Consider the following 70,514-nt stretch of genomic DNA (forward strand, 5'->3'; position numbering starts at 1 on the left):
TCCTTACAAAGCGCCACATTTACGGAACATCCTTTTAATTTGTGTTCAGGACTTGGGTATGGTCTTAGTGTCAGGCTAGACTGATAACTTATTTATTTATTTATTTATTATTGATTTTTTTTTAGGAGCGTTTACATTGCTTTAGTAAACTGGGATGTTCTGATGTTGTCCGAACCTCCCCTACACACGCACTCTCATACAGTCACTCAGGTTGGCTGATGGAGGAGTGGCTTCCTGCCTTTGTCTGTCGTTGTTTTTGGCTCTCCTATATCCGGATTTCTGTAAAGATGTTTTGTGGCAATATTCAATGTAGAAAGCACAATACAAATAAAATTGACTTGGACTGAATGCTGATATTCATGCTTGTGTTAATTTGTAGGGTACTGTTTATATCCCTTTGTATATTAAAATTCATGTTATGTTTATTTTAACATTATTATTAATATTAATTATTATGCATGTATAATAATAATATTATATTACCATACATGTTACAATAAACATAACATGAAATATGAATATTCCAATGAATATACTGTATATAAACAGGAGTAGAAAAAAAATATCTTAATATTAACATGACGGCTAACATATTAACATAACGTTATCATTAACTTTAACTTCAATATTAACATTAACTTTAACATTAAAATTACCTTTTTTTGTTAAACTAAACTAACTTCAAAATTAACATTAGTTGTTACATGAACTTTACCATAAAAATGTGCAGCATTAACATTAAATTTACCTTTAACTTAAACATTAACAATAAAATCACCAAAAACATTAATTTTAATGAAACAAGAACCAGTTTAGTATAAACATTAAAATTAACATGAACATCAACATCATCAGCCTTACACTTACACTTAACATTACCATTAATTTTCTATCCATCCATCCATCCATCCATCCTTGTCTCCCATTGAATTCTAATTGCAATTTATCCCTGTAAATTTCCTGAAAGCTTTTTTAAATGATATAAAGTTTTAATCCGCACCTCTTTATAACATCTCTTAAGAACACAGAGTAGTTCACTGGTAGCAAAACCATCAGGAGAAACATTACAAGAATGTAGAAAGGGATTTCTGATATATATATATATATATATATATATATATATATATATAGTATGTGTGTGTGTGTGTGTGTGTGTGTGTGCATGCGAAGGTTTGTCAGAAATAATGAGAGAGACTATGTATGTCTTTGAACTGGGTGTGGTTATAGGTGTGTGTGTGTGTGTGTGTGTAACTGGGTGTGGTTCATGTGTGTGTGTCTGGGGTGTGTGGGACATGGCTCACTGACAGTGTATACAGTTGGCATTTCAGCACCTGGGCGGGATCAGAACATGATTGACAGCTGAAAACTGAGCAGTTGTGCACACGCACGCCCTCATTAATCAAGCATTCATCTCCCATGACGGAGAAGAATTATTTATACACACTAATTGCATCGCTCGCAGTGTACATAGACTCTCAGTAAAAAATAAATTAATAAATAAATAGATAGCATGACATGTTTACGTTCAGGAGCAAACATGTTCATTTGTGTCAGGAAGTGAGGTCATCTCTCAGGTCATGAGAAGATTTTTTAAAATTCTTTTATAATTTTTTATACTTTGTTTTTAGACGTAAATGCGCGGTCTGGACTACAAACTCGTCCAAATTCATACTAATCTCCTCTCTAAGATGCATTTCAGCGCTGATAAGTGATGGAGCTCAATTACATATTTTCATTCCATACTGTATGACTGTGCATGGGCATGTTTGTGTGTGTGTGTGTGTGTGTGTGTGTGTGTGTTCTTAGGAAAGGTTGAACAGCAATAGATTTTCCTCTTACATTAGCTTCTTTCAGTGTGATGACTGATTTGTGTACAAAGTGTGTTCTTAAGCAGTGATTAATGTGACAGTTGCCATGCATCTCCTGTGTAATTCATGCAGCATTGCAACTTTATTAGTGCACCATTAGCACATTAACAGTAGGCTTATTGTCTTAATGTGTTAATAACCACAGACTGACGGTACAGTCAAGCCACATTCTAGATATTAATAAACACAGTTGTCAGAGCTGCTTTATTGAACATTCATGAACACCTTCTGACCAGGCAGCGGTGTATGCGTGTGTGGTTGGTGTGTTACCACCACCTGCTGGCTGATGATTAATCTCTCTCTCTCACACACACACACACACAAACACACATACATACAAATGTAAACCCTAATGCTAAAAGTAATTAAACATATTGAGTACTGTGAACTTAAATAATTACAATTAGTTCAAATGAATAGACCTTGATGAGTATTTAGAACTTTTTGGTATTTTTGAATTTGTAGAAATGACACTTTTAAAAGTTAGCTGAACAAATTGGATATTTTAAGTACTTAAGTAACAGTAACTGTCACCTTAAAGTTCCACCAACTTAAAATCTTTCAGACTAGCGATTTTGCGTCTGACGTTATCAGGGCACTAGGACACTGGTGGCTCAGTGGTAGGTGTTTCGCCTGCCATGCGAAAGGCCCGGGTTCGATTCCCAACAACTGGATGAAGTGCTTGTCCCAAGCCCAGATGAAATGGGAGGGTTGTGTCAGGAAGGGAAACACAAGCTTGGCCTAAAACCTGTGCCAAGCTTGTGTTTGGACAGGATTGTCTGCTGTAGCGACTCATTGCCGAAACACTAACAACAATTTATTTGATTTTCAAATTGAATAAAACTTTTTTTTTTTTTTGAGTTTTGCCAACTTATTCGTGTTTACATTTAGGCATTTGGCAGACACTCTTATCCAGAGCGACTTACATTTTTATCTCATTATTCATCTGAGCAGTTGAGGGTTAAGGGCCTTGCTCAAGACGCTCTTATCAAGTGGTTGTGGGGTTTGAACCTGGGATCTTCCGAACCGTAGTCCAATGCCTTAACCACTGAGCTACCCCTGGCGCCCAGCGTATATATATGCATATGTGTGTGTGTGTGTGTGTGTGTACAGTATATATACTGTTACTACAGGTGCACGCTCTCTCATTTATTATTCCTCTCAATTTTCCTGATTTGTTGATTGTTCTGTATCTGTTCAATGCTTGGACTCTTTCCTGTCCTGACTATCATATGGATATACTGTTGAAGTTAAAGGAGAAGGTATTGATTCTAATTTGCTAAGGTTTTTGTTACATTTGGCAGACCCCCTTATCCAAAGTAACTTTCATGCCATGTACTGTATCTCATAAGGAGGTGAGGCTGAACAGTAGTTTGGTGGTTTTGGTGTTTGAACCTGTGACCTGCTGATCAAAAGTCCAACTTCTTGACCACTGAGCTATGCCTATTGCCAGCTTATCCTTTCCATGATCTTTGATGATTATATTAATAGCCACTAGAATCATATGGAGGGCAAGGAGGTACAAAAAATTGATATATACTGTAGATATATATATATATATATATATATATATATATATATATATCTTTTGTTCTGCACTACAAGACGGTCTCTTGAAACCACTAGCCATTCCCTCAACTCCTAAACACCTCATGAGGCTCCCATGTGTTACCTGTCTGAGCTCCCAGCAACTATCCAAACTGCTGTGTCCATCTTTAAGCAAAAGTCTGTTTTTTTTTTTTTACATCTACAAGGTAAAGAAGCTCCACATCATGTACACACTGTTCGGAAATGACTTTTCAGAGAGCCTGCTGTTTATCCTGCTGTGGCATCACTTTCAGAGACTTTCATGTTAAAAAAGGCAGAGGCATCTAAGAGAAGGCTGGATGATGTGATGTGTACACGCCCTTAGCCTACATGGATATTTGCGTTTGGGTCATTAACTGTCTGTTTACCTTTCCCACAGCCTCCTTTCTACAGCTCAGGGTTTCACACAGCTGCCAGGCTCAAGGTGTCCTGGACCTACATGGCCAGAACCGTGTTAATTTAATCAGCACAGGAGCGCATCAAAGTCAGGCGTTTATTTTCTAAGGAAAAAAAGCCAGGTATCCCATGGCTGTAGTTTGCATTGTAACCATTTTATCCGACCACGTAGAAAGTCCACCTTCCATGTCCCTCACAGTAGACTTGAGCTTCAGCCAGTGCACTTTTTAATTCTTCTTTAACCACGTTTAAAATGTCACTCTTGATAAATATGAGAATTTCCATCTTTACAGCAGAATTTTGCGTTCTGTGAAGTTGCGGTGCGGCTGGAGTCTAAGCTCGGCTCACCGACAGGATCGTGGGCTGATGAGGTCCTGGGGCTGGACGATCCACTGAATTTGTATGTTCTCAAGCTTGCAGCCGCACCTGACAAAAAAAGGGTACTAAACATGACACTTATGATTATGGTTGGTTATTGTTGACTAGTCACTGAAGTAAGCTGTAATAAAGGGTTTGTAATTTATAAAATAGGATTGTATAGCAAGAGCCTGAAGACACAAGTCCTAATCCATTGTTGGCTCTTCAGCATCCCGTACACATTTCAGTTACGAAAACTAGTGGAGGAAAAGTGAAAGTTGCCAGAAGTATAAATAATGAAGTAAAGTACAGATACATGAAAATTCTAGTTACGTACTAATATTAACAGTGTATTTGCACCTTACAACTTACAACGCTGAGTATTTCTGTAGCCAAATAGTCTGGATTAAGAAATCATCCGACACGATGCAGAATTACACTGTTATACTTATCATTTATTTTAATATTATTTTGATTAAAGAGTACATTTTAATTTAAATCATAAACATTGATTGTAATTTTTTTTTCTCTCAGGTTATAGATATTAATTACAGTTTAATTATTTAAGAAAACTCTCACAGTTTGATTTCACACAGAAATACAGAGGGGAACATTAACCTTCACACCGTATGTGTGTGTGTGTGTGTGTGTGTGTGTTTATTAATATTAAATATTCAGCTTTTCGCTGAGTCACAGTTTAATTTTCACGCTGTCATAGTTTAATACTGTGATTAATTTTATAATCGTTATACTTGAATAAGGTTTAATTCATGTGAAGAGTGTTCGGGTGAAACTCCGCATGCAGAAAAAGACAAAAAAAAATCATTAATACAGTATGGTCATAGATTTGTCTTAATGGTGTCATTAATATGATTTTCCTAATAAAATCTGCAAGGGAAGAAACTCCATCTGGGCTGTTTGTCTCTACGTGGAGGTGACGGAAGCTTTCTCAACAATAACAACAAAAATACTTTGTTTACCTTACACCAAATAAAATAAAATAAATTATTAATACATTTCCTTCAAAGTGCAAATGTTTCTTACATCATGCACAAACACGACATAAAGGAGAAAAGTGCGAAAGAGAGAGATGGAGAGAGACGGAATCAGAGAAAAATACACAAAGACAGAACAGAGAGAAATGTACAGAACACAGGAGAGAAAAGAGAAACAAGAGAAAACAGAAAGATAAATATTCTTCCTTAATTCTTCTAATGATTACTGCAATTATCACTTCTTTCTCTCTCTCTCTCCAGGAGCAGTGTGGGACCGGACTCCAGGGCGGATTAATGTGGCAGGGCCACCAGGACATCGACGTAATTAACAGGGAAGAATCCTGATTGGCCATTTACCACCCCTTCATACCAGTTCTCATCGATCTGATTGGTCAGCGTTATGATGTCACCTTCCTTAAAGCCCAGCTCGCCCTCGTTCTCCGGGTCAAAGTCATACAGGGCGCGGCAACACGGGTGGTCCAGGGGGGCTAGGGGAAGAGAAAAAAAAATAGAAAGACCCTTAAAGTGCGTCTGCAGCTTCAAATCTCGATTTGAATTTAAACATTCGATTTTTTTAAAAAGGATCAGGCAAGACAACACTATGGCTTAATTTGGTTTCAAATATATAGAGCACTGCCCAGACGTCTGGAGACAAGGACAGTTTGAAAGAAAGAGAGAGTGCAGTGTGTGTGTGTGTGTGTGTGTGTGATGTGATGCTGTGTTACACTGACCCGGGGAGCGGGGAGCAGCTCGGCTATGTCCCAGTCCCCCATTGTGACTCTCGCTCAGGGACAAGTCGAGCGCGTCCCGCGATTTGGGTGCATACTCCTTCCTCGGCTTATTGGAAGTGTCTCTAATTCTGTAAAACACCTCTGTTATCAGGTTTCACATAACAATGCAGACTACATGTTAAAACACAAAAACACAAACACACACACACCTGTCGTCAATCTTGCTGGAGAGCTGCTGCAGGATTTCCGCCGCCTGTCTGTGATAATTCACCTGAGCCTGCACCAGAGCAGCTAACTGACTCACCTGCTCCACCTACACACACACACACACACACGAAAACAATGAGAATCCTCTCAGAAATCCTGTCAGGTTAGCAAGGCGCTAATCCTCGGTAGCGGTGATTAGCAGATAATAACAATAAAACTTTGTGTCACAAATCCTGTCCGGTTAGCTCACGCACGGCAAATTAGCCAGCATACACAAGTAAGTGTATTAATATTTACTAAAACTAAAAATAATAATAATTAGTAGTAGTAGTAGTAGTAAAAGAAGCTAGCTTGCTTGTAAGTTGGAAATCATTTATCAATAATCAGTAAACTTTCCTGAAATATATAAATGTGTTTATTTACACAGTTGTTCTGTGAAATACTGTAGGAATACGGGGTGTTGCTGAGCATTTTTAAATCTATAGTCGCGGTGTCATATCAGGAAGAACCACTAGATAGAGCTCTATTACAGTCAGAGGAGTAACGATCAATTCTATTAACAAAGTGCTCCCCTGTGTGGTCAGACAAAGACAATACACCAGGCAGTACTAACGCTTTCTCTCACTCATGTAATAATACAATAACACATTACAGTGATGACACAGTGACAGGAAACAGAGTCCTCACGTCGCTCTCCAGCAGGTTGAACATGCTCTGCTCAGCAATGTCCTTCGAGTCGTGGAATTTGTCCACCGCCTGCTTGATCTCATCCTCGGCCACCTTCCCCTGCCGCTTCTTCTTATAGTCGAAGTCCAGACGCCTCCCCTCCAACTTCTTCAGGTGGTGCTGAGACAGACAGATGCAAACGGAAACAGGTATACGTATATATTAACCAGCACTTGTCCTACACCCAAACTCCCACCAGGGGGCACAATGTGACAGATTTACAATGAAGAAACAAAGCTCCTCTTAATTCAAAACTAAATGACAGTTATAGCCTGATACACAGTGTGGCGGCTTGCAGTCTATACAGGAATGATATATGATATATGTCACTACTTTTATATATGATATTAATAGAATAATGTAATATTGGTGATGTGTACCTGGATCTCCTTCAGGTCTTTATCATGTAGCACCTGCATGGGGTCGATGAAGTTCTGCTTCACCTCCATGTCCAACGCATCCTTAACCTCACCCAGCTCTTTCATAGCGTCGCCAATATCGATCAGAGCCAGACCTGACACACACACACATAGTGTTGTCCATAGTGTACTGTATATTCTTAGCACTTGATCCATAATTTTTTTTTTTTTTTTTAACAAGACACTAAATCGTGGAGATGAACTTTGAAAGGCCTGTCTGTGTGTGTGCGTATATATGGGTTGGATTTCATTATTTGGGATATTTTATCAAACACGTGTTTGTGTTACGTCAGTGTGCCCCCTTCTGCTTACTTACATACACAGGAAGTTAATAAGGACAGGAAGCTGTGACCATATAAGGAAAGTGTTGAGACGGCAGTTTTGAATTGATTTGGATACAGAGAGAAAGGAATGACGGGGATGGAAATCAGATCAGACGTGGCGTGTGAAGGACAAAGTGCAGTAAATAATAAAATAAAACACAGCCTGAGTGGAGAACCAGAACGAAGTGTATCATTCCACATTATGGCCCACAAGTCTGGCTCCATAAACACTGTTCTTAATATGGAACAAGATGTTTTTCTTTTAGACCCAACACCGCTCGACTTTTCTCTCTAGGCTGATCTGAAGTCTGAGAACCGACCCAGAATCCACTCTGCACCAAGGGAGAAAATCGTCTCTGCATGGAACAGCATCAGCACTAATCCACTGAAAAACATTTAGCATTCTGGGATCCAACAGAAATACAAGTGCTGCTAAGTCGGACGACAAAATCTAATAAAATGTATTCTTTTAAATCCATCTTCAGCTCTGGATCCAGATTTCCAGCCCACGATGTCAAAGTGAATCCTTGTTTGTACTTTACTGAATATATTTCTTCATTTCATTGATTGATTTAATGTTTAACATACTTGCAAGGTTTGATGTCCAACAGTGTTTAATAAACTTGACCTTGGACCTTAGAGCTTGAACACAGCTCAATACCCCCCCAGATACCTCAAACTCCTTCTTTTTTTGCCCCTGCTCCAAAATGTGCCATTTCAGTGTCTATGTAAACTAGCTGCTGCTGAGCCACGCCCTGACCGTTAATAACACTCGATGAGAATGGTCCAATCACATGAGCCCAAATATTTAAAAACAATATTGATTCGCTAAGAACTAAAGTGGGAGTGTTCGGGCTGCACGGTGCTGCGCCACAGGGATGATTTAAAAAAAAAAATCCAATTAGAGCTCTGCCTTAAATCTCATGCTTTTTGAAAATGTACATGCCTACATAGACACTTGTTTGTCCGGCGCCCCGCGTACACGAACGTAATACAATTTAGATTTTTTTTAATCGTAAATAAGTAATATTAAGAAATACAGCGGAATATTGTAACTAAATGACTTTATTCTATTATTCAAATAAATAATTATAATGGTAAATAAGTACTTGTTAAAGTAGCATTATTCTCGGCCTAACTTTAAGGGGGTGTCGCCTCAGCGCCCCTTATTGCCCGGCCGCCACTGCTTGGGTTATGTAATGGGGCAGGATGTGGAATAAATGTAAAGATTCTTTTGTGTGGTATCATCACACTAACTCATCCACATCCACTCACACTGATGATATTTTAATAGATTAACGTTTGCATTTATGGTGGTAAAATGCTGCTGTTTCTCTATAATCCTACAGGTGGCGCACTCTAAATGAACAGGCAGCACAACACCCTGTGTAGTAGGAGTGAATTATTTGCCAAGATTGTTTAGAATTGTGACGAAACCTATCGAATTGTCATATTTATAAAATCCGGATATTTATCAAAGACCAACACAGATAAATATTGGCACCTAGGCATCATGATAATATGCCTACGCGACTTCTGCCCCCTGATAGCATGTAGTCTCCTGTCTATTGGGTGCTTTCTGTTGCGCCACCTGAAACCTGAACCTGCCATTTTTACAAAGACACATTTTAAACGACTTATACAAACTCTAGTCTCAGACCGGAGACTTCTTCCACTGACATTACATATCATCTATTAATCTGCATTACAAATATGGGAGCGTCTGCTATATAAGTCCCTGTGAATCAGTGGTTACTATAGAAACGCTGAGGTGTTACTTACCGAAGTTGGACTCGTCCCCGAGCTCACGGCCAAACTTCTGCATGGCGTCTCCCAGAACCGTCTCCGTCTGCGTGTATCCTGGCCCCTTGTCACCTCCACGGATCTTCGACATGGAGCTCATCATGCTCATCTTAGCACGAGTCGCTAACACACACACACACAAACACACACACACACACACAGACAGAGTCAGCACACACCTGTACCCTACCATACCTACAGTTTTCAGCCAATCAGAACAAAGAATACACCATAAAGTGTGTGCAAGTGTGTGTGAGTGTGTGTGGGTACCTGGATTAGGCTGCAGGTATTCTGTAGTTTTGGTTATGATGTCCAGTACAGCTCGGCTCGTAACGTCCACCTTCTACAGGCAAAAACACAAAACAGACACTCAACATTCCGTCAAACAAACTAATTATAGCGAGTCACGGTTTCTCCTTAACAGAGTCTGTTTATTATTATAATTATTTCTACAAATAAAATAGGTTCGCCTCTTGTCAATCAATTCTAATGGGGTGGGGCTTAATGTATTCACACAGCAGATGTGTGTAGGTGTAGAGTTAGTCCACGAGGTGGAGCCAAGATCAGGAGGCGGGACTAAGATCATGAGGTCAGGTTAAGGTCAGGAGGTGGAGCTAAGGCCAGGCACACTACAGTAATTATCAATTAGTTGGTTGATTGATTGATTGATTGATCAGTAATTCAATACAATTTTATTTTATTTTTTTAAAAACAACATGCAGCTAAATAAAACTTAATTTAAAATGTGTAAATATGTGTAGATATTTTAAATAAATGATTTCACAAAACAACCATTTTTTTTTTACCAAATAATTTATTAGTATTTAGTGAATATAAACTAAACGTTTGTTTGGGGAAAAGTCATGGTAATAACCACAAACATGAATCAGTTAAAGTGAAGCATAATTGCAGTTTACACATTAATAAACAAAAATAAACAGTAAACTGACCTTTTCCATGTCCGTGAAGTCATGGTCGAGTTTAGTTCCTTCAGCTCCACCCACTTTCTCACTCACTCTCTGCAGAAACACACACACACACCATTTTTGTCACTGAGTTAAAGACTGTGTGTGTGTGTGTGTGTGTGTGTGTGTGTGGTGTGCGTGTGTGTGTTTGTGTGCATGTGTGTGTGTGTGTGAGAAAGTGTGAGTGAATGAGTGAGTGACCTCTATATCTGAATCAGACAGACTGACGGAGAGAGGAAGAAAGAGAGAATCGAAAAAAAGTAGATCACGGAGTAGATCAGACCACTGATATATTCTACATTACTATCTTATACAGAGTAAAACAGACTACCGACATTTTATACAGAGTACATCAGACAACAGATATCTTATACAGAGCAGATTAGACCAGACCTACAGTGCATCCGGGTGGTATTCACAGCGCACCACTTTTCCACATCTTGTTATGTCACAGCCTTATTCTAAAATGGATTAAATTGATTTTTTCCCCCTCAGAATTCTACACACAACACCCCGTAATGACAACATAAAAAACGTTTACTTGAGATTTCTGCTAATAAAATTAAGAAAGCACATGTACATAAGTATTCACAGCCTTTGCCATGAAGCTCAAAAATGAGCCCAGGCGCATCCTGATCATGCTTGAGATGTTAGTTAATTAATATTATTATTATTATTATTATTATTATAAAATGTTTCAAGATAAATAACCACTGCAGCATGAACATTTTATTTCTTTGTTGAGCCGAGTGGCTTTATTAAAAGTCCATCAGTACAGTGTTATCTTACATAACGCTGTGTGTGTGTGTATGTGTGTGTGTGTGTGGGATAAATGCTGGGGGGTGAACCAGATGGTAGTGCATGTACATACAATGTGTGTGTGTGTGTGTGTGTGTGTGTGTGTGTGTGTGTGTGTAAGAGAGAGAGAAAAACCCACGCAAACACACACAGCTTATGATGTCACAATCTGACAGAGTGTGTGTGTGTGTGTGATACCATGGTGTTTTGCCAGATGTTTGAGCCCTCACCTCACAGAAGTCATTCTGCTATACACCTCTTTATTAAAGATGTAAATTGTGTTATTGTCATTTGCTCTCTACACCTTACACAGATGAAGGTCAAGAAGCATTCCATTGTAATTACTTCACCCATTGACTCCACCCTCATTCCCGCCCATGTATACAAGCTCCACCCCAGTACCTACTAACTAGAGTTAACTATTATTCAGGAAATCACTAAAACACAAACCAAACCTTCAAGAACTGCAAGAAAGGGGGGGCCTCCGAGTGGCGCAGTGGTAAAGTGTTCGCCCTATCATCCGGAGAGCGCTGGTTCGATCCCCAGGTGATGCTGTTTTCCTCTCACAGCCGGAGGTCTATAGAGAGCTGATTGGCCGAGCTCTCTCAGGGGGGAGGGATGAGAGGTACCTGCGCTCCCACATTAATCACAGCTCTACAGCCAATCAGGGGCGTCTGTAAGCTCGCGCACGCAGAAGGAGCGGCTAGCGCTGTCCTCCGAGTGTGTTACTCCGCCCCTAACAGTGCGTGAGCAAGCAGTTCGAAAAGATGCGGTCGGCTGGCGTCACGCGGTTCGGAGGAAACACGTGATAGTCTTCGGCCCTCCTGGGTGAATAGTAGTAGTAGCCTTAATGTGGCGGGAAGGAATTGGCCAGGACTAAATTAGTGAGAAAATCGGGGGGAAAAAACTGCAAGAAATTAGCCATTTTTCTTATTCTAAAATGGATGAAATTGATTTTTATTCCCCTCAGAATTCTACACACAACACCCCATAATGACAACAATGCACAAAACATAAAAAAAGTTTACTTGAGATTTTTTGCTAATTTATAAAAAAAATATATAAAAAATTGAGAAAGCACATGTACATAAGTATTGCACAGTGGCCACGACTGGCCACTAAACCCTCTGACCAGTCAGCATCCAGAGTTCATTTATAGCAACGATTGGCATCGGTAGCATGATTAGCATTGGTAGCACTGCTAGCACTATTGAATAAGTAAGTAAGAAGATTTCACACAGCGGGAAACAATGAGACAAAGTAACAACCGAGCCTGGGTATTGTGTGTGTGTGTGTGTGTGTGTGTGTGTGTGAGCATGACTGAGAAACCGAGAAACTGATGAATGTGTTATTTAGGAGAAATGTGTTGTGGAGGACGAGTGTGACACCAAACCCGGACTTTCATCCGGCAAGAAAAACACTCAGAGTCGACCATATCACACTGTTCACTATTATTATTATTATTATTATTATTAAGGTATTACTGTAATAAAAGATAAAAAAGGTCAGTAGGCATAGAAATCTGTTTTCTTTTAGTAGTTTCTCTCATGCATTTATTTTAGTTTAAAACCTGCACAGGACAGTAAATTCAGTTAATACAATATATGAATTGCCAGATAAGTTTAAATAATATAAATATCCTAAATAATATAAATATCTTGTTTAAGAGCAAATAATCTACAGTAATGAACAGAAGTGAAGTGTGAGTGCAGATAGATAGATAGATAGATAGATAGATAGATAGATAGATAGATAGATAGATAATTTTTGGGGATCGTTTCAGGTATGTTTGTGTGGTGTTTTCCCATAAACCTGGCAACCCTAATTAATGCTGTCTGCGGTTGAGGTAACACAGGTGCTGGAGCAGCAGGTAGGAGGCTGGAGCACGATTCTCCTGTGATGAAGCACTGTGAGAACTGTACAGACTACAGCTAACGAGACATATTTTCCAAACATTTGTTTTTGTATTTGGAGAAACCAAAGTAGCCGTGTATCTGTTCTAAAGCTAACGAGTCCATCAGTAATGAAATCTAATCAGTTCTAGGAGTTGCGGCTCTGTTCTTGGATTAGGTTAGCAAAGTGAGCTAGCTGTACTCTCTACACACACACACTCCAACACGCTCTACTACATTTTCTTCCTACTTTATTTTTCTCCCTAACGTCTTTACGAATCTTTGACGCGAGCTCATTAATGACAGGAGAACCAAAACCAGGCTTCTCCTGCTGTTTATGAGCTCACATCAAAGATCTGCAGGAATAATCTGATTAATCATTATATGACAATATGACCATCTCTTCGCAGGTGCATGGAGTAGAGAGAAGTCCGTGGCACATGCAGGTGGAGAAGGAACATTTGCCTGTAGCTTTGCTTCTCGCTAATGTGCCGCTGGAAGTTGTCCAGATACAGGTACAGATGAACACTGACAGGGTTCACAAAACCTTCAGAACATGATTGGACTAGGTCAGTCCAATCAGTCCATGTCTCAAAAAAAATCACTGGAGAACATGAAAACCATGGTCTTCAGAACATTGCAGGGATTTTGGACAAATCTGGGATAACTCCGGAGGAACACAATCATCATAATCTCATCCAGCCTATCTTGAAAAAAACAAAAAACGCAATGGTTGTAAAGCATCAAATAATCTTTGACTACCTCTCTGCTCACATCTGTTCAGAACCAGAGGACATCTAAGGAATCACAGGAAATCTACAGCATATTTAGTAACTTGCAGGAACTATGGAAGTACCAGAGCATCCTTGCTTAACAGACCTGGATCTGGAGAACCATTCCAACTCTGAAGGATGAAAATAATATCAGACCCTTTTTGGAGAACCTGACTATTAGAGATTTCCTAAGAGCAACCAAAACAGACCTGTTGACCTCATGTCATTATACAGAGGGTTTGTGGTATCTTTAAGAGTTCCCTCAGTAAAGAACCTTCAAAAGTTTTAGTTTTAGATAGACTGGTTCCTTAAGGAACTAGAGTTATGCTAGAGAAGGACGGTAGTTTCAGATTCACAGACATCTGAAGCACCTCAAGAACCACGGCATGTCTCCTCTGTAGGTTCCCCTGCACAGTTCCTAAAGACTACAGTGTGTGTTATGGTGTGTAATATGTGAAATATCAAAAAGAAGAGAGCTTCTCTGGAGAGTCACAGGACCTCAGAGGAACTCTGTGATGGAACCTGAGAATCGCTCTTCTGTGGTGAGCAGCGTGACATCTGATACGGTGTCTGATGTACAGGGCACGAGCGGATTAAATACGTCAGTGTCAGATTAACGTCCTTACTGGAGGTTAATGACGCAGAACCTCAACAGAGAGAGATGGAGAGAGAGAGAGCGCGATGGACAGAGAGTGAGAGATGGAGAGAGTGAAAGATGGAGAGAGAGCGATGGACAGAGAGAGAGAGATGGAGCGAGAGAGAGAGTGAGAGATGGAGCGAGAGAGAGAGTGAGAGATGGAGAGAAGAGTGAGATGGAGAGAGAGAGAGAGATGGAGAGAGAGAGTGAGAGATGGAGAGAGAGAGAGAGAGTGAAAGATGGAGCGAGAGTGAGAGATGGAGCGAGAGAGAGAGATGGAGCGAGAGAGAGAGTTGGAGCGAGAGAGAGAGTTGGAGCGAGAGAGAGAGTGAGAGATGGAGCGAGAGAGAGAGTGAGATGGAGAGAGAGAGTGAGATGGAGAGAGAGAGTGAGAGATGGAGAGAGAGAGTGAGAGATGGAGAGAGAGAGTGAGAGATGGAGAGAGAGAGAGAGATGGAGAGAGAGAGTGAGAGATGGAGAGAGAGAGTGAGAGATGGAGAGAGAGAGAGAGAGAGAGAGAGAGAGAGAGAGAGATGGAGAGAGAGTGAGAGATGGAGAGAATGGAGCGAGAGTGAGAGATGGAGAGAGAGAGAGTGAGAGCGATAGACAGAGAGTGAGAGATGGAGAGAGAGAGTGAGAGCGATAGACAGAGAGTGAGAGATGGAGAGAGAGAGTGAAAGCGATGGACAGAGAGTGAGAGATGGAGAGAGAGAGAGTGAGAGATAGAGAGAGAGTGAGAGATGGAGAGAGCCTGTTCTCCCTCCTTCTCATTCGTCTTTCTAGATCACTGCAGGAGTAATCACTCATCGTCTGGAGCAGGATTGAGTCACTGTGGTTTGTGATAAAATTCCTTAGCCTTGTGTGTGCGCGCGTGTGTGTGTGCGTGTGTGTGTGTGTGTGTGTGTGCACGTGTGTGTTCCTGAATGTGTAACAACATCTAAATAAAACATCCTGAGAAAAAGAGATCCTGTGTGTGTGTGTGTGTGTGTGTGTGTGTGTGTGAGTGAGAGAGAGAGAGATTCTCTCTCTCACACACACACACACACACACGCGCACACACACAGCCCTTAGGGATTATCCTGTGCTGTGTGTTAGTGCTCCAAATTTAGAAACTGTGATGGGAAAAAAACGACTCTCATTTCAATAACTGCCGGGTTCCTTACTGTCACTCACTCACTCACTCTCACACATGATAATCACACACAGGCTGTAATCTCTCCCCCTCTCTCACACACACATACACACACACACACAATATTCACACACTAGAATCACACACAGACACACTAATTACACATTTCCCTGGGGAGACTAGGCACTTCGAACATCTCTCAGGGTTTCTGAGGACACTTGACCCCCAAAGTCATTTTGATCGGTGTGCACACAATCGTTCCGCACTTTGGAACCATGCCCGACCCAGTTTAAAGAGGTGTATTCAGGCAGGGATCGAATCAGATATGGAAGCTAATCGTACCTGAGAACGGAAATAGACGCGACATCATCAGTGCCGTTGGTCTCCTCTGAAACCTCTCATCCTCTGACCTACACAGCTATAGCTGATACAGTAGGAGGGCACGCGAGTGTCATTCTTGACATTTTTCCCCAAAATATCAATAACATCAGACATAAAGCTAAGGTTAATGTTCGTGTTCTCTTCTTCTCGTGTTTATTGGTGGCTCAAAAACCAACCAGGTGCATACTGCCCCCTGCTGTATCAGAGAGGGTAAACAGGCAAATGTACCCGAGAAAGGACCACAAAAACAGTGTGTGTGTGGGAGGATTCCAGCAATCGTTCCTGGGCACAGTACAAATCCATCATGCCTAATGTGAAAACAAAGCCTAAAGCTCTACTGATGTTTTACCAGTTAGTCATTACCGGTGTGCTCTTCTATGTGATAGTGAGCCGGGGAGGAAACCTCAGAAGCAGGGACACCACGCGTTTGGAGGTGGTGGTCAGGAATGATGGTTCTGCGGTGGGTTTGGAGCTGGACTCTCTCAAGACAGTACTGGAGAGCAGGAGTTACTGTCTTCAACACTATTGTATGTCCGAAATGTCCTTCAGGATCAATAAAGTATCCATCCATCCATCCATCCATCCATCCATCCATCCATCCATCTATCTACAATTTTAAACAGGTTGTAATCGCCCTTTCACAGACACATACTATACTCCTTGTAATCACACACACATACACACGCACTGTAATCACGTGCAAACACACACACTAAAATCATGTATGCTGTAATCACGCACACTGTGATCTCACACACACACACGTGCACACACACTGGAATAACCCAACATGAAGCGAACCCTGTAAGAAGCGCGTGTGATGACTCAGAGCTGCATTTAAGAACAGATGGTTCTTCCAATGCAGCAGAACTGGAGAGACACACACACGCAGCATGGCGGAGAACAGTGTGTGTGTGTGTGTGTGCGCGCTGCAGCACTGACCCCACTGCAGTGAGAACTAAATCTCTCTCCATCTCCTGCTAAATGAATAAATAAAGGCCAGTGTGCGTTTTAGGGGCAGACTGTGTCGAAGGAGATTTCTCTCTCTGGCTTCCCATACAATATGTGTGTGTGTGCGCGCGTGTGTGTGTTTGTCCATAAGCAATTGGACATCTCTGCATTCGCTGACCTTCACGTTGTGTCTCTTTTTGACAAACTGCAGAGCTGCAGAGAGCCGTGGGTGTGTGTGCGTGAGTGTGTGTGCGTGTGTGTGGGTGTGTGTGTTACACCGCAGTAGCCCACAGACGACTGGAAGTTGTGTGTAACTGGTTTGTTTTGTAATAAACCATAAGGTCTTTCTATATTAAATAATTATTATACACTGCTGCTTATAATTTTTGTTGAAAGTGTAAAAAAGGACAAAATTAATAATAAATCACAAGTAGTCCCAGACTTAAACATTTTTCTGCAGATTCCGAATTTCCACAAACACGAACAGACCGTGGTTTTACTTCCGGTTTAGTCACAGAAGTAGCTCACGTGTATTGTACAAAAAATAGACACCACAGTGCAACAGATAACAATATTTACTAGTATATACAATATTTTCAGTGTGCATGTAAATGTATCTAAATGTCTGAAATCCGATATACTGTATTTGTGTTCGTGTTGGGGGTGTGGGGAGAAATGAGTCGGCCTCACTGGTTTCAATGAAACATGCACATGGCTGTCCTGTAAAGCTATCCTAATGGAAAATAACACTCATTTCAAAAAATCCTCAACAAAACAGAGTTCACAGTCCAATACTGTACACTGGAAAACAGCTCTGAGACAAAATGGTGTTCCCCTCATGATTTAAAGGCGCAGAGACAGCGCTGTTACTGTACATTTCACATTTCTTTAAGCACGATTTTTAAGATTTTTGGCCACATGATGGCAGTGGGTGGAAAAGGGACAGATTTAGTTAAGTAGATTGGTATGCTTTGCATTGTATATTCGCATCCTAGGCATATAAGACTCACTTTGCCGGACTTAAGAACAAATAGGACTTATGAACGTGCTCCTGGAACAAAACTCGTTTGTAAGTCAGGGACTATCAGGACTGACAAAAAAAAAAATTATAATTGAACAATCGAGTAATGCAAAGAATATTAAAGAGAAACAAAAAGACATACTGTTGTATGTAATAAAAAAAAATTAGTAATACAGAGCTGATATATTCATAAAGATATATTTTATTACATTTAAGAAACTAACGGAAATACAAAACAGTACTTCAAAAATTAACAAAAAATGTCGTATTAAAATACATTTAAAAGTAAATACACCAGCGAGATAAAAATAAATAAAGTTTTTTTTATTTGTACATTATTTTATAAAATTTATATATAATATATAATAAAGTCGCGTTAAAAGTTTCGTGCCTGTTGCAACAAGCACAACTTTACACTTAACTGGATCAGTTCTTATAAATAAAACCTCTGGTGTATTTCTGGAGGTGTTGCTGCTGTTCAGGTTTGTGAGGAGTCAGCTGTGTGTGGGTTTTTTTTTGGAGATGAAGCTTCTTCTGATGTCCTCACTAAACTGATGATTTGTTTAATACACAAGTAAGCAGATGAAGATGAGAGCTCAAGATAATTATTTTATATAACACTTTTTCGCCAGAGATGGGCATCACTACGGCTCATCCAATAAGATATCATCACACTACTCGGTCTGTATTGCAAATGAGTTGTAACCCTACGGCGCATGTGGATGCCACGGTCATAGAGACATGGGGTGGGCTCATTTGAGGTCATTTGAAAAGTAAATAAGCAGATGAAAATAAGACTTCATAAAATGTACTTCTGTAGCTCTTTTTGCTATTTTAAACAAGCATAGCAAATAATTCTCTCCTACCACACAAGATGCTGTGCTGTGATTCTTGCAAATTTTATATCATCTTCTCTTTGTTACTCAACCCACTGACTCTTCCCACTCTGTTCCCTTTGACTGCTGATGACTTAGCCATCTTTTATGATGGGGAAAATAGCAAAGAAATCTGCCAAACCTTTATTTCCACCGCAACAGCAAAACATCAAGACCCTCCCTCTCCTCCACTAGCACAATTTTCCAAACTGAATTCAGCACCTTATCTCATCCACCTGTCCACTAAACCCAATCCCTTCCACAAGGCCATCTTACAAGACCTCCTCCACTTCATCACAACTAGCATCAGCAATCTTTCCATATCATCTGGTCATGTTTCTTTTCTATTTAAGAAGGCAAGGTTTACCCCATCCTACTCTCTTTTCTTTCAAAAATTCTTTAACACACAGTTTACAATCAAATGGCTTTATCTCTTGCATAACAACCTCAACAATCCTAAGAAATATGGATTCAAAGCAGCACATCACACAGAGACTGCGCTTTTGTCCATCACTAAGAAGCTCCATGCTGCTAGATCAACTAACTGTCATCTGTCCTTATCCTCTTGGACTGCTCAGCAGCATTTGACATGGTAAACCACAAGATTTTATTGTCTAAATCTGTGGCACAGCAATGTTTTGCCTCCTTATCTAGAAGATCGGTCTTATGAGATGACATGGAGGGAAACCACATCTGCTCCACACAGATTCTCCACTGGTGTCCTGCAAAGCTCAGTACTTGGTCCTCTTCTGTTCTCCCTCTATATCTCATTGTTGTGCAGATGACACTGAACTCACTTTCTTCTTTCCTCCTTCACACACTCAGGTTTCCACTAGGATCTCAGCATGTCTGGCAGACATCTCTTACTGGACGGAAGCTCAGCAACTGAAACTTTATCTCAGTAAAACCAAACTGCTGTTCTTTCCAGCTGGTTCATCCCCCTGTTAGGATCTTATGATCTCCCTGGCTCATACTCAGATCACTCCTTCAGTCACTGCCTCTAACATTGGGGTAACTCTGGACAATCTATTGTCCTTTTTCCCCCTGACATTTGCTAACCTTACTCGCTCTTGTCAAGTTCATCTTTATAAAATCAGAAGAATTTTTTCATTTCTTTTCACACGCGACACTCAGGCTGCTTGTTCAGTCCCTTAATATTTAAAAACTGGATTACTGCATTTCACTCCTGGCAAGTCTGCCGCCACCGGAGTTTGTGGCTGGTGTGTGTTTGTTACGTGTGTTACAGGCTTGAACATATGAGTAGGCAGCGTCATAATCAACTTTTATGTCACACTCTGTGGTAATAACATATCTTCGTTTGATTACCAGTATACTGTATTATTACCTCACCATATGACATAAAAGCCAATGATGACGTTGCGTGCTAGTACACGCTGAGTGGCGCTCACTACACTAGCTAGCCAAACAGAATTTCTGTTTTATATAGAAATAACTGATTCTGCTGTAGTCTGATAGGACAGACACACCCTCCACATTGGAGCTTAAAAACACAACGGCAGCGGAAAAAACTGGTCAGGCCGTTGTGTTTGCTAATAAACACATGCTAGGTGTGTGTGTGTGTGAAAGGGAGAGCGATTGCATTTATAAAACTGACCAAGCTAAGCATTAGTTAGCACTGACAAATAACCCAGACAGTGTGTTTGCTCTACAGAAATGCTAGCATGCTAATACAGGACAATTAGATTTGTTTGTGCAGTTGAGTTTTAGTCAAAGAACGATTTTCATAATTTGCCTTAAAGCAGCTTTATAGGTATACAGATGTAAACTTTTAATGCTCATTTATTTATTAATTTAAAAGAAAAAATATTTTATTTAAGTTTTTAGTTAAGTTCTTTTAAACATTTCCCAGCAAAAGCTCAAATTCTGACTGTCCGCTTTTTCCGGCGCTCACCAATGAAACCTTAACATGAATATTTAACATGAAGCTGCTGATTGGCCAGAAGGTGTTGATTAGATCTCTATAACAGCAGCTCTGACAGTAGCGCATTACCATATATTACTGTTCTCGTTACACGCCACACACAGGGGCTTTTAGCTGTAGTATATTTTTCTAATTTAATATGCAAATTAGCACATGACACTGTTTGGGGATTAGCCCCGCCTCCCACACAGACACTAATCTCTGAACTCCACTAATCAGACTCCAAACACTACTCTGTCCTACTGCCTGTAAATGCCCCTTACACATGCACTCACACACACTCCTGCACTTAAAGTCTGTATTAAGTGTAAGATTTTATTTAAAATACGCTGTCAGTAATAATTGAACACACTTGATCCTCTGTGCCAAAAATAATATAATAACAATCACACCACACTAAACCCACACACCAACCAGCCTCTCACTATACATTGTGTCTCCACTTAACCTGCAGTGAGACAGTAAGAGGGTATGACAGTAAGAGAGTAAGAGACTGAGACTGTAAAAGAGGAAAACAGTGAGACGGTATGACAGAGAGACAGTAAGAGAGTAAGACAGCAAGACACTAAGAGAGTAGGACAGTGAGATGATAAGAGAGTAAGACAGTGAAAGATTGAGACAGTATGAAAATAACAGGGTAAGACAGTGAGACAGTAAAAGAGTAAGTACCCCCATACGGTGGGGTGTTATGAGAGTGACACAGTAAGACAGTAGGAGTGTACGGGATTAAGACAGTAAGACAGTGAGACAGAATAAATCAGTTCAAGGGTTGGAGATTAAGACATAAGGAGAGTAAGACAGTGAGACAATGACACATTAAGAGGGTAAAAGAGTAAGTGAGTCAGACAGTAAGAGAGTAAGACAGCAAGACAGCACAAGAATAAGTCAGTTCGAGGGTAGGAGATTAAGACATTTGAAGAGTAAGACAGTGAGACAATAACACAGTAAGAAGGTAAAAGAGTAAGAGTGAGACAGAAAGACAGTAACACAGATACAGAAAGATAATGAGACAGTAAGATTGTAAGAGATTGAGACAGTGAGACAAGAAGAGAGTAAGACCTTGAGACAGTAAGAGAATAAACAGTAAGAGTGTAAAACATTAAGACTGAGAGACAGAAAGAGAGTGAGACAGTGAGAGCATAAGACATTGAGACTGCGAGACAGAAAGAGAGTGAGACAGTGAGAGCGTAAGACATTGAGACTGAGAGACAGAAAGAGAGTGAGACAGTGAGAGCGTAAGACATTGAGACTGAGAGACAGAAAGAGAGTGAGACAGTGAGAGTAAGACATTGAGACTGAGAGACAGAAAGAGAGTGAGACAGTGAGAGCGTAAGACATTGAGACTGAGAGACAGAAAGAGAGTGAGAGCGTAAGACATTGAGACAGAGACAGAAAGAGAGTGAGAGCATAAGACATTGAGACTGAGAGACAGAAAGAGAGTGAGAGCGTAAGACATTGAGACTGAGAGACAGAAAGAGAGTGAGAGCGTAAGACATTGAGACTGAGAGACAGAAAGAGAGTGAGAGCGTAAGACATTGAGACTGAGAGACAGAAAGAGAGTGAGACAGTAAGGGGATAAGACATTGAGACTGAGAGACAGAAAGAGAGTGAGACAGTGAGAGCGTAAGACATTGAGACTGAGAGACAGAAAGAGAGTGAGACAGTGAGGCTGTAAGACATTGGAACAGGGACACAGTAAGACATCGAGACATTAAGAGAGTAAGACAGTAGGAGAGCGGGCCTAATCACTCAGCTCTCTACGTTATGTGAGTGAGACATTAAGATACTGAGACAAGAAGACAATAATAATGTGAGATGGGTAATCTCTCTCGGACACACGCACGCACGCACACAGTGCAGTGTCTGCGCGCGTGATGTAAATGCGCTCTTACCTGGGTGGCTTTATGGAGCTGCTTCTTCAGCCCTGCTACAGACATGCTGCCGTGCTGCGGGAAGTGTGTATGGTGATGTATTTGTGTGTGCGTGTGTGTGTGTGTGTGTATGATGATTACGGATGTAGCTGTAGGTGTGTGTGTGCGTGCGTGCGCGCGTGCTCGGAGGAGGATGAGATAAATAAATCCGTGCTGAAGGAGAAGCGCTTTAATCTCCGTCAGCTCCAGCTCACATCTGACCATACAGCTAGGCCACGCCCACTTAAAGCTACACCGGGACAATGTGGCTCATGCGCAGAGCGAGCAAAGAAGTCCCCGAATGACGCACGTGCTAATGGGAGTCTGTGGGTGACGTCGCATTACTGAGCATATATTAAAAAAAGGAAAAAAAAGTCTCTCTTATCACACACACACACATATATATATATATATACACAACTGTTCATAAAAATAAAAAAAAGACAAAACCCTGTTCCCTTTAAATTGATGCTGGTGCTCATAACATACACACATTCAGGCCAGAGTGTCAGGAACACAAGTCCACTTGGCCAGTGATGCGTCAGGTGTCCTGTACCAGTGAGCCAGCTTTTCATCCAGTCTCCACTCAACTTTAAGATCAGATGCTTTGTGCATACATCCTGCTCAACGTGTGTAAAGTGTGATTATTATTCAATTCAATTCAATTCAATTTTATTTGTATAGCGCTTTTAGCAATTTTCATTGCTGCAAAGCAGCTTTACATAGTCAAAAGAATTATTTAAGTTTGTATGAAATGTGAATTTGTATGAATCAAAATGGTCAGTTTGTCCCTGGTGAGCAAGCCGAGGGCGACAGTGGCAAGGAAAAACTCCCTGAGATGTTAATAGGAAGAAACCTTGAGAGGAACCAGACACAATAGGGAACCCATCCTCATTTGGGTGAAACAGAAAGCAGTAAATGATCTGCATTTATACAGTGTGTAGGGTGGGAGGCAGTTCAGCTATAATAGCTGATGTTAATTGATGTTAATATGGAGTCCAGGTAGTTATTGAAGACCCAGGTAGACTTTTAAGAAGTTCCAGTCATGAACTATCGAACTGTCAAGTCACCAGAGAAACAGTTGCCAACACCAGTCAAGGCCAGAACCATTTTCTAGGTAGAGAATTATAGTGTGTTATATATTGTGGTATACATTGGTGGCTCATTGGATGGTTGCAGAAAGACTGGGTTCAATTGCCACCCGATGCAGGGAGGGTTACGGCAGGTAGGGCTTCCGGCATAAAAACCTGTGCCCAGTTGTATGCAGATGTGATGGCGATCCTTCAAGGGGGACAGGTGAAAGACTCACAACATGAGCACAATTATCCAAAGAAAAGTCGATTTTACGATAAAAATATATTTAAAACAATTGCAGGGAACACACTACACTAAGTTTAAGTTGTCTACTACTATAAGAGAGTGCTGTAGTGCATAACATTAAGCCTTCATAAAATGTGTACTGCATTAACAAACCTACAAAGCTTGCATACAGTCGACATCAAGAAACTAATGTGCTGATGCTAAATGCCTTGGTCACACTTTTACTTAGGATTTGCCCACATATAATGGTCATGTTTATCAAGTTAGGTTTGCTAATCGATGTACTGTACGTGATAAAAGTCATACACATGGTTTCTGTGGAGCTAAGAAAAATAACATAGCATTTTTTCCTTTTTAATTTTATGAAATATAAGTAGAACAAATTCTAGGATGCATTCTTTCGAGTTTATTAGTTTAATATTTTTATCCAAAACAAAAAATAATAAAGCCGTTGTAGCACCTAAAATTGCTCATGAAGTGTAAACACCTAATGGATAAATGACGTAAAAACCTGTGGCAAGTTGTATGCAGAGCTGATGATCCGCTGTGGAGACCCTGCAAAGGGGGCAGGTGAAAGACTCACAACATGTACTATAGACTACTTACATACTACTAGAGGTGTACCCGCATATATCCACCCATATGGATGATCTTGTAATCCAATGGAAAAATATTATTACCTAAAAGTATGACAAAAAAAGCTGATGACACTGCCTTTTGCTCACCATTTAAACAGAATTAATATATAGGTAGATAGAAAGACTGTCTGTCTATCAGACCAGATCCACCTCCACTGATCTGTCTCCCAGAGACAAAGAACTGTCGCTTACAGGATGTTTTTAGATTTTTTGCACCACTCAGAATGTTTTTAGTTTTTTGCAATGTTTTTTAAATAAAATCAGACCATTTATTAAAAGTCGAAAAATTCTAGTCCATTATAGTTTGTAATTCCAGGCCAAACACAGGAGTTATGTGTCTGTGTGTGTGTGTGTGTACGTGAGAGAGAAAGATTATGTTTCTGGTGGCACAGCAGCTGGTTTAAATTTCAACATTTGCTTTAACATTACAAACAAACACACACACCATGCATCGGTCTTAGGTTCTCTAAAATGATATCAATCTATCAGTTCTGTCCCAAACACACAATTCCGCGAGGTCCGATTCTTACTTAGTGTTCCAAAAGTATGCTCACAAGCGCCCTCTATGCTTCCTAGCAGGACACTGACTTAGCAGCAGCTGCTTGATACATGTTTACACCCGTTATCTCGGGGACCCAAATGGAATCTTTAATGACCCCGGGCCTGACCACGTTACATTTGTACTTACCCGAGGACGTGTGTAAGATCTGAACATGTTATGATGTCAGTAAGATACAGTCTAAGATTTACACCAAAATAATTTTTATGAAGAAAATTTATAAACCAAAAAACATATTTGAGTTTTAATGCCAGTGAAAAATAACATTTATTAGAAAAATTGAAACAGAGTCAGTTATTTAAAAAATAAAACAAAAAACAAAGAACAGAATCAGTTGAGATACTCCACTAACTTCTGCAGCTCAGGACAAGTGCTTACTACATCAGGTACAGACGCAAGAGCCTGGGGAAGGGAGGGAGAAAAACAAAACAAACAAAAAAAAACAGTGTTTGTTCACTAATGCACTTATAGCATAAATCACAATTACAGTAACCTACAGTTGCACAATTATCCAAAGAAAAGTCGATTTTACAATAAAATATACTTAAAACAAATGTAGGGAACACAGTACATTGAGTTTGAGCTGTCTACTGCCAAAAGAAAGTGCTGTAGTGCATAACATTAAGCCTTCATAAAATCAAAACGTTTAATCTAAGCATGTGTACTGCATTAACAAACCTACAAAGCTTGCATACAGTCGACATCAAGAAACTAATGTGCTGATGCTAAATGCCTTGGTCACACTTTTACTTAGGGCTTGCCTACATATAATGGTCAAGTTTATTAAATTAAATTTGTTAATCGATGTACTGTACATGATAAAAATCATACACATGGTTTCTGTGGAGCTTAGTAAAATAACAGCTTGCTGACATTTTTTTCTTTTTAATTTCTAAAAATATAAAAAAAAAAAGTGTGTGTGTGTTTATACTCTTAACCAGCAATAGATTTTAGAACAAACAGAACTGAACAAATTCTAGAATGCACACTTTCTAGTTTATTTGTTATGTTTTTATCCAAATACAAATAACAGCCAAACTGTATACACTTAAAGATTCTTTTTTTCAGGTTTTATTAAATTTGTAAAGACACGCATGTGTGTGTGTGTACGTGTGTGTGTGTGTGTGTGTGTGTGTGTGTGTGTCCCACCTTCCTGGCAGTCTCGATCATGTCATCCAGCAGGTGAAGCTCACGCTCCAGTTTACTCTGATTCATCGTGTGCACCATTTGCTACAAAGATAGAGACTCTTTGTTATACAAACATCACAAACACACAATTTTCATATATTATAAATGGCAGAGGGATGGTTTTGTTTGGAGTTGATACACATGTAAATAAAGCATTATAATAGTAAATTAAGTACGTGTCTCTTTGCTCGTTCCAGCAGTTTGGATCTGGATTCCTCAACCTCTGTAAGACTGGCCTTTAGCTTCTCCACCTGAGTACAGCACGCACAAATATTATACGGATCCATTAATAGCTGAAGAAAAACACTGTGCAATATTGCAAGGGTGCACAAAGTTTTGCACACAAATATAAACTACTGTCAGAAGATTAATCAAGACCTTTTGAACCATCAGAAGTTTCACGATCTCTACTGAGACGCATTATTATTACTTTAAGGTTTTGAGGGTGAATGAGTTCTCGCTGCAGTACCTCTCTCAGGAGGCGGATCCTCTCGTCCAGGTCCTTCATGCTGGCTGCTGATTGGTCTGTGGATCGTAGCTCTGCCCTTAGAGCCTGCACCTCCGCCTGAGACTGCTGCAGCACCCGGCGCAGATCCGCCACCTCCCTTCGCAGCTCCTACATGCGTGCACACACACACACCATAAATAAGTTATATACTTAAGCAGTACTCTGTATCATTAGTTTTAGTACATTACTGAGAACAATTGTTTATGTGTGTGTGTGCGCGCACATGAGTGAGAGAGAAAGGGTGAAGTTCACTCACGCTGTTATCTGCTCGTTGTTTCTGTGCTGCATCCATCTTCTCTTCCAGCTCACTGCACAACTTTTTCAGGGTCTTCTCATCCTACACACACACACAAGAACTATTTATCTCTAGCATAATGGCAGTGTAGAACATAGTGAATGATGTATGGATTGCAAGGTGTCTCTCTCTTTCTCACACACACACACACACACACACACACCTGTCTTTTCTGATGCAGCGCCTGTGCATCTTTCTGAACCTGAGCTTTAAGGCGGGACACTTCCTGTTTAAGCGCCGCCTCCTCAACTGTGTGTCGGCTACCCTGGGTCTCCATCGCCTCCTGCAGGTCACGACTGAAACAGCGGCAGAATTTTAGTACGTTACTGTGTAACACAGACACAGAGACACACAGTGTATGCAAGTTCCTCACATGCTCTTGTGCAGAGTGTGTATCTCAGAGTCTTTGTGCTTTTTCAGCTGCTCGATGGCCGACTGGAGCTCCGACACACTCTCACCCAGAGCCGATGACAACTCTGACAGAGTGGTGCTGTGCTTAGCTAAAACAAACACACACACACACACACACACACACACACCATTTGGCACACCTATTAGAGGTATGAAAACAATTTTGCTGTTTTTCCATCACTAACACAAACCCTTACAGTATGACGTGTATTAAGCGTGTTACCATTTGTGTTTTGGAGTTCAGCTGGCATGATGCGAGTGAAGGCGCTGCTCCCGCTGCTCAGGGTCTCGATCGTGTCCTCTTCCTCTACACAACTTGCTACACACACACACACACACACACAGTTGTATGCCATGCATCAGAACTATTCATAACCATAACCATGTCTTCATTAAAAAGTGAGCTTGGAAACATTTGACTTCCAACATTATGTCTCTGACAGACATTTGATTGCCACTTGTGTTCATTAAGCTCCGCCCACAGGACACACCCAAACACAAAGTCCTTCTGGAAAGAATAAACAGTTGCTAAGGCCACGGCTTAATCATGTTGTACATTCATGTCAGGGTATTTTTATAGAAGTTAGGAATAACAAACATTACCTAGTGCACGTTTATTTTATTTATTTCTTTAACTGCCTTTTTTTTTTTTTTTTTTTTTTTACATCATCCTACTCATGCAGGTACCATTAATCTGTTTCTGTTCATTATTGACTGCCCTATCCAAATGTCGGTGTTTGTGTGTGTGTGTGTTTGTGTGTGTGTATACGTGATTGGTACAGACCTGGTTGCGTAGGTAGCGCTGTAACACAGGGTTGCTCTTCAGTCAGAGCGTTAATGACCGAGTTAAGAAATGAGCTGCAGGACTGAGCCAGGGCTGATGGATCAGGTTGGACCGGACCATTGCAGCTCTGTTTGCGAGGGAAGAGATAAATAATGATGATAACGCAGTCGCTTTATTCACATCACGGCACTCTGGGGCAGAAAGGGTGGATTAGATCTCTGTAACAGCGGCGCATGGTTCCAATAATGCTTTCCAAAGCAGCGGCTCGAGGTGTACAGTGGAAGCGACACACTCGGGGTCGTTCGGGGACTAGCGGCTATCTTTACTTTATGTCAGGCAGATGTGAAGAGTGTTCATCTCGAAATGAATGAAAGTGTGTGTCCGTGTGTGTACCTTGTGGTTGTCAGAAGTGGTTGTGTTGTCAATGAGAGCGCACACACGCTGCAGCAGTAGGGAGGTGTCCAGCACACCCTGGGCGAGCTGCTCTCCCTGATCCAGCAGCATGAGCCGAGCTTTCTCACGCGTACTGACCAGCTCCTGCTGCACATACTCTTTCTCCACACTGCGCGCACACACACAACCACTGGTGATGACGTACAATTAAAGTGTGTGTAAGGTTTGGTGTGTGTCTATGGGTTGGTGTGTTTTACCGTAGCTGCTGTAGCTCCACTCGGAGATCCTCACACTCCAGGTTTCTCTCTCTCAGCCCCTGAAGGTGTGAACGCAGCAATCCCTCACTCTCAGTCAGCTGCTCTCGGGTCAGCTCGTTCTCCGCCTGTAGGAACTACACACACACACATATACTTAATTGTCTGCTTATTGTCCATCTTAAACTACACCTTTAGAGTAGCTGCAGCCACAGAGCTCATGACGCTCTCATTGATACTGATGTTTTCAAAGCCCAGAGGGTTGAGACTGGGCGTGTACTGTATATACACACACACACACACCTCACTCATCTCCTTGGCGTTCCACAGCTCACTCTGGACCTGTGTGAGTCTGCGCAGCTGCAGCCGCTGATTCTCCGTGTCAGTGCTCAGCTGAGAAATAAGATTCTCTTTCTGCGCCAATGTCTGCTCCAACTCCTCTACCTTCCTCTCACACACACACAGAGCTGCCTGAGCACTGTGCACACAGAGAGAGAGAGAGAGAGAGAGAGAAAGAGAAGAAATGGTGAAGTGTCGGGTTCAATAAAGAAACTAAACAAATCCAAACTTTCAAGAAATAAAAATGATCAGCTTCATCAGAAGACAGGAGTGTATACATCACAGATGTATCACTTAAATTTATCACATAATTCTTCATTCCTGATGCGTTGTGTGTGTGTACCTGTCTGCTCTCTCCGTGGCCTCCTGAATGTCGTGCAGTGACCTCTGTAGCCTGAAACCATAGATTAAAAAAAGGAAAAGAAAAAACACCCTGAGCACTCAGCATTGATAATACTCACAACACTCGCAGTAGTAAATCTCTGTAACACTTGATAATACAGTACACACTTCATCCTGAAACACTTCATATGTTCATTGACCCTGGTGGTGATTTGTTTCTGTTCATATTTTTTGTTATCCCTGTAATTGGCTAGCTGATGTGCATAGGTTTGATCTACACCATATGTGATCAGTGGTCTGATCTACTCTATTCAACATATCAGTGGGCTGAACAGGCTGTGTCAATGTGTGTGTGTGTGTTTGATGAGTTTTCTGAAACATGCAAACCTGCAACATCCATGTCATGGTCTATGTCACAGGGATCAGACTTTTTTTTTCTTCATTGTGATGTTTGATATGAACTTTAAGTGAAGCTGACTTTTTGCAATGTGCTTCTGCCACATGATTGACTGAACAAATAACTGCAAAGATATGCAGATGTTCCTAATAAAGTGGACAATAAGTATTTATATAGCATTAGAGGTAGTGCAAGAGGGTTTTTTTCCCGTGTGTGTGAGTGTGTGTGTGTGTGTGTGTGTGTGTGTGTGGTGCGTACTTGCTGGTCTCAGAGGTGAGTGTTTGCTCCAGGAAAGCATAAGAAGCCAGAGAAGATGAAACTGTAGCCGAGAGCTCGGTTGTCTTCCTCTGTAACTGAGAACGCTCGTCTTCGACCTCAGTCAGCTGCTCACGCAGAACCGCCATCTCTGTCGCCAAACACACACACACACACACACACACACACACACACACAAAATCAGACCAATTCCTTTTAGCCTCATTTTCCCCCTTTTTACATAATCACATGTACAAAAAAAGAATCCTCTCTTCTTTGGCCTTAATGATGCACTGATAAATGTGTGAGGTGTGTATTGCCACTCATAGTGTCCGTGCTTAATATTGCACCCACCTACAAATATACACACATACACACACCTGAGCTCATGATGGTTATCTGTGTGTTGAGATCTGCAATCTGCTGATGGGCGTCCTGCAGACTGGAGTGTGTCTCATACAGCTGCTGCTCCATCTACCTCGCAAACACACACAATTGTTATAATGTATTAATCATTCAATACAACATTCTGCCACACAATAACAAATAACAGTAGTGTACACATTAAGATCATCCTTACTATCCCTGTATACTGGGTCAAGTGCTGCATTTTATTCACTATAGTCAATATAGGGAAGAATAAATTAATGAAATCTTCCACGCCCAAGTTTTGGCTCCACTGTTTAACTGTAAACCTGTACATTTGTCATGTGACATGCCTGGAATCAGTCGGCCAACCAGGGATCTCGGATGGCTGCTCTCATCATGAGGACGCAAGTGCACGTTAGGGTACGCGTGTGTGTGAGAGTGTGTGTAAGTATTTTACACCCCCCCCAGGCACACAGCAGTTGCAGATATGAATCAACACGACAAAACCCTAACCGTTAAAAGTTTACCTGCACGTCATCTTTTCATTCACATTAATTAGACAGCGCATGGTGTGTGTTCTCAGTGCTCTTCAATACTGTTAAAATGAAGACGGACAGAACGCCTATATAGCAAATGCTGCAGGGATAAAAAGAATTGGTGTGTGCGTGTGTGTGCGCCAATGAAGATGGCATTCAGGCTAATCTAACTATAAACTGCCATGATTCCTTTCTGCAATAAACGTTCCCTGTGGATTACTCTCAGTGGGAAGATGTGAGTGATGGTGAAAGGCTTCAATTCTTCTCTTGTCAGAGCAGTGACATTGCAGTGATCTGCTCCTTTGAAAATCACTTTGGCGAACACCTCATAAAGTTTAAAGAAGCAGCAGCTTTGATTTTGATGGCCCTTTTGAGTAAACTGCTGGATACGTCATTTCGTTTACAAGGTAAATGTATATTTCTGTATTAATCTAACATCAGTTTAGCATGTGTGTGTGGACTGAAGTTGAATGTGAGTGATTTCAAGACGTGATTACTTGAACTTATGCAGCTCTCTGGAATATAACTGATGGAATCTCTGTGAATAAGGGTTAGGGTTAGGGTCTGGGACTTACGGTGTTTATGCAGACTTTATAGTGCAGAGTGTTTACATCAGTAAAAGTACTGTAAACTTATTCAGATCAGCACAAGACCTATAGTGTAGGGTAGTGTGTGCATGTGTGTGTGTGTGTGTGTGTGCATGCATGTGTGTGACAGACCTGTTCCCTTTCCTCTACAGCTCTGTCTCTCTCCTCCTGGTGTGTGTGACTCTGCTGTACAGCTGCTGACGCCCTGTGCTGGAGTTGATGCAGTACTGGATACGTCCTCTGGAGGAGCTGCTGAGCTTTATGGAGCTGGAGAACACAACAAGGTTCAGTACACCAGTGTGCAGTGTGTGTGCACAGTGTATCATTGTGCAGTGTTTATATCTAAATGTACACTGATGGAGTCTATTAGGGACAATCTTAGTTATAATTTATATTTACGTTGTTAAGAGTACTATACAAATTGCATTGAGTGTGTGTATGTGTGCATAGCGTGTGTTTTACCTCAGCAGACAGGCGTGTGTGATCCTCCAGTGTCTCTCTCAGAAGTGTGTTGGCTTCTGTCACAGAGTCCATGTGCATCCTGTTTAGCTCCACCTGAAAATGGTGGAATCCCAGACAGACAGACAGAGGTTTTGGATTAATGACATACCGTCATGAAAAGAGTGACAAGAGTATTAAAAAAAAGTATTGATATGCAAAAGATAAAAAATACAGCTTCTTTAACAGAGAAATTGTGCTATAAAAGTGAAATAAAACATTACTATACTCTCCTTCGAGTGTGGTCAAACTACACAGACAAACTTACAACATCAAGGTTAGGGTGCTTGAGGGTAGACATGGTGTTTAATACAACAGGGTCTGTGTTTAGTGTTATATGCATGATCTACTCTATATAAGGACAGGACATCAGAGACCTGGTCTACCCTACCTAGGACAGGACATCAGCGTCCTGGTCTACCCCACCTAGGACATCAGCGGTCTGGTCTCGTCCACATAAGACATCAGTAGTCTAATCTCCTCCAGACATCAGTGGGCTGAACAGACTGTGTCCATGGAGCTAATGTTCATCTGTGTGGGTGTGTGTGTGTGCGCGCCTTTGTGTACATGAGCACAGGTTCATGTGCGCGTGTTCTCACCAGCTGTGGGTAAGTGTGTGAAAGTGCAGCTGTAAGTTCCTCGTGTGATCCAAGGTTGCACTGGAGATCAGACACTTGTGTGGTGTGGTGGACACGCAACTGCTCCAGCACCCGCAGCACCTACACACACACAACAAATTTAAACTTTGTGTAAATATTCAAGCAAAAATATCACCTCTGTATTATGTTTTGTTTAACCAAATGTGTCCATGCATGTAGGCGTTTGTGCAAGAGAGAGACCGTGGATTTTTGCTCCAGAGCTTCTTCCATCTGCTTCTTCATATCATCTCGGTCCTGCACACACACTCTGTTCTTCTGCTCCATCTTGTTCAACGTGTCCATACAGCGAGCTTGGAGAGCCTTCATCCGCACCAGCTACACACACAAACACTTTAATTACTCCAAAAATAAATTAGTAGGTGACTCTACTAAGGACTAGCCTGAAGGGGTGAATTTTTTGTTAAAGAAAAAAAAAGTACTAAATTGTGTCTGTCAGTAATACTATCACACCTGATGGTTTGTAAGGAAGTATGACATGATTTAGAGGAACTGTGCTACATGTGTCCTATACCGTGACTATGGTGTGTGGTTTGGAACACGCGCACAGGGTGTCAGGTTCTCTGGAATGCAAATGTGCAGAGACGTGAACTAAAAAAACTGTAGAAATGTGTTAGTGAGGACATCACAACCATGCAGTGTAGTCCCTCTTAAGTACAGCACTAGTTAGGGCTAGAAGGAAAAGAATAGGGGTTAGGGAGCACTACCTGCTGAGACTGGATCTCCTGATCATCAGTAACGATGCCTTCTAGCTCCTTCATGGTGCTGAGAGCCTCCTCTGTTTCTGATCTGACCTGCAACTGCACATAGACATAGCTTGGTCAAACTCAACCTGACGTGTGTGTGTGTGTGTACAGACAGACAGACAGACAGACAGGTGGATAAGTATTTTACAGCCATACTGTACTTGTGTTTACCGACAATAGATTTAAATGATGTGTGTGTTTGTTTTGTGTAGCTGTGTGCGTATTGTGTAGGTGTGTCGTATGTGGGCCAGAGTGTGTACTGTATACACGCTGTATAGGTGTGTGTAGTCTGTGCACAGTGGGTGCGCAGTTTTGTGTAGTGTGTATTGGTGTGCGTAGTGCGTGCATGATGTACACAGAATGTATGATATGCTCTGCTTTGTGTAGTGTGTATCGATGTGTAAAGATACGCGTAGTGTGTGTATCATGTGCGCAGCGATGTTTGGTGTGTGCGTGTTACCAAGGTGCTGCTCATGAGCTGCATGGCCAGGTGTAAGCTGTGAAGCGTTTCCTGATCGATCTCCAGAGTTCGGATTCTCTCTAGAGCGCTCACATACAGCTCTCTGTACGGCCCCGTCTACACACACACAAAGTTCACTTTTCAGTCACAGAGAAAGAAACCCTGCAAAACTGAGATCTTCACAGAAGAAACTAAACATCATCGGTACAAAAGAGCTGAGTCTACACGTCTGCTCGCACCTGACTGAGCTCGGTGCGGTCCGTCTGGACCAGGCGGTCTCTCAGGCTGGACGGGCTCGACTCGCTCCTGCCTCTAACGTTCTGGTTCTGGGCCAAGGTGAGCTGCTGAGACAGAACCTCCACCATGATGAGGGTAGAGATCATCTTCTGTTCCAGCTCAGAGCGGGATAAAGACTCCAGGTTACTGCGACTCACACTGCAGACACAACACACACACACCAGGATTATGAGGATTAGTGAATTGTACGATCATTTGTTCAAATACTCAGGGCAGATGTTTACTCAGCAGTTCAGTGAGTCGCTTGTTCATTCAGGTTGTGTTTGATTAGCCGTTTGTTTGTTTACTTAAGTCACGTATGAAGTCTTTTATTTTGTTTGTGTAGGACAGCCACTCGCTCGTTCATATGACTTAGTTCATCAGCTCGGACAGCTGTGTGCTTGTGTGCGTTATATCAACCAGTTGTTCATTTGTGTGAGTCAGGCGCGGTCAGTTGAGCTCAGTCATGTGTTAGCTGTTCGTCATTCGTTTGTTTATTTGTTTATAATTTGTTTATTTGTTGAATCAGATGAATGTTTCAGTCAGTGTGTCATTCATTTATTTATTAGGATGAACCTTTTGGTTGATACAAAGAAATGCTTAAGTCATTTGAGTCACTGATTAATTTGTTGAGTTGGATGAACCCTCAGATGATTTGTGTCAGTTGTTCGATTATTGATTCAAACGAATGTTTTGTTTGTTTGAGCCAGTGAGTCGCTTATTTGTTGATTCTGGTGAACTTTTGGTTGTTAGCGTCAGTGAGTCATTTATTTGTTGATTCGGATAAATGTTTTGTTTGTTTGAGTCAACAAGTCATTTGTTTGTTAACTTAGATGTACAATTTTGTTTGGTTGAGTCACTCACTTGTTGATTCGAATGAATGTTTATGTCAGTAAGTCGCTAATTTGTTGAGTCAGAAAAACATTTGTTTGTTTAAGTTAGTGAGTCAAGTTGTTAATTTGTTGATTCGGATAAACACTTTAGTCCTTTGACTTAGTCAGTCGTTCTTTTGTTGAATTGGATGAACGTTTTGCTTTTTGGAATCAGCAAGTCTGTCAGTTGTTGATTTGGATAAATGAGTCAGATTCACTAAATTGTTAACTCAAATGTGCGCTTCAGGCAGCGAGTCACTTGTTTGTTAATTTGTGGAAATAAGTCACAAATTCGTTCGTGTTCGTTTGTTTATGTGAGTTAATTGTGTCAGTTGTTTGTTTGAATGGTTTTAATGAGGCTGCTCTAAAGAATGTGTTCCAACCAATCAGAGTCAGAAAGGCAGCTCGTAAACACACATCCCCGTTACCTCCAGAGCAGGGAGTCTGTTGAAGTGCAGGCGTCGGAGACGTCTCTCTCCTTCCTCGCCTCCATGACGGCAGAGGTGTTGGTACTGCGCTCCTGCTGCAACTTGGGCGTGGTCCACACGCAGGCGCTGTGTTGCTGCACCGGCGTCACAGCTGCTGGCGCGGAGATTTTGCCCGATGCTGCAATCAGTAGCTCGCCCATTTTCCTGAGCTGTTCTTGAAGAGGTCCTTTCCCCACTGCGGAGAAATCCTTTGTGACCTTGTCTCTATTTAGAGCGAGATCAGATACGGCCGCTGGTTTTGGGGTTAGTGGCGGAGCGAGTATAGTGGAGTGCAACTTGGGTGGAGGTATGGGACTTTCTGAAAGCCAGAGGTGTCCAAGTGCTGAATGTTTAGGAGTGGAAGGCTCAGAAAGAATGATGTGGCTCCACATTTTCATTTGAGCTTCTACATTCACACTTTCAGAACGCAGGATTTCAGGATCGGCGTGGGTCGACACATCTCCGTCGTGGCTGATTATGCTGTGGTTCTCCAAGTTCTGGGTTTCTGCAGTACTGAAACTTACAGAAATTCGATCTAGACCAGGTTCGGAAAGGGATATTTCTCCCTGTTTATTTGAAAACACTTCAACATCAGATTGCATGTTCTCATCCTTAAGAACATTTTCTTCAAGATTAGCGGACGTGTGCTGGTCAAGATCTCGCTGCGGGGCAGGTTGTGCATCAACTGCCTCTGTGGTGTTTGAAGAACCTTCAGGAACCATTACTTCAGACTTAATATCATCTGATTCCTCATTTATCTCTAAACTTTCTGATTTTTCCAAAACCCCAGAACTGGAAATCTGTACACTGATGTGAGCATCAATTTTAGAAATGGTCTCGTCAGGATCACTTTTTATGACGTGGCAAGAAACACTGTTGTCTTTCACGCTGACGACGAGGCTTTCTCCTCCTTGATCACCTGACTCGCTGTTGGCCTGATCATAGATGTTTAACCCATTCACGAGTACAGACATGTCGAACATGCTGTACATGTTCTCCATCTCCACTCCAGCTTCTGAGACGTGAAACATGACATCATTTTGTTTCTCTGGGGACTCTGCAGTGGAGTTATTTAGGGCACTGTGAGCATCTTTTGTGGAAATGACACTTTCTCGATTTTTAGTGGTGCACATAACAGGATCATCTACTTGTTCTGGAAGAGATTCCGTTTCCTTGTTAAAGTATGGATGATCAAAATGGCGGCTGGGAAGCTCGGTGTGCTCGTCACTGGTCTCCTGCACTTCTGAATCTTTAAAGATGAGTGATACGTTCTGAACAAGTGATTCACGTTGCAGAAGTGATTCTTCTGATATTTCAACTTCTCCTCCAGGACAAGAGAAGGATTTAAAGGTGACGTCTGAAGCGTTTTTGGGAGCAGATTCAGATGGATGAATTTCATAACCACCATGTTCATCTTCATCACCATCATCCACCATTTCTCCAGATCTCAGCTCAGACGTTTGAGTGTTACAGTACAGATGATCAAAATGACGGCTGGGAAGCTCTGTGTGCTCGTCACAGGTGTCGCCCTCAAGATCCTGCACTTTTAAATCATTATCCACGAGTGACTCATTCTTCATTGGTGATGAACTCTGTGAGAGGGATTTTTCTGAGATTTCAACTTCTCCTCCAGGACAGGTGAAAGACTTAAAGGTGACGTCTGTAGTGTTTTCAGAGACAGATCCATGGTTTACAGACCCATCCTCCTCCTCCACCATTTTCCCCAATCTTAGCTCAGATGTTTGACTATTACAGTACGGATGATCAAAATGGTGGCTTGGAGATTCTGAGTGTTCATCAGAGACCTCATCTTCAAAACACTCAGTGGGATTCTCTAAATCTACATCTTTATCATCAGTTGATTCACCACCAACGAGCGAATCATCACCTGCGATCTCGACCTCTCCTCCAGGACAGGTAAAGGATTTGAAGGTGACGTCTGTAGAGTTTGTGCTGTGGCTCAGAGACCGAGCACAGGGGGCATCATGGTCCTTCTCTGTCCAGTCTGAGGTGAACCTGCAGTACAGATGATCCTCGTGTTCGCCCTCAGTGTTCTCGTGCGTCAGTGTGGTGTTATTACCAGTGTCTGGAGAAGAGTCGAGAGTGACTAGAATGGGTACGTCTAAGAAATCGGATCTGTCCGAGATCTCCACCTCTCCTCCTGGACATGTGAAGGATTTAAACGTGATGTTTGACACCGATGTGTTCTCTGAGAGGTTTTCCTTCTGTATAGGAATAAAAAAAGAGAGAGACAGTTTTATTTAACTCCGCCCACAGATTCCAGCTCCTACTGTGGAATCCAGTTTACAAAAACTCCTCACGTTCCCTGATCTTTACCTTTAAGTCTATAGACACAAGTTAGCTTTAGATTAATCACCATCTGTATGGTGACTAACCATAGTGAATCTTTTTTTTTTTTTCACTTTAGCTATGAGATTAACACTGGGGAAATAATTACATCACTTTTCATGGTTAACTGGGTAATATAATAAGAAGAGAAGGAGGCGTCTGTGTTTTTCCCCACTTTGTAGTGTGTTGTGATGTGTTGAAAATAATGTAATTCGTGAATGTGGGAAAGACACCTGTTGTCTCGTATCTGTAATTCTCTCATTCAATCTGTTCTTATGTTCTTTTTATTTGAATTTATCTCTTTGACAGTTATTCTGTCCTGTCTGCACTATTAACACACACACACACACACACACACACACACACACACACACACACACACAAGTGAGATACACAGTGTTCCTGCAGTACCTGATCAGAGGTCACCTCACACACTTTAACACTGGAAGGAGTCAGCTGCAGTGCTGACCTTTCATTCTGTACATCACGCAGAGGAGCTCGATCACACCTCACCGTGTGCTGCACACACACACACACACACAAACACACACACACACACACACACACACAGTTTAGAGTCAGGTCTACAGCATTAAACTTCAAAGTGATTGTGGCTGTTCAGAGCAGTGAGGATGTACTTACAGGGGCTCTGACATTCGACATCACTCCTTTAGAGAGAGAGAGATTTTAATAATAAAGTTAATGATTATAAAGTGTACTGAGCACTTTGAAATTCTACATGATCATTATTACTCATTACTATTATTCAGTGATGTTAATGATTTTAACCACATTTAGACAATAATTCATTACGTAACATTAATATAATATAAACACTTTAAACATTTTTTAATGAGTTACAGATTAATCCTGCTTGTAAATACTTTACAAAATGTTTTATAGTTGTAATTAGGAAAGTTAGCATTAGCACCAAAGAATATGTCAAACTACCACACGAAAACACCTAAACCCCACAGTTTTAAACTACGTTTGTGTTATTTCTTTATTCACTACTATTGAAACCTCTAAGAAAAGCAAAATATATTATTATTATTATTATTATTATTAGTCTTACCTCCTTTTCTTTTTAATAAAACAACAACCCAGTGCAGTCGCTTGTTTTTAACCGCCGTTCGGTTCAAAAAATTTGACGCGCAGTGACGTCATCTGAGCGCGACCGGCTTGTGTTGTAGCGACAGAAAGAGTAAAAGTGTCTTTTAACTCCCTCTAGCGGTTAATAAACTAATATAGCTAATAAGATACATTCTTTAAAAAAAGGCTTATTAATATAAAAAATATTTTTACACTATATATATATATATATAAAATACTAGACTACATTTTTCTTACATCCATTTCTGTCAAGACAAAAAATGTAATTTTTTAGAAACAATAAGTCAAATCAAGTCGACTCATGTAAGCTTTATTGGGAAACGAACAACGTTCCTCCAGGACCAAGGTGCTACATACAACATAAATTAACAAAAACTAACTAGCTAACTAAGAATTTTTGATGAACATTGATGATTTTTTGAATATTGTGCAGAAGAGCATTTACATGTTGGTGTGTAAAATAGTTTTGATATTGTAGATCGGTGTGTTTGCACGTGTTGATTAATCAGTCCAGTCTCAATGTGTTGAGTTAATCTGAGTGATAATGTGTGTGTGTGTATCAGTCCAGTCCCTTTTTGTTGAGGAGACAGATGGCTTGTGGAAAGAAGCTGATACACAGTCTGGATGTGTGTGCACAAATAAAGAAATATGATACAATTACTTATACAAACAATATTTATTACTGTTAATTCAGTTAATAAAGGCATTTAATTCAATTCACCCTAACATTCATCGTCTATACCGCTTTGGAAACATAATTGGGAAAACCAATTATCCAAATCCGCATGTCTTTGGACTGTGGGAGGAAACTGGAGTACCCAGAGGAACATGCAAAGTCCATGCACACAGAGACGGGAATCGAGCCTGGCCGAGAATCGAACCCGGACCCTGAAGGTGCAAGGCAACAGTGCTAACCACTACACCACCGTGCCGCAAGTTCGATTTTAATTCAGGTTAATTTACATAGCGCTTTTACATTGTTAAAAGTATTAGAGTAACACGCGCGCACACACTCACAAGTTGTTATAATGATGATTCAGAGTATTTCTTTATTACAGACAGTTTATATCTGAGAGAGAGACGAGGCGACAGAGGTAGGCGCACTCTGAGCCTGAGCCTGTGTATCTGTTCTCGTCACGGGCTGCACACGCAGAACTTCAGCGAATTCGTCCCCGAACCAGCAGGTGACATGAGCCGTGTCCAGAGTGAAGAAGAAAAGGCGATCGCTGCAGCACTTTCTCCGGTAAACTGATCTCGGATCAGCTGCTAAAACTCCCTGGATGGTGGCAGCTGCTTCCTCTGGACCGTTCAGGAACTGGAACTTCGGCCTCTCTAAGTCTGATTAAACACATGAGAAGGTTTTGCATTTACTACTGGGTCAACATTAATCTCCAAAAGTACTGAAACAGCAAGGCCTGTTATTTTGTTTTTGTGATCCAACAATACATTTGACATTTAGGCTTGAGATCGGAAAAGGAAGATGAGAAAAAGGCTTAAATTTTCAGCTTTAAATTCCTAATATATATACAGTACATCCAGATGTGTTTAAACACCTAAGACTATGACACGTTTTTTGTTTAATCCTGACCATTTTTTTATGATCAAAAATATTGGAACAGGCGTTTGTTTTTGTTGCCCAGGTGTGTCCTTTAAGACTCAGTTTTTTTTAAGCAGGTAAGTGAGTTTTACCTGTGAGAATGCATCTGTTGTTAAAAACTATTAACCAGAGAGCTGAGAGAAAACACCCTTTAAACCCAAACCCATTCATATATTATATATATATATATTAAAGCTGTCTTTGTCTAATTATATAAAAAACACTAATCTTTCTATCTAACTGAAATAAAAAAGTGATTATTATTTTTAAAATAATTTTTGGAGACCTGAGCAGTGAGGGGGCAGGAATTCGGCGAGTTCCCTTTCTGCAGTAGGAGTGAACCTCACACTCAGAGTGTCTACAGGAGGGTGTCTGATCCAGGATGCGACACTGCTCTTCGACACACACACCTCCTCTTCAGCTCTTGCTGGTGTGTCAGTGTGTTTATCTTCAGCCCTGCTCTGTGAGCACAGTGCCCCCTGTTGGAGAAACTCCCTCACCTCCTCAAGCACACCGCTAACATCAGATCCTGCTGAAAACTCCACAACCTCAGCCTGCCTCTCATCAGCTTCCGGGTGAGAGGAAGTGGCGCATGAGTTCTCCAAACCCTCCGGTTCTATGGGTTCTGCTTCCTCCCAGCTATCAGTTGTGTCTGAGTGCACGTTCTGTTGGCACTGGGGCTCTACAGGCAGCATGGTGTGTGTGACGGGAGAGTCGTAATCGGGGATATAGGGTTTAATGTCGAGCACGGGAGTGCCGGAGATCAGATCCACACCTGACAGGTGCAGGACATCACCTGGAGAACATGAGGGAAAGAAAGAGCAGACATAAAAGGGGTGTGGCCTCTAAAATCTTCACTTGTCAGTTACAGTTAAGAAAATAGAGTGTGTGTGTGTGTGTCCTGACCAGCAGTAGTACAATATGTGTCCTGACCACCTAAAGAGTATGTGTGTGTGTGTGTGTCGTGACCCACAGTGAAGCATGTGTCCACTGACCTGTGACAGCGTCCAGCTTGGCAAGGGTGAGGCCAATGGCGTTGGGTCGGTGAGGGCTGCGTGTGGAATAAACTCCCACTTTCTCTCCGTTCAGTCGAGGAGGCTTCACTTTAGCTTTATAGCTCATGTGTCCGTTCTTATGGAAGAGAAAGATGAGCCTGGAGATAAAGAAAATGCAGGAGAAAAAGAGGACCAGACTGAAGAGTGTGATCTCCCGTAGCATGGTTTTGTCTCTACAGAACAAACAGTCAGGTGGGTGTTTGATCTAGATATTAAGCTCTTGGATTTTGATGAACCTAATGATTTTGTTAGTTAAGTATGAGAATTTAAGTGCATGTGATTCCTAAATAAAACAGTAAGTAAATCAAAATGGATCACATATACTGTTCCTAAACACACACACACACACACACACCAGACATGGGAGTAGTGGTGCAGGCCAGTGAGAGCATGCTCAGGGTTGTTGAACACATTGGACTGAATTTTGAGACGAGCTCGAGACGAGCTGCAGACGGCCGGCTGTCTGGGCGTGCCGTTCTTCTGATCGAAACAGGAAGCGATGAATCCAATTGGAGCGGTGCGAATATGTCCTAAGAAAAGAGAAAAAGAAGAAAAGGACATACAATGTTTACTAGTTCTATGTGTCATCTTTTGGGTGGTGTTACAGTAGCTAACTAGGTAAATGTAACCATGATAACAGTGTCTCTCCATGAAATCTATCAAAAATACAGATTTATGGGGTTGTCTTTACTGAAACAAAACATCAAAAGGGATGTGAGTGTTTGTAAACGATGTGTAATGATCTCAGTGTAGTGTAGTGTGTTAACCTCTCTCTAAAGACAGCTCCATCCCCTCTGCACTCTGAGCGAGGTATGATGATGATGATGATGATGATGATGAAGAGGAGAAGGACTGACTCTTCTTCATCATCTGCTTGTTATCGAAAACATCCTTCAGTGTAGAGTGCAGAGATGCCATGTGTTTCCTGTGGGCTCGAACCGAGCTCTCCAGATACTGCCTGAAAACATAACGCACACGTCAGAAGTTCTCCCACCATGCACCACTGCCTCATCATTACAGTTCTAGATCATGATAATACACCCATCAGCCTTACCATTATGACCACCTACCTAATATTGAGTAGGTTCCCCACTTCTGCAACGTAAACGGTAACGCACTGTGTGTTCTGACACCTTACTATGCGAAACAGTCCTAACCATTTCCTCAATTTGAGCGCATCAATGAGCCCTGGCCATCCATGACCCTGTTGTCTGTTCACTGCTTTTCCTTCCTCGGATTACTTTTAAATTAAATTTGGTTCATATAGTGCTTTTGTTATTTTGTTATGGTTATTGTCAAAAAGCAGCTTTACAGAATAAAAAATTCTGTGTATGAAATGTTGGAAAATGTGTTTAAATCGAAATTATCAGATGGTTCCTGAAGAGCAAGCCGAAGGCATCGACGGCAAGAAAAAACTCCCTGAGATGGCAACAGAAAGAAACCTTGAGAAGAACCAGAATCAACAGGGAACCCATCCTCACTCCGACCCAGAACATCCCACAAGAGATGCAGCTTTTGTGACCCAGTTGACTATCAATCACAACTTGGGCCTTCTCACGGTAGTTATAGTTACGATATCTCGTGGCAGTGGCAACTGGAAGGGAGCGGGATGTATTAGACAGCAGGTGGAACTTCTGTCCCCGAAGTTGCTGTGTTGGAAGCAGAAACAAATGGGCAAGGCCAAATTCTACATTGTACATTGTGTGACTGTGACCATACCTAACTGCCATCTCTCCTCTTCTTCTCTTCCCCCCCTCTCTCTCTTTCCTCTCTCCTCCTGTCTCCCCCTTTCACTCTTTCTCTCTCTCTGTCGAGCTACACATGTCGTTCCTGAGCTGCCAGTGATCCAGACTCCCTCTGCCCTCAGGGAGTTTTTCCTTGCCACTGTCGCCCTCGGCTTGCTCACCAGGGACAAACTGACCATTTTGATTCATACAAATTTACATTTCATACAAACTTAAATAATTCTTTTGATTGCGTAAAGCTGCTTTGCGGCAATGACAATTGCTAAAAGCGTTATACAAATAAAATTGAATTGAATTGAAATTCTGATGGCTGAAGGACTCGGACAGAGCAACTCCAAAACTGCAGCTCTTCTGGGATATTTCCTGGTTGCAGTGGTCAGGACATACAAAAATTCCAAGGAAGGCAAAGCAGTGAACTTGAGACAGGCTCATGGATGGACAAGAATCACTGATGATGATGGGAGTAAAGTCTGGCCTGTGTAGTCTGATCCAGTATAAGATCTGGTGTAGATCAGATTGATTGAAGGTTAATGCTAGCTAGTTGTGATAGAAATGTGTCAGAATACACACACACACACACACACACACAGTGCATCAGTGTTTTGGGTGCAGAAAAGAGGAAAACCCAATATTAGACAGGTGGTCATAATGTTATGGCTGATCAGGGTGTACATGGGTAGTGATATTCCTTATAAGGGGCGCCAACATTAAGGGTGGGTGCAGCTTGTACATTATGCTATGAGCCGTTATGCTAAAGACACCTACCTGAGGTTCTTCAGCTCTTTCCTCATGACTGAAACTTGCTGTTTGAGCCACTGCACATGTTCGGAACAGCTGCACGTGCCAGACGACATTTTTATAACAAATTTTTTTTTAATTTAAAACAGAGAATCCAGCTTCCCAGGGGTCTAAATCGTATAAACCTAAATTTAATCTCAGATTAACACTGTACATATGGATATGCCTTAGATTTCCCTTTAGAAAGCGTGTTGTTGATTCACTTCCGCATTGTAACAAAGCCCCGCCCTCCTGCTCCATGATTGAATAGAAAGTATCCCGCCTCGTGCGTTAGGATTGGTTTGTTGGCGGTTGCTTGCTGAACTATGATTGGCTAACACATTCCCGCCTTCTGCCTTAAGCTCGGTTAGTACGTAATGGATCTCCGACCCCTGTATCCAATCAAACGTGAGGAGGCGTGGATTTATAAAAGATAAAAAATAAAAAAGCAGAAAACGGACTAACGCTAATCATACTAACGCTAATCAACGAGTTATATCGTAAACGTACATATTGTTAAGATAAATAAAAACTAAATGGTTATTTATAGCAACTTATAGTATTTTTGTCCACCGTTTGCATATCATTCCCGCCATTTAGCTTATATGTAAATAATGTCCACTGATTGGATACTGTTGGTGTAACTAACCAATCAGAGCGCAGGAGGCGGGATTTAAATATTTTAAAGCTGGACAACCAATAGTTAGCTCTTCGTTTTTTAAATAACTGTTTTAGATTGCTTAATTAATCATTTAGCATGTTATAAACCACACAAATATTGTATATTAACACTACATTTCTTTAAGTCTATGATGTTTTAAGTGTGCCTTATTTGTGTATTTTTTTACACAACTGTCTTGCCATATTTTGCTATAAAAATAAAAACTCAGAACAGCAGTCGTACAAATTCACTGTTTCTCTTTTTATTTAAAATGATTAATGTTGCAGAAAAATGTCTTCAGGCTCAAGAAAACAACATCAGAATGCAATAGGCACGTTAATAAATATACATTTTGTTCCTAATTAAAATTACACGTAAGGAGTAAACGAGACTCGTTTGATGAGCTACTGGTTCATTTTAATAGGCTTATTTCTCATACACACATTAGAAATTTAACAAAAGTAAAAGTTAACCAGAGAAATACAAAGTGATCAAGATAAGGCAACGTTATGTGGGACTGAACGGATTAGATAAGGTTTCCAGGAAGGGGGTCGAGCTGAGGCGACGCTAACACTGTATCTGAGAAGGCTTTGTTCTGTTCAGCGAGCTCGATGGCTGACGGTTCCTCAGCACCATCTGCAAAGAGACAACCTGCATGTTATTGCTAGATATATCATTAAAATCAGTCAGGATCAATAAACTCTAAAGTAATTGTTGATTGCTAAATGTACTACATTTCTTCACACAAAAGATCTCTATTCCAACCCAACAGGGCTAACTCCTAAGGGGTTACATCCTATAAACCTGGCTTCAATACATGTAATAATCTAAATCTAAACTGTAGTGGTTTAATAAGGTGCTGTTTAAAATCTTTAAAACTCAAGCGGCAAAGATATGTGCTGGTAACATGGCATAGGTCAATGAAGATTAAAAAAAGATATATGTGCTTATATGGAAATCCTGCCGGTGTGTTAACACGGAGGCTTCAGACATCAAACTGTGTATTTGGGTTTTCGGATATCACATAGAACAAAAATTATCTTTAATTTTATAAAGGGTAAATTTTACCACTACCAAAATATGGATCATATGATATTTATGGGGATTATATGATATTGCAAAAATGTAGAACTCTCAAAATGAGCATATTTTTATTATTACTTGGTCATAGAAACACCCCAAAACAACATTAAAAACATGTTATCATGTGTATCTGTGCCATATGCCAAACAAATAATGGTTAAAATGCTCTGGGCTTTAAGGGCTACTACCTTGATCGATTACAAGTTTATCTTGATGGACGTCTTTGTCCTCTTCCTCATCAGGGCCGAGATCTTCGATCAGAACCTCTTGAAAAAGGGCTTCACTGCTGGGCTTTACCTCTGGAGTCCTGACAGGAGCAGGAAGAGGGATAGTGGCAGAAACTGCAGCAGGAATCTCTGGGACATCCAGATCAGGAGCTGCTGACAGTTGGGCAGAAACAGGGGCAGAATGTGGGGTAACCACTGCGGTAACCACTTCCTCTGCTTGGCTGGGTGTCTGCATTTCGCCTGCATCTTGATGTTCTGTCATTTCAGGCTGTTCCGTCATTTCAGGCTGTTCTGTCACAGGGACGTTCTTTCTTGGTCTGCCTTTCTTTTTCGGAACATTGTTTGTCTCCCTCTTTGCTCGCTTACTGCTCTGAGCTCTGCAGGGTTTCAAAAAAGAAAACTTGTTGGTTTTTCAGTTAAAGTAGCCTTCATGCTGTGTGCAATATGCAATATAAAACACTTACAGCTGGGTGCAACTGGGAAATATTGTGTTATCTAAGTTATCAGACATTGTTGCAGTAGTCTCCTCATTTTCTCAGGTGAGTAAAACACACCATACTGCCAGTCAGAACACATTGCACCGCTCTCAACCAATCAAAATATACCGCACCGCTCTCAGCCAATCAGAATACATTATACAGCTTTTAAATAACCAAAACACACTGCACCGCATTCAGCCAATCAGAACGCACTGCACCGCTCTCAGCTAATCATAACACATCATATTGGTCTTAGCTCCACCAGTCAGAACACATAGTGCTCTCGGCCAAATATATTAACACTAACTGCTTTAACACGTCAACCTCTTTTCAGCCAATCAAAATACATAATACTGCTCTGATCCAATTAAAACACACTGTAATGCTCTCCACTAATTAAAACACAATGGACAGCCCTCAGCAAAAAAGAGCACGCTGCACTGACATCAGCCAATCAAAAGACAAATACAATGTCTACCACCAGTCAGACCAGACTGTAGTGTTCTCAGCCAATCAGAACACACCATACTTCTCTAAGCCATTTAAAACACACTGCGCTGTTCTCCGCCAATTTGAATTTATTATACTGTTCTCAGCAAATGAGAGCACACTACACTTATCTCAGCCATTCAGAACTGCTGCAGTTTAATGGAAAAAATACACATTTGCTTTATCCTAAGTAGCCCAAGCTGATTTTATAATTTTTTTTAGGTTCCTGTCACAGCAATTTTCAGAATTTCCATTCTGACCTTCTGCACAGTTCTGTGCTAAACATGAGACTTTAAGTTATCAGATAAGAAAAAAACTAAAAGCCAAAGAATTGCTGTAAATGTGTGTGAAGTGTACAATGGTTCTGCGATGCTAATGGACCCACAGTACCCTTCACAGGCATAAATTTACCCATAAACCCACTGGTTAGTTGCTCGCTCTTCTGCTTCGGCTTTCCTTTTCCTCAGCAGATCCCGATCCCGCAGCCGCCGACCGGTCCCTCCTGGAAACATATCCCACATTCCTTTGGTTGGCAAATCATCATGCTAACAGATTCACAGCAGGTCGAATATTCTAATGAATGTAAAAGTTAGCAAAGAAAATGACTCTAGAATGATAGGTAATTAGCTAATTAGCTATTAGCATAAAAATACCCTTCTATTGTAATTCGAATTCATTATAAAGCCTGAAAAAGGATAAGGTTATCAATCAAATCTGTGTGTTTGAGCATTTAGGACATAGCTGATGGCTAAAGTTTAATAAGTGCACTATGTCGTTGTGAAATGTGGTTTGTTGTGATGAGTAGCGCTCGTTAGGCATGTCAGTCAGTGCAGAGCTGCAAAGCTTAAAATAATATCAATAATATTTTGAATACTATTTTTATGTAAAAGTGTGTTTAGAGATGATTCTCTTAAAGAAATAAAGAGTTCTTGCGTCTTAACATACACAAACACCTTGAACTCTAACACAACCTCAAACAGCAAAGGCGACAACATGGTAATTAGCTGGGGCTAATTAAAAAAAAACAAGCTCCTCCACATTGACACTGAGTTCATGTTTACACACAAGAAGAAGAAGAAATTGCTCTCTAAACTCAAACTCGTACCTTGGTCATCCGCAGGGACTTTCATTTCAATGGGGACTTTCTCATCGAGCGTCTCCTCCATTTTGTTACCCGATCAAACACATAAAGTGCAAGTGGAAGACGGGCGAGTGAAGAAAAGCACTGTGGCTCCTGCCCCCTGCGAGACGAGTTATCAGGCTAAACATTAACGCTAAGCTGGGAGAGTTCGTGCAACGCCGCTCTTATCTTATTTGCAAAGGAGGAGAACTTGGCACGGGATTTAGAAAAAAGCGGGTCATGCTGTTGGCATAGATGGTAATGAAATGGTGTGTGTGTGTGTGTGTGAGTAAAAAATAACATGTTCATTTTTGTTTATTTAACAGTTTTGGTAAGGGACAGGAGCTGGAGGGGTACTGATGTACTATGTGGTAGTATTAAAATTACTCTATGTAAAAAATACAATACTGATACCTGATGGAATCATACCCTTCGGCCCTGCCAGCATGTACACATCTGGCTTAAGAACCAACAGCAGGGTACACTGCCATAAGTTACAACTCAAAATTTAAATTTAAAAGAGCAATCTGGTTTGTTGTTTAATAAAAACAGCCTGGTATATGAACGCTACATACTGTATGAACTTTCCAATAATAATTGCCCATGGATGCCCCGTCCCCTTTCCCCACATTAACTGAGTAATCTCTTGACTCTTTTGAAAGATGCACTGGTGCAAGAGAATGTTTCAAGTTCATTAATGTAAAGTAAAATGTATTACTGTGTATGCATGCGTGTTGGTTGATGAGTCAAGAGACCATGTGTGTTGGCTACCATAGAAACCATGAAGCATCAGAATGAAAACATTAATATAAATGTGTGCTACTGTCAGAGCTAATGTTATGGAGAACACTTTCTGACCAATCAGAGTCCAGGAATCCACAGCGCTCTGGTGTGACCTGGGATAAATGAATCTCTCTTAAAGAGATATGAATTCCAGAGTGCTGAAGCCCTCAAAAACATGCTTCCTTCTTCTAAAGGTTCTCAGGTCAACATTTCCACATGTTACAATACACTTATCTCACATTCTGAGATCTAATTATCCATACTCTCACTTTCTTATCTACAGACTCTACAAGCTCTTAATGTCTGAAGTCTTAGCCCCTCCCTGCTTCTGTTCCCTGGTCTACAAGCCCAGACTTCTTCAAGCTGTTAATCATTTACTCATTGATCACCTAACACAGCTATCTGAGCAGACGCTGAGAAATAAAGGGATTTTATAGGACCATTAAGGGTACCATATTCATATGCTCACCCACTCACTCACTCTCACTTTTGCTCATTCTCTATAGTGCTTATTCTAATTAGGGTCCACCCTGGGTACATCCTGGACAGGGTGGCAGTCCATTGCAGGGCACAAAATTCTCACACAACTCACAAGAAAAAACCCACCAAGCATGCACATATTGTAAACCTGGGATGAGAATTGGTTCAAAACACTGAAGGTGCATGGCGACAGTGCACCATGAGGCCTCATCTTGATACATTCTAAAAATAATCAAAGATACAAAGCTGTATAACTGATGGGCTGTTAAAGATTTACTTAAAAACCTAATTAAAAGAACGTCACTTGCACAATTCACAGTTGGTTCCATTATTTAAAATAGGACCCCATACACACGGACCTGCAAGAAGTAAATACACCCCATAGTTTTATGTTAAACAGTATGCCCTAACATGTTTTGCTGTTCTTAGGACCATTGTTATTTTCAGATTGGAATAAAGCCGTCTTTACACCTAGATGTGACAATTCCACAGAAATATCAGATTTTTATTGAGTAGAGATCAGATTGTTGGTCAGAGCGTGCACTGTATCAAAGACACACGGCTCTTAAAGTCACTAAAGGAGTTTTGTGGCAATTGTGTATTGTGTAAATTTAGGTGTTAATCATGTATTACTTAATAGACAAACCTTATTCACTTAGAGATTTAACACATTTTTTTGTTTACATTTTATCACAAAACTGTAAGGTTGTTTTTATTCCTGCATGCATCACTCAGTTAATAATTTATTTCTATATTCACTGGGATTCCTAAAGTGTCTGACTCCTGGTTCCAGTGCTGGACATAGGAACAGGTTCTCCCCCAAGCTTTAACTTGGTTCCTCCCTCAGCTGGCATTGGGGTTCACCTGCTGGGCTTCAGTGGGCCGACGTTAAACTGTACCTAAAAAGGCTTCTAAATATGATGAGAAAAGTTAAAACACCCAAAATAATGTGTCTTACAACAAAAGGCAAGCAAAAGGTGAAAACTTTCAGTATTTTAATATAAAGCCAAGAACTCTTTATTTAAAGTGCAGTGGGCAGGGTGTGGTTTCTCTCTCTCTCTGTCTTTGTCTCAGTCTGTCTCTTATCTCCTGTCCTCCGTCTCTGGGCGTGTCTCAATCTTTACGCTGCACATTACAGCCACTGAACGTCCACACTACACACTGGACCGACCTGTCTCTAAACTTCATAATCAAAGTCTAAACAAACTGCAGTTATGACATTAATTACTGTTTCTTTTTTCAGATAAAAAACATGATTAAGACACAGACACACACAAAAATGCACAAACGCATACACATCTAAGAGAAAAACACCAAGAGAGTACACGGCACATTGTAAATGTAAATGCATAAAAACAATCTAAGAGTAGATTATTTTTTATCAATTAATATTTATTTTTACATTATGAAAAAAGTATTTTCTAATGTATAAGCTCATATAATTACTTTGTAATAGATATATATTATTCAGATTTTTCGTAATAATTTTTAAATAAAATAATCTAAATTATATATTTTTTCTATTGTTACTGAATGCGAGTGGCTGGTTGAGCTGGTAGAACTGCTACCACTACCAGAAGTCACACAAACACACACATGAACAATCTGACAGCAGCATGCAAATGAAGAACTGAGATGATTAGATGCCCTCTAGTGGCTGACTGCAATATATTTTACATTCATATAGATAAACAGAAATTTGTTTGGTGTCTGGTTGGTGTTTGCACAGGTACTTCTATCAAAAGCGTTCCGTCATAGACATGTCACAAGCATTCCTAACTTAATGTATCAGCAGGCAGCGTCATCATGAACTTCATACTGTGATTGTGTGACAGGCATTCCTCATCGATTGTGACAGTAGACAGCGTTGTGTATGGCGGAAACAGGTATGTCAAGCCGAGCTAATAGTTTATGAAACCCCAGATCAGACTGCAAAGTGTCTACAGCGAAAGCGCACACAAAAGGCAGAAATAGTGGCTTGCGAAACGTAGGAGCAGCCCGAGGAGCGGCAGCAAGTTGACCACACACTTCACTCGCAGGTAATGATAGCACGCAGGCGTCAGGATCTGCTTGCAGGCAGCACCACGTGTATTTCTTTAGTGTATAGTAGGTTATTTGATTTTACTTTTAATTTTCACACCTTATATGTGGTGTATCGCAAATTTAATAAAAGTTAAACTATTTACAATTGAAGATAAATGCTTTTTGCAAAAGTGTAACTAAATTCTACATTTGCGTATATTGTCTCCTTATACTCATTCTATGTGCGCATAATTTTTTATTTCACTTTCGTGTGTACAGTTTATTCACTTACTAGAGGTTTACCTGCTGTTACATTAGTTAAGGAAAGCCTAATCCGGCCAAAAAAACACAAACACTAGACAAAAAGAGTTCCAGTTATATATACACACACACATAAAATACATACAATGTTACAATATTTCAGGAGGTAGCACTCTGATGAGTGTTACTTTATCCCTTAAATATTGATTTACTTTTTAGTGTGTTTTTATATACATACAATTCCTTATTTTTGAGAATTTTATAATGTTATGTTAAAGAAGAATTATTTTACTATTTTTTTATTGTATCACTCTAATCTACCAGATGTATGAAAAGTCCTTTAGGGACCATTTTCTAAAAGTGGTTTTCTTTTAAATCCAAGTTCTCTCGCTATTGAAATAAGAAAAAACTTTTGGACATAACATGCATTAGAATGGATTTATCAATATAGATAATTAAGGAATTTCCTTTTTTTTATCTTGGTATAAAAATGTACAAAATGTACTAGCAAAACTGGTTTATTGTTGTATAGAGCTCTGGAAAAATACAAGAGACCACTGCAATTTACTCCACAAAACTTCTGGAATGTCATCAAGAGGAAAATGGGTGGTCACAAACCATCAAACAGGAGCTGTTTGCTTTTTTGCAAAAAGAGTGGTATTTCCCAACAGCAATGTGAAAAACTGGTGATGAGCATGCAAAAACGCATGAGAGCTGTAATTGCAAATCAGGGTTATTCCACCAAATACTGATTACTTAATGTTATTTAGCCAAAGCATTAACACAATTTGTTTACAAATAATTTGCATTTTGTTTAATTCTTTAAAGTTTTGCAAATACTGCATGACCTTGGGTAATTTTAATGTATTTTTTATCCATTTTAATGTATTTTTTAATAATTTTCCTTAAATATACACGCTAAATAACAATAGTTATATTTTGAATTTAGGAGAAATATTGTCAGCATTCACACAACGATTATACAAAAATTTTCATCTCACCAATAAATGCAAAAAAGAAAAAACATAAACTAATTATGCTGCAGTCGTCTCATTTTTTCCAGAGCTGGAATATAAATATAAGATATATAAATAAAATATTTATACTGTATATAAATATTATCAATTCTGTTTTGCCTGCCGCCATTGGCCGGTCCCTGGTGTAGCCGGCATCCCGCACCGTGTAATAGTAAGCAGTGTCATCAAGTGTTACAGTACACAGCGTCGTCATCAATTTTTATGTCATACTGTGAGGTAATAATTTATCTGGAGAAGCGTGAGGAGCGGCAGTGACGTGACCGCACACTCCACTCGCAGGCGGTGGTAGCACGTGGGTATCTACAGTATCTACAGTAATTTCATAACATTCGTGTTTCTATCTACCGTAATTGAGGACTTCATGCTCAACTTGTATGTTTTTCGTACCGTGAAATTTTGTGTTTTTTCCCCACTTTCTTGCACCTTTACACACACTACTCCCGCACATAACACCCTGTATAAAGCGCAGTATACACACACTCTTTACATAACAGAGTACTGAAGCGGTGTGGCGCCGCTGCAGTTCCGCGGTTCGGCCACAAGGCGCCACTGTTGCGCACCTCTGAGTGTTTTTTCAGCGCTGCATGCTCTCTGCTGTGAATGTGTGTGTCGGAGTTGAAGTTGGCGTGGTGTTTTTTGGGGGGGATTTAGCTGGTTTATACTCAGTCCTGTATTTCTCTCTTCCTTTAAGGCATTGCTCTCTTTCCTTTGGGTTCCTGTGAAGCCTTAGAGCGGATAGAAAGTGAAAACATAGTCTTTTGAAAACAGTGTGGCGACATGGACATGAAAAAGAGGATCCATTTGGAGCTCAGAAACAGGACACCGTCGGATGTGAGTGTTTTTCACTTTCACAAGTCTTTCTTCTCTGAACTCCAGATGTTGTTAGTGCTTGAGTATAGTTTCTTTGCATATGTTTTGTGCGAGTGCTTTCTTAGTTTGTATGGTTTGCTCTCTTTACTTTTGTGCCTGTTTAAAACACTGAGCTTGGTGTGTGTGTGTGTGCATTAGGAAACCCACATGGCTTTGCGTTGCTTTTACAGAACATTACTCGCTGTACGATATAATACTCACACCATCGTAAAATTATAAGTCTCATAACATAATTGTGTTTGGTTCTAAACGCCACCTGAACAAAAATAATAACTCAGTCATTTTATTATTGCGCACTATCACTCTCGACGCATTCCCATACTCGATATTTCGGCTTAATATTATTTATAATCAGGTCATCTATGTCGATATTTAATAACTTTTTTCGCCAAGTGAGAGTGTAAGTGTGTGAGCGTGAATGAGCGAGTGTGTGTCGGATTGAACTGGTTCAACGCGAATACACGGTAACGCTATGGCGGCCATGTTGCCTCTTGTTAGCACTGTTGCTAATCTTCCTGCCAAAAACAGGGCGCCATTTATCTGTAACCGCCCCGAAAACAACTCTAACGAGTCTGTAAATAGGCATCACCTCAGCGTGAGTGGTTTCAATCCAAAATTTGGGACACACTTGCAGCACAGGTGTGTGTAAACGTCCGCCGAGTGTAATAACGCAAACGAGTGAAACTAGGCAACTATCAGCTCCTGCCCTGCTGCTGCTTCTGGATTTAAAGGGGCAGCTTGAACATTTACAATTTCATAAAAAATGTGTGTATATATATTTCCTCCAAATTAGCCGATTAAGAAGTCAGAAAAAGATTAATAAAGAGTCGTATCCAATTCGTCTCGTTTGGTTTCCGTTCGTTCCTTTTTTATTTTACCAAATAAGTTTTATTCTCTAGAGATTAGCGTCAAGCTAGCTTTCCCGCCATTACTCCTCCTGGCGCTAAACTAGTCACAGTCGCACATCCCATCGATTAAAACGTGTTTTTTATATTTTAAAGCGAAAATTATTATATTATGTTGTAACTTCAAACAACTTGACGCGATTTCTTTCGAGTTTATTCGGAATTTACTCCTTTTCTAGCCATAATCATAATACAATGACGACGGAAGTGACACGGAGGTGTTCGGCTAACCCTAGTCCGCCCACATTTACTTACTCAGGGGGGAAAATCCGGCGGAAATTAGCTTCTTGGCTAAAAGTATAAAAGCACGAAACCTTAATAAAAAAAAATAATTGTAAAAAAATATATATTTATGTGCGGTTAGTAATTTTAGCGAAACATGTAATTTTAGTGAAATTCCCCTTGTGGAGGATTTTCAATGTCGGTACAGTAGGATAGCTGAGTTTCGCCATATTGTCTCTGTGGAGGAAGAAAGCGACTCTCCATCTTTACTCATTTTACACTCTCACTCTTTCTCCATGTTTCTGTCCGTCTCCACCGCGGCAACCTGTCACATACGATTATAATGTCGAAATTTACCTTCTAAATGTAAAATAAATACGCACAGCTTGTAGAAACCCCTTAAGAAACACGTTTTCTGTTGTGTGTGCGTGTTCTCTAATGCTGCTTCTGAAAGGGCAACACACAACACTGCATTTACCATTCACACCCTTAGTGTGTGTGAGAGAGAGAGAGAGGTTGAGCGACTGAGTATGAAAGAGTGTGAGATTTGTAGCATGTTATTAGTTGTTTTTTATTTATTTTTTTGTAAAAAAATTAATTTCAGTTATTTATACACAAATGTTACAATCCTGTCAGGTGGGCTTTTATTGTCATTTTAACCATGTACAGTGAAAGGAAACAATGTTCCTCCAGGACCAAGGTGATACATATAACATAAATGAACAAAACCTAGCTAAGAACTATAACAAAAGACAACATAAGTGCTCTTGTGTTAATGTCCAAGCAATAACAAACACAATACAATACACTGTGGCAACGTAGCGCTGACCAGTACACAGAGCTGAATCGAGAGTGCGAATACATTGTCCATGAAATGGTAAAAACTATAAAAAAGATGCACTTGGAGCAAAGAAATTACACAGGATAACAGACTATAACAAGTTTTCATCACATTGAGATTTCGGAATAGCATTATAATTCATATTTACATAGTATACCATTTTATCCAAATTCTATATGCGCAAAATGCAAAGTACATTATGGTACAAATGGAAATGCTGACGAACCACTACAGCATGCTTGTTGTGTAAAACTGTGGTGTTTTCTTTAGTTTGTATGCCAGTTACAAATTTGTAAGTGATATAAATGTTAAATGACTCGTTTGTATATTCGATTGGCTCTCACCCCAGCACTGATTTTGGTATGTATTGTCTGACACATTGTCAGCTAACAGAATTAATACTATGGGTTTGAAATAATCACGCGATACAGAGAAGGATGATGAGGAGGGAAATTCCTGTAGATTCAAATGAGAAGTAAGAAAAAAAAGATAAAATATTTGCAGTACTATTATTAACAATCCTCATAAACATCATTGTACGCTTAATGTATTGTTGCTGCATTATATAAACAATTTTAAAAAGTCACTCTGTAGGGACTGAGTTTTTATTTTGTTTTATTTTTTAAAATAAAAATATATATTTGGAATTGCAATTTGAACTACAGTATGTTGATTGTTAAATGTACCATTTAGTATTTAAATAAGAAATAGAGTAAACTCCTCTAAAGTTCTAAAGATGTGACTGTTACAAAGCGCTGACACTGGCGACTCCTTCCGTTAATGTTGCATAAACATATTATACCTTTATAGTAAATTCCATTTTATCAATAATTACATGTGTCTTTAGTCTTATTATTAGTGGGCCACACACCCTGGCTTAGTGTTTAGTACAGAATAAACACACTCACACACATATATATAATATGTGTGTGTGTGTGTGTGTGTGTGTGTGTGTAACGCCATAAAAATGTGTTTCTGTTGCCCCACTCGGAAGCTTCTCTGCTCGATACAGAATTGTTTATAGCTGAGGAGGAGGTAACGCCCAGTCAAACTGAAAACCAGCCAGTTCTGCTCACTGATCAATTCGTTCATCTCTATTGTAAACGTAAAAAAATATATATTTTTATAACAGTTTTTGAGTCAGTGTGGTGATATGTATAAAAAATATCCCACTCTTCATATATATTCATGGGATTCAGGTTTTAGAAGAGTACACTTGAGCAATTTTATTGAATATCTAAAATTCATTGTAACATCTTACCAAAAAATATATATTTTAGGAGCAAAATAAAACGTGGAGATCTTATAATCAATCGTCTAAACCAGTGTTTTCTAAAGTGTGGGTTGCAGTCCTAGTGGGCTGTAGGGGTACTGCTGATAGGCAGCTAGAGGTCATTTTGCAATGAATAAATAAGTAATTAAGTTAAACTTTCAGTTTTACAATTAGGGATAAAATTCCTATAAAATATTTTTACATGACTATTTACATCACAAAAAAATAAGATATTACTTTATCTTGGTCTCAGGTGTTGGTCAGAATAGTGATTAAAGAATTTCACATTTCAGATTTAAGTTTGGGAATGTCTGGTCTAATCCATAATGTAATTATTATTTTTTTTTTTCAATAATAAAAATAATAACACTTATTAATTTCAGTATAACAGTGTGTTACTGCCAGTCAGTGCCTTTATACCTTAGCATTAATATTATCAGTCATTCAGCAATGTGTGGTTTTTCCTGATCTGTAATAATGTGTGGAGTAATTTGTATGTATGTTTATGTTATGTTTGTTTCAGGTGCAGGAACTTGTTGTAGAAAACTGTAGATCGAATGAAGGGAAGATTGAAGGCCTCACAGATGAATTCGTTAATCTTGAATATCTCAGTTTGATTAACGTCGGACTAATCTCTGTGTCCAACCTGCCCTACCTCAAGAAGCTCAAAAAGGTTAGGCGGCCATTTTGTGTTTGTTTTTGCAGCTTTTAGAATATGTATTTCTAGGGCAGGTTTGAAAAAAAAAAATCCTGTGTTTTATTGTTTACAGCTGGAACTCAATGATAACAGGATCTCTGGCGGCCTCGACGTTTTAGCGGAAAAACTCCCGCACCTGGCGCATCTAGACCTGAGTGGAAACAAACTGAAAGACATCAGCACGCTGGAACCACTGGTTTGTTTCTGTTTATTACTCTAGGCTAGTTTTTTCGGCCTGTTGACCCTAACGCTAATTTTTGAGGTTTGCCCGTTGACCCTAACAGTAGTTTTTCAAGTTAGCTTATTGACCCTAACGCTAGATTTTCATGTTAGCCAGATCACGGTTCTATGAACATGCGTAGATGTAGGTAAATTACAGAAGTAACTCACATGTATTGTACAAAAAGAATTGACACTGCAGTGCACCATATACCAATATATGAATAATCCTAGTTTTGGAAAATATTCAACAAAAAGTTCACAGGCCAATACAGTGGAAAACAGCTCTAAAACAAAATGGTGTCCGTGATTCCTCTCGCGATTAAAAGCCGCAGAGGCAAGACTGTCACATTTCATGTGTGAGGATCATTTCCTTCGAAGCGTTTATATTTTTTAACCACATGATGGCAGTGAAGAAAAAGGGGACAGATTTGGTCAAGTAAATTGGTATGCTTTATGATGCATATTCGTGATAAAGGAGTTAAAAAACAATCTACTACCTGTACTATGTTTTTTATAATGCTGTATTTATATTTAGAGGAAGTACCAACTGAATTGGGGTATAAATAATTTGCATGACTAGTCTGTTATCTAACACTAACACTTTCTGTGATGTTTAGAAAAAACTTGAGCACTTGAAGAGTCTCGATCTTTTCAACTGTGAACTGACGAATCTGAACGGCTATCGGGAGAGCGTGTTTAAACTGCTTCCCCAGCTCACGTACCTGGACGGATATGACGCAGAGGACCACGAAGCTTCCGATTCCGACGGAGTGATCGATGAGGACGAATATGATGGTAAGTTTAGGTTCCTAGATCACAACTCTGGTTTTGGCACCGCATGTTTGTGTTAGCTGCTCATCCGACCTGTGATCTGCAGATGGTGAGGAGGAGGAAGAAGAGGATGGTGAGGAGGAAGACTTTGATGAAGAAGACGATGACGATGATGACGATGAGGAGGTAGAAGGAGAGGATGACGATGATGATGTCAGTGGAGAGGATGAGGTAAATCTACCAGACCAGATTAACACATTTTTCTACTGAAGACGTCGCTTGAAATAAAACAGTTGCCACATTACGCAGTTAAGTTTACTGATTACAATGTAGAGAAGGTGAACGAATGTCAGACGCACTGTAGGATGTGTTGCATAATGTAAGGAGTTCCTGCACTGTAGAGGTTGGTGTGTAAGTGAAAAGATTTTTAAAGTTAACTGGCTTCTTAAGGCTTTGGGGTATTAATTGGGGATCTTGAACATTAATTTACCAATTTTTGAGAATTCAAATGCTAAATATTAGGCGATAATTTTTAACACACTATTGTTTTGTTTGACGGTGTGTGCAATAGCCGTGTATGCGCGTGTGACATGACGCAACTGCGTGTGTGAGAGAGATGTGACTGCAAGCAGAGAACATAGCTTAACACATTCTCTAAATCTAGGAGGAAGATTTTGGTCAAGATGGAGAGGTGGATGATGAAGATGATGATGACGATGATGATGAAGGTATGTGCAGTTATTTATTTATTTAAAATAAACAATATCGTTGATGTTTAAATTGCGATAACTTAAATTCTTATTTCTCTTGTGACAGAAGTCGCCACAAAGGGAGAGAAAAGGAAGAGAGAAGCTGACGATGAAGACGATGACGATGATGACGACGATGATGAATAAAATCCAACCGGCCAATCAGCTTCCTCTCCTCATCCTTAATCCTGCCCTCCCTTTTTTTATTCACTGACCTCAGTTGCCCTCCCCCTTGTTTTTCCCTCATTGTATTTCTACCCCATTGGGGACGAGACTGTTCTGTGTGGGCGGGGCATGTGGAACCGAGAGAGAGTGCGTGCACTGTGGGTTGGTCATCTCAGCATTCCACATGTTCATCTCCAAACCCTGCCCATGGTCCTCCCAAGCCCCGCCCCTTCCCCTTCTGTGTGCCCAGGTGTGTGCGCGCGCGTGTGTGTGTGTGGAGTCTGTGCGAGGACTTTGGGGATCTAGTCATGGGTCTGTGCTTTTAATATTTTGTTGGAGGAGTGTTTTTTCTTTTCTTTTTTTTTTTTTTTCCCCTAATTTCCCCATTTCTTAATTTTATTTTATTTTTTTTGCCTTTTTTTTGGTTCACTTTCTCAATAAGATGATCGCTATAGCAACTGTGTGACGAGCGTGCCATAATTTTTAGTGTGGCGGTTCATCACGCACCTCAGTGTCGCTGCAAAATTTTTACTTTCTGTAAAACGGAGAATACAAACTTTGTAAATAAAATGACATTTTGTGCCTTGCTTGTCCTCTGGTTTAATCTGATCACGCTTGCCTCAATTTGACAACATTTACTCCGCCCACTTTTTAGTCTATATCAAAGTAGTCAAAGTAAAATCCCCTGATTAACAGTGTGGGGTAAGGTTGATTATTTTCCTCTAAACCCATTCCCTCAGTATATTATTCCTCTTTCATCTTAGCAACTTTAACATTTATAGTTTTTTTATTTATTAAAGGATGACACATGATCTTTTACCTTCTTATTTACTGTACATTTAACAGGAAAGCAAGGTTTCTTTTCTTCACATTTGTTATAGCAGGTATACACAATTTTTCACTCATCAGTCTTTTCAAGTTTAGACAAAAATATCACAGCTTGTCCTGTTACTAAGAAACCTCAAGAGTAAACTCCTCTGTCCTGAAGATGTGGGAAAGCTGAAGGGTACAGCTTTACCGCTGTTACACAGTGCTGACACTGGAGACTCCTTCTACTGATGCTCCACCAAGATATCCTAATATATCAATGAATCCCTGTGAATGAATACATGAACGGCCAGACAGAGTAACAGTGGAAACATGAGAATGACTGGTGGATATAGAGAAAACCTAAAGACTTTGATGCTACGATTTTTTTTAACATTGTGTTAAAAGAATAGCACATTAACATTGCCGTGACCTGCCTCTAACACCGATGCTTTTCTGCCCGATCATCATTCAGATGTATGTAACTACAAATTTTATCTTCATTTTATTTGGACTTGCATTATAGGCTGGAATTGCTGTGTTTGAATTGGGATTATTAATCATGGTTGCCAACTTTATCTCAAACACCAGACAAAAGACCAGGAAACCAAAAATATACTGTATATACACCAACATGCTGCGCCCCAATCTGATTTAAATTAAGATGGCACATTTCACACATTTTCACAACTGATCAATAAATTCATTAATTATAAATTATTAATCTTCATTATAATTAAGGGCACATATAATGCACATTTGTCTCTGTTTAGGTTTGATTTAAATAGTTCTAGCAGCACAACAGCACAAAAGTTAGTTAATAAAAATAAGGCTATCAAAAATACAACTCATCTGTCTTCATTTAAGAACGAGGTGCTACAAATGCAATTTTCTATGGTGTCTGAAGTTTGAAATAGGTATGTGTGAAATATTATGTAAAACAAACATTATTGATTAATTAATTTTGAACCTGTTAAATTCTTATCCCTAATTAACTGATTAGAGAATAATTGTTACATCTCTAATTTAAATCATACATAATTAGTCATGTTTACATAGGATTAAACATATGTGGAGAATTGGGGTAGCTTGCTCCTTTTTGACTTTATTTCTATCCGAGTTTTCCTTCAACCTTATCTAAAAAAATAAATAAATACTGGCTGAATAACCAAAGCACAGATTTCTGCTGCTACTTGCCTTATTTAGTATTGCAGCATGTGCATCAAGAAAAGAAAACGATTATGTAAAGCAATGTGAGATCCTGCTGGCGGATTAAAGGAGCTAATACTTTATAGTAACATACACATCACCATCATCATTTAAGTTTCTGTAAATTACAAAAAAAAAAAAAACTTTACGCCACTGTAATTTTAATGTCATCCAGCTGTGGCGATTCATCACTCAAAAAATGTGTAAAAAATATATAATCTATTACAGATGTCTCCAACCAAAAAGGGCTTATGACACACACTCTGTCCTTACAATCAGACCCTGTTTGTGTTACTTGCTGTAAAATAAGATCTGCATCATATTTAAACCCAATCTGGCAACTCAGTCATTAATTTGGTTTCCCCCTCTGCTCCTTCCTGAGCATGGGGCAGCATGATTGAGTGCTCCAGTGGCCTTCCATCCACATCATTAGCGCTTCTTTGTTGCAGTTCCCATGTGTGACCACTAGAGGCAATAATCTCTCCATTAACTCTGTTTGCATGAAGATTTTTAAACACATTTTTATATGTCTGTTGTGTAACTGGTTGCACTCTACACTAATGATGTGAAGTTTGAATCATTTTAGTGACTCGGTTCTTTGAATCTCGTTCATCAAAATGAACTAATCTTTTTGGTGTCATTTCATTCTTTTGATCAGAAAAAAAAAATTGCATTTTCAATAAAAAAAGACTCCCAATACGTCTACATACACAAATTTCGGCTACAGTTCCAGTAATCAAAAAATGCAGCTAAGGACATATTATAATAAACAGAATGAGTAGCTCACCTCTTATATCTTCTAGTCTGAGTCGTTCGTTCTTTTAAATCTATTGCACTTCCTAGCGTTTATGGGAGTCACGTGACAAAGGAACGAACGACTCGGAGTAGAAGAGTCATGGAAAAAGAATCTCTCAATTCTGTTTCCTGTACATAACCTAGGGAGGTTTTGCAATGATTTGCGCATGCGCTCCCAGTAGAAAATAGACGAATCACTCTCCGAAACTATTCGTTTTTATGAGTCGTGTTAAAGATTCGTTTAAAAAGAACGAATTGTTCATAAACGACCCATCACTATTCTACACATCCTGCCCCTCTGGATGAGCTGCCCCTGTTGGATCTACCCCAGATTCGGAATCAGGATGTTCACACATCAGTGGAAGAAAATGAGAAAAATGGATTGAGCTGTATGGTAACAGATTAAGTGGTATGTGCACAAATCTTAGAGAAGACAGGAAGACACATTCAGCTGATTAAGGTGGAGCCAGAATAAACAACGACAAAAACACAGTCAGAAACGAGGCAGAGACACAAGTCATTCCCAAACACTCACTGTAATTGAGAAGAGACACTACAGCAGTGTGTGTGTGTGTGTGTCTGTGTAATTTAACAACTTTTACATGACACAATGAATCATATGACAGTTTAAAAAAATCTATTGAATGGAAATAAACAATATACTCAGTGTACTGTTCCCTCTCCCTCTCTCACACACACAACGAAGGTTTTAAAGCTTTCTTTTCATCATATGGCTTTTGTGTTCAGACACATTACTGTGAGCTTCCACATAAATGAATGAACTATTAAATAAACAGATCAATCATGTTTAGTGTTCGAATCCATGTGATAAATTAACACCTAGTGTTGGAGTACCGCGTCATAACCTGAACTCTGATCAGGGCCGAGTGTTTAACGGACACCGCCGGAGACGACTTTGTGTGTGTGTGTGTGTGTGTGTGTGCGGTATTAAATAAGTGAATCAACATCTCCAGTGTTTTCTAACAAGCTGCAGTTTATAAAGAACATCTACAGCCCTCCTTTTCGGCAACTACGATAGTGTTATAAGATTATAGTGCGTATCTGATGAACTCTTAGTGTGTGTGTGTGTGTGTGTGTGTGTGAGAAAATGAAACTACCCTGAGGCACTGAAAGACCTGCGGTGTGTTTAGTAATTCTGGTCATCTTGTTACATTTGATTGATATTGCTATGAAAAAATCAGTGCTTGTGTGTCATGCGGGTCACAGGGGGGCGGAGCTGGCATAATTACAACAGAACTTGAAAGGGAATAAAAATAAAAAACGAGTAGACATTAGAGCAAGCGCTCAGATGCTGTAAGACTTGAAGACTCGCTTGGCTAGTTAGAGCTGTAAAGTTGAAGACAGGATAAGGCAGTAAAGGCCCAGTAGACATAAAGCGAGGGGTATCAGCAGAGCATTCTGGGTAATGTAGGAAACTGTTAACCACACGCTAAATAGGTTTATATGTTAATAAAATTGAATATATGAATGGGTGAGGGGGAAGTTAGGAGTGTTGATGCTATGAGAGATTAATTTAGACTGGGGTCAGGAGGTGGTACGGGTGGTATAGAGAGAGAAAGAGAGAGAGAGAGAGTAAAGTCAATAAAATGAAACTTCTTGAGCAAAAGGAGAAAAAAAGAGGATCTTAAACTTCCTAAAGATATGTTTTATACACAAGCCATTAAACCAGGCTAAATCTTTATAAATATACAAACAGTGCATGAAAAAACGATAAAAATGAAACAAAATAAAAGTCCTGAAAGTAAATCTACATAAGAGAAAAGTTTAAAGATTTATATATTTATATAGTTTATAATTATCCAGTGTATTATCTCTTGGAGCAAGTTTTACTAATCACACTAAGAATAATGCGAACATTACTGCAGGATCGCGGTCACACACACACACACGTCCTGGTCATGGCTTATTATATGTTTTAAACAGATCTTTTTTTTTTTTCTGAAACGGCAGTGTGTCGGGTTCACACAGGAGCTCGGGTCAGAGAGCGAGCGTCTTCAGCTACAGTCCTGACTTCATCTTTATCTTCTCTTGCTCTATATTTGGTCATCGACTTTTTAAAAAAAGTTCAACATAAAGGGAAAAGAAATTTTTTAAAAAAAGAAGTAAAGTGTGTGTGAGATACCCGTAACTTTATCGTACAGCAGATTAACTCACAAACACATTCAGTGTATTACACAATCAGCATAATGTCTTACCTGCAGATTAAACAACACACACACACACACACACATACACACATACACACATACACACATACATACTGTACATACACGCACACCTGAACGCATTATATAAGACAGGCACATCCTTTCTTGTTTTTTTCCCCCAAAATTATAAAAAGAAATTTTAAAACGAACCTTGCATAGCTGTGAGCCGTAAAAAGAAAACAAAAAAACAAAAAAACAAAAAAAACACACAGTGAAAGTAAAAGCAGGTTTAAGCACAAAGCTGTACAAAAGTGACGCAGTGTCTCACGATTAAAGCAGGTTTAGGCAGCTTGAGGTCCTCTGTGTGTGTGTGTGTGTGTGTGTGTGTGTGTGTGTGTGTCCCTCCTCAGCGTGAGTTCCTGACGTTTTTAATCTCGAGCTCGAGCTGCTTTATACGAACGTCTCTCTGAGTGAGAAGCTCACGGAGCCGCCGGATCTCCTCCTGCTGTTTATAATACATCTGCAGGAGCTACACACACACACACGCACGCACACACACACACACACACACACACGCACGCACACATGCACAATTAAACATCATGTGACAATATTCATGTACATAATAATTATATTTACAAAGCAAGCATGAGTGTGTCTATAATGACTGTATAGCAGACTATGGGAAGTATGAAGTGTGTGTGACCAGGGCGAGTGTGTGTGTGAGAGTTTGTGTGACTATAGTGTTACTAATGCGAGTTTGTGTTTTTATAGCACAAGAGTGTGTGTGTGTGTGTGTGTGATTATAGCGAACTATAGTGAGAGTGTGATTATAGCGAGTGTGTGTGATTATATTGAGTGTGATTATAGCGAGTGTGTGTGATTATAGCGAGAGTGTGTGATTATAGCGAGAGTGTGTGATTATAGCGAGAGTGTGTGATTATAGCGAGTGTGTGTGATTATAGCGAGTGTGTGTGATTATAGCGAGTGTGTGATCATATCAAATATGTAATTATAGCAAGTGTGTGTGATTATAGCAAGTGTGTATAACTATTATGAGAGTGTGTTTATAGCAGGAGAGTTTGTGTGATTATAACGAGTGTGTGTGACTATAGTGAGTGTGCAATTAAAGCACAAGAAAGAGTGTGTGTGATTATAACGGGTTTGTGTGTGTGACTATGACGACTATGTGTGTTACTAAAGCGATTGTATGTGTGATTATAGCGCGCGATTGTAGTGTTGGTTATTGTAGCAAGGGTGTGACTATAATGTGTGTCTGTGTGTGCATTACCTCATTTTCAGTCTTTGGCGGTGAGCAGAGCGCGGTGTCTGTCTGTCCGTTAGCGATGGTCTCGGAGAAGTTCTGCTCTTTCCTGACGGCGTTCGTCACATCCTGTCGCTCCCCGCTCGTGTTCCTCTGGCGCTCAGTAATGGTGAGCTGCTGAAGACCCGTACGATTCTGACTGCGTCGGGGATCCAACTGAACACCAAGAGCTTTCAGCACTTGCGCGTCCTCATCCTGCTGCGCCCTAGAGACCACGCCCGGCTTCAGAGACACAAGCAGCGGACCTGAGAGCCAGGGGGGGGGATGGGGGGAAAGGGGGGTTCCAGGTACCTTTAGTGGAATTTCACATTCTGGATTGTGGAGACATTATTAACTCTGCAGAGATGGAGGTAATGTGGGACCCTCAACTACACTGGACGCAACAATGACATCATTGCACTTATGGTTGTCATGGTAACTGTTTGCTTTGTCCATTAGGGTGAAAAAAAAATGACCTAGAACCTTGAATATTGTTTGTTTTCTCTTTGGGATGGTTATAAAAATCTGTGTGTGTGTGTGTGTGTGTGCAGTGTACCTTTGTCCATGCCGCTTAGCCATTCCTCCCCTGTCATGGAAGGATTATTCCCAGCTGTCATCGGGTAAATATCCTCTTGATAGCACTCAGACTGTAACACACACACACACACACACACACACAATATGTTTAATACAGAGACAAATCTGAACACCCTTCCAAGCTTTAATTTACTTTCCATAACATTTGTAAAGTGCGTTATCTCTGATATCTGTTCTGTCTCAGTGCATTCTGGTTTCATGATAAGTCATCAGGATACACAACTGAAAACTGCAGTTATGATCACACACACACACACACACACACACCCCTGCTCTGACTCATTTCACTCAAGTTAATACACTCGTTAAACGCCCCTTTAAATACCCAAAGACAGGTCACCAACGGAACATTAAAACAGGGTTGGTGCCAGAGAGAGGAGAAATGAAGCATGATCGCCGGCTCACATCTCATTTCACTTATTCAAATGCTGCGAAAGCTTGTGTGTGAGATATAATTACAACAAAAAGTAGAAAGAAATTTTTTAATTCAAAGGTATAATTATGTAAAATTTTCACCTGATTAAAATAGTTAAATTGTTAACCTGAAAGCCAACAAAGAGGCGATGAGAATTCTAATGAGGTGGAAGATTTTCCCCAGAAAAACCATTAAGTATAGCATGAAGTGCTGCTCTCTGCCCACTAGAGGTCGCCAGTTCCCACAAAAAACATACCACAGTGATTTATTGTGTTTATACTGTATAATTCTGCCCTGATGATAAGTGTGTGTGTGTGTGTGTGTGTGTGTGTGTGTGTGTGTGTGTTACCCTGCGTGGGACGATCATTGACAGTGGCTCAATGAGACTCTTTATGGTCACCAGCCTGTAAAACCTGAATACCTCACAGGAACAAACATCCAGCCCTCGCTTTGGCATCACACCTGTGACGATAAAAATAATAATAATCAGTATTTTAAACCTTTTTACAAAAAATTAAGTATTCTTTGACTTAAGTAAAACTATCTTAAACAACAATTTAAGATGGTAAAATAAACAAAACCTAATATCGCTTAAGGGTAAAAAACAAACGTAATAAAGAATACATTTTAAAATCAAATAACTTGGATGTTAAAAGTGTTATTATTATATATTAACTGAAATAATTTGCATTGCTTGTCAAAATCTCAGCTTCTCTAATCTCATTGCTCTAATGCACTGTTTAAGATACAAGTGTGTGGAGCATTATAACGCGCATTAACACATTGAAAAACATGAAACGTGTGTGTGTGTGTGTGTGTGTGTGTGTCTGATTACCCATTCCTTTCTGTGGAAGGAGAGAGCGATATTCAGTCAGGTAGTGCACATAGGGCTTCTCCGAGCTGATTTCATAATATCGGATATTTCCATCTCCCTACAAAAACGCACACACACACACAAAATGGTGTAAATATTCTGTAGGCATATCCACATATTTGTATGTGTGTGTGTGTGCACTATTCATTCATTCATTGAAATATTTTTTTATTTATTAATTTATCTTTTACAAAAATTATTAGCGGCATTAAAACACAACTCGATTCCATCCCAAGCACAAAAAACAAAACAAAACACATCAATCAACTAACAAGAATTCTAGAACCTGATTTTAGAACCTGCTTGTGCTCTTTGATCTCCTTCATGTCGTTGATGTTACCTGGACCTGCACCTGTCCTGACCTTTGCCCTGGCCCCAGTCACGAACTACATGAGCGCAGGTGAAATGCTTCAGCTTTATGCAAATGAGAAACAAATATCAAGAGCTCGCCAATGGGATTGCGATGTGCCCTGAGCTCGTGTCATGGGTCACGCCCACCATCCTGGTCACGCCACATATAATGACATCACTGCAGGGATTTATACAGTGCAGAACCCCGAAACACAAGGTAGAAATATAGACGTGTTTATACTCGTCTGTTTCTCATTCGTTCAAATGAAATGTGTGTTTCACCCTGAACCAGGTGAGGTTTAATGGCCACGCCCACTCCACGGCCCAGAAGGAGACGGAACAGGTGAAGGTGCTCTTCCCATCTCACTGTGTGTGTGTGTGTGTGTGTGTGTGAGTGTGTGAATGTCATCTATATTTCTTGGCAGTTTAGATGAACGAAATGTTTGGGACTTTTTTTTGTGTGTCTATGTGTGTGTGTGTGTGTGTGTGTGTGTGTGTGTGTGTGTGTGTGTGTGTGTGTGTGTGTGTGCGCGTGCACTACAGGTTTTGCATACTCACTTTGCCAGCTATGTAAAGCATGTGTGTGTCAGGGTCGTAAAAAGGAAACAATACACCCGAGGAGCCGTCCAAGTCCTCGGTGTACGATGGCTTAGAGAGATCCTCCTAGACACACACAGACACACACACAAATTTACTTCGAAGAATGTTATTTCAGTCATAGCTCTTAAACATTCTCCTGATCCTGATGTTGGTTGCAGGACCATCGCAGGTCTCGACTAATCATGAGGTGAAAAGTCCAAAAGAAGCACTCTGATCCGCCTGCAAATCACCAACACACGACACCCATCCTGCAGAAGAGACACTCCTGAGACATAAAAACACACACACTACCCGGATCTCACCTGATCCCACAGGGCGATCTGCCGTTGGTTCCAGTGCGAGTTCCCCGTCGACATCAGCATCTTCAGATTTCCCAGAAACAGCACTTTATTGGCTCGATGCATCTTTGTGCTGGTCTCCTGGAGCACACACACACACACACACTCAGACTGTTTAGAAACATGTTACATAAGTGGCAAGGAGACATAGTGTGTGTGTGTGCGTGCGCGTGCATTCAAAGCACTACTATTGAACTTCGTTCAGGAGAACAGTATAAGGGCAGACATGCAGGGCTGAAAAGAGAAATTTGTACGTTCTGTAACCTGCAGCAGTGTTCCTGTGCGCGGGTCGATGATGCGGATCTTCTTGTCCTTGCAGGACGTGGCGATGAGACTGCCGTCTGTGTTAAAGGACACGGAGAGAACCACGTCTGTGTGAAGGCTGATGGAGCGCACCGGGTTCTTAATCACCTGCTCGGGCGTGTTCAGGTTCCACACCATCACCTGCACACACACACACACACACACACACACACACACACACACACACACACACACACACACACACACACACACAATTGAAGCATGTTTGTGCTCTTGAAGACCAACTGCATTCATTTATTTACTTCCTGTTTTAAACGGTCACGTCACTGTTAATACAGCCAGGAACGGTTTAGATCAAAGCATATTCATGTGTTAGAAGTCCTAACCCAAACCCAGTTGAGAATCTGCCGCTCATTTACCGTTTCTCCTCCCACTACCTCAACTCATTACCAAGAAGTATTGAAACGTGTCATGTTGTCGCGTTTTCACTTTGTCGCTCTTGTTCGCACATTTGCACGTGCTCTCTATGTTGCCTCCATTGTATAGAACTTCGATATTTTTTCTGCTCATTTTAAAAACGTCAATCTGTCTTAGTCAATGTGGAAAAGTTTAAGAAGTATGAATACTTTTGCAAGGCGCTGTAAGTAAGTAATATTTAAAGCCCCCCCAACACACACTGACGAATACAAATAGGCCTAAAGAATATTCACAGCATTGTGTGTGTGTGTGTGTGTGTGTGTGTGTGTGTGTGTGTACCTGGTAGTCGTAGCCTGTACTGAACAGGATGTTACTGGCGGTTGGATGCCACTCGATTAGTCCGACTCGGCGCGAGTGCCCGTGAAGATCCTTCCATGGAATGGTCATGTTCTTTAACACACCATGTTTAGGAATGTCCCACACTTTCACCTGTGTATACACACACACACACACACACAGCGTGTAACCCTGGTTTCCTTTGCTC

The 70,514-nt window shown here is 40.4% G+C and overlaps 6 protein-coding genes across 9 annotated transcripts in view; 1 reads left to right on the forward strand and 5 right to left on the reverse strand.

The window, feature by feature from the left end:
* Window positions 1-4,648: 4,648 nt before the first annotated feature.
* Window positions 4,649-22,882, reverse strand: sh3gl2a (SH3 domain containing GRB2 like 2a, endophilin A1). Its single transcript, XM_053501339.1, has 9 exons — window positions 22,672-22,882; window positions 10,363-10,431; window positions 9,683-9,755; window positions 9,392-9,535; window positions 7,248-7,381; window positions 6,829-6,987; window positions 6,144-6,247; window positions 5,935-6,062; window positions 4,649-5,691 (listed from the first exon to the last, which is right to left on the reverse strand). The coding sequence occupies exons 1-9, from the start codon at window positions 22,714-22,716 to the stop codon at window positions 5,495-5,497; spliced, it is 1,053 nt and encodes a 350-aa protein (XP_053357314.1). The 5' UTR covers window positions 22,717-22,882; the 3' UTR covers window positions 4,649-5,494.
* A 2,560-nt stretch (window positions 22,883-25,442) lies between these two features.
* Window positions 25,443-39,332, reverse strand: spag5 (sperm associated antigen 5). Its single transcript, XM_053501294.1, has 26 exons — window positions 39,264-39,332; window positions 38,831-38,856; window positions 38,600-38,707; window positions 35,801-38,064; window positions 34,464-34,659; window positions 34,225-34,341; window positions 33,726-33,818; window positions 33,202-33,336; window positions 32,962-33,081; window positions 32,327-32,419; window positions 31,997-32,131; window positions 30,753-30,846; window positions 30,376-30,523; window positions 29,722-29,772; window positions 29,343-29,517; window positions 29,043-29,176; window positions 28,786-28,954; window positions 28,393-28,519; window positions 27,832-27,927; window positions 27,571-27,697; window positions 27,361-27,493; window positions 27,159-27,239; window positions 26,864-27,010; window positions 26,571-26,645; window positions 26,356-26,436; window positions 25,443-25,608 (listed from the first exon to the last, which is right to left on the reverse strand). The coding sequence occupies exons 2-26, from the start codon at window positions 38,849-38,851 to the stop codon at window positions 25,537-25,539; spliced, it is 4,992 nt and encodes a 1,663-aa protein (XP_053357269.1). The 5' UTR covers window positions 38,852-38,856; window positions 39,264-39,332; the 3' UTR covers window positions 25,443-25,536.
* A 678-nt stretch (window positions 39,333-40,010) lies between these two features.
* Window positions 40,011-44,756, reverse strand: trmo (tRNA methyltransferase O). Its single transcript, XM_053502453.1, has 6 exons — window positions 44,464-44,756; window positions 42,721-42,911; window positions 42,309-42,483; window positions 41,894-42,051; window positions 41,185-41,694; window positions 40,011-40,639 (listed from the first exon to the last, which is right to left on the reverse strand). Exons 1-6 carry the CDS (start codon window positions 44,550-44,552, stop codon window positions 40,365-40,367), a joined length of 1,398 nt encoding a protein of 465 aa, XP_053358428.1. The 5' UTR covers window positions 44,553-44,756; the 3' UTR covers window positions 40,011-40,364.
* A 620-nt stretch (window positions 44,757-45,376) lies between these two features.
* hemgn (hemogen) lies at window positions 45,377-48,689 on the reverse strand. Of its 2 annotated transcripts, none has more exons than XM_053501404.1 (4): window positions 48,520-48,689; window positions 47,826-47,916; window positions 46,408-46,823; window positions 45,377-45,772 (listed from the first exon to the last, which is right to left on the reverse strand). In XM_053501404.1, exons 1-4 carry the CDS (start codon window positions 48,578-48,580, stop codon window positions 45,663-45,665), a joined length of 678 nt encoding a protein of 225 aa, XP_053357379.1. In that variant the 5' UTR covers window positions 48,581-48,689; the 3' UTR covers window positions 45,377-45,662. The 2 variants fall into 2 exon arrangements, with proteins under 2 accessions (XP_053357379.1, XP_053357380.1); XM_053501405.1 differs by having other exon boundaries at window positions 47,838-47,916; window positions 48,520-48,685.
* Window positions 48,690-53,707: 5,018 nt separating this feature from the next.
* On the forward strand, window positions 53,708-60,415 carry anp32b (acidic (leucine-rich) nuclear phosphoprotein 32 family, member B). The gene is made up of 7 exons (XM_053502732.1): window positions 53,708-53,948; window positions 57,752-57,901; window positions 57,999-58,121; window positions 58,765-58,942; window positions 59,025-59,149; window positions 59,583-59,646; window positions 59,735-60,415. Exons 1-7 carry the CDS (start codon window positions 53,895-53,897, stop codon window positions 59,812-59,814), a joined length of 774 nt encoding a protein of 257 aa, XP_053358707.1. The 5' UTR covers window positions 53,708-53,894; the 3' UTR covers window positions 59,815-60,415.
* A 2,748-nt stretch (window positions 60,416-63,163) lies between these two features.
* coro2aa (coronin 2Aa) overlaps window positions 63,164-70,514 on the reverse strand; it is a 25,560-nt gene continuing 18,209 nt past the window's right edge. For all 3 annotated transcript variants that reach the window (XM_053501226.1, XM_053501228.1, XM_053501227.1), the window contains 9 exons: window positions 70,310-70,459; window positions 69,554-69,733; window positions 69,254-69,370; window positions 68,910-69,014; window positions 67,962-68,058; window positions 67,476-67,588; window positions 66,671-66,761; window positions 66,103-66,380; window positions 63,164-65,340 (listed from right to left, as the gene is read on the reverse strand). In XM_053501226.1, the coding sequence (XP_053357201.1) occupies window positions 65,218-65,340; window positions 66,103-66,380; window positions 66,671-66,761; window positions 67,476-67,588; window positions 67,962-68,058; window positions 68,910-69,014; window positions 69,254-69,370; window positions 69,554-69,733; window positions 70,310-70,459 (1,254 nt within the window). In that variant the 3' untranslated portion in view covers window positions 63,164-65,217. The remainder of the gene's footprint in view (window positions 65,341-66,102; window positions 66,381-66,670; window positions 66,762-67,475; window positions 67,589-67,961; window positions 68,059-68,909; window positions 69,015-69,253; window positions 69,371-69,553; window positions 69,734-70,309; window positions 70,460-70,514) is intronic.

This window comes from Clarias gariepinus, chromosome 8 (assembly GCF_024256425.1).
Source record: "Clarias gariepinus isolate MV-2021 ecotype Netherlands chromosome 8, CGAR_prim_01v2, whole genome shotgun sequence".
Classification (NCBI taxonomy): Eukaryota; Metazoa; Chordata; class Actinopteri; order Siluriformes; family Clariidae; genus Clarias; species Clarias gariepinus.

Coding starts and splice junctions, on each gene's coding strand:
- trmo (XM_053502453.1), bottom strand. CDS start 44,552: ATGTCGTCTGGCACGTGCAGCTGTTCCGAACATGTGCAGTGGCTCAAA. Junction 41,695..41,893: donor CAAGCTGGACGCTGTCACAG/GTCAGTGGACAC, acceptor CATGTTCTCCAG/GTGATGTCCTGCACCTGTCA. Junction 40,640..41,184: donor CCTGCCCCCTCACTGCTCAG/GTCTCCAAAAAT, acceptor GTGTTTAATCAG/ACTTAGAGAGGCCGAAGTTC.
- hemgn (XM_053501404.1), bottom strand. CDS start 48,580: ATGGAGGAGACGCTCGATGAGAAAGTCCCCATTGAAATGAAAGTCCCT. Junction 47,917..48,519: donor AGTCCCTGCGGATGACCAAG/GTACGAGTTTGA, acceptor ATATGTTTCCAG/GAGGGACCGGTCGGCGGCTG. Junction 45,773..46,407: donor TAAACTTGTAATCGATCAAG/GTAGTAGCCCTT, acceptor GTCTCTTTGCAG/ATGGTGCTGAGGAACCGTCA.
- sh3gl2a (XM_053501339.1), bottom strand. CDS start 22,716: ATGTCTGTAGCAGGGCTGAAGAAGCAGCTCCATAAAGCCACCCAG. Junction 6,988..7,247: donor AAGACCTGAAGGAGATCCAG/GTACACATCACC, acceptor TGTCTGTCTCAG/CACCACCTGAAGAAGTTGGA. Junction 6,248..6,828: donor TCAACCTGCTGGAGAGCGAC/GTGAGGACTCTG, acceptor GTGTGTGTGTAG/GTGGAGCAGGTGAGTCAGTT.
- anp32b (XM_053502732.1), top strand. CDS start 53,895: ATGGACATGAAAAAGAGGATCCATTTGGAGCTCAGAAACAGGACACCG. Junction 57,902..57,998: donor ACCTCAAGAAGCTCAAAAAG/GTTAGGCGGCCA, acceptor TATTGTTTACAG/CTGGAACTCAATGATAACAG. Junction 59,647..59,734: donor TGATGACGATGATGATGAAG/GTATGTGCAGTT, acceptor CTCTTGTGACAG/AAGTCGCCACAAAGGGAGAG.
- spag5 (XM_053501294.1), bottom strand. CDS start 38,851: ATGTCGAATGTCAGAGCCCCT. Junction 38,065..38,599: donor GTGAGGTGACCTCTGATCAG/GTACTGCAGGAA, acceptor ATTCCTATACAG/AAGGAAAACCTCTCAGAGAA. Junction 27,494..27,570: donor CACACTCTGCACAAGAGCAT/GTGAGGAACTTG, acceptor CCGCTGTTTCAG/TCGTGACCTGCAGGAGGCGA.